Genomic DNA, 72,089 nt, shown 5'->3' on the forward strand with positions numbered 1-72,089 from the left:
TGATGTAGTCGTACGTCTTCACGATCCGACCGATCAAGTACCGAACGCACGGCACCTCCGAGTTCTACACACGTTCAGCTCGATGACGTCCCTCGAACTCCGATCCAGCCGAGTGTTGAGGGAGAGTTTCGTCAGCACGACGGCGTGGTGACGATGATGATGTTCCACCAACGCAGGGCTTCGCCTAAGCTCCGCAACGGTATTATCGAGGTGTAATATGGTGGAGGGGGGCATCGCACACGGCTAAAATATCGTATATCAAGTGTCGTGTTTGTGGGGTGCCCCCCTGCCCTCGTATATAAAGGAGCAAGGGGGAGGCAGCCGGCCAAGGGGAGAGGCGCGCCAAAGGGGGGAGTCCTACTCCCACCGGGAGTAGGACTCCTCCTTTCCTTGTTGGAATAGGAGAAGGGAAGGGAGAAGGAGAAAGAAGGAAGGGGGCGCCCCCCTTCCCTAGTCCAATTCGGACCAGATCATGTGGAGGGGCGCGGCCACCTTTTGAGGCCTTTCTCTCCTTTCCCGTATGGCCCATTACGGCCCAATACGAATTCCCGTAACTCTCCGGTACTCCGAAAAATACCCGAATCACTCGGAACCTTTCCGATGTCCGAATATAGTCGTCCAATATATCGATCTTTACGTCTCGACCATTTCGAGACTCCTCGTCATATCCCCGATCTCATCCGGGACTCCGAACTCCTTCGGTACATCAAAACTCAATAAAATTATCATCGTAACGTTAAGCGTGCGGACCCTACGGGTTCGAGAACTATGTAGACATGACCGAGACACCTCTCCGGTCAATAACCAATAGCGGGACCTGGATGCCCATATTGGCTCCCACATATTCTACGAAGATCTTTATCGGTCAGACCGCATAACAACATACGTTGTTCCCTTTGTCATCGGTATGTTACTTGCCCGAGATTCGATCATCGGTATCTCGATACCTAGTTCAATCTCGTTACCGACAAGTCTCTTTACTCGTTCCGTAATACATCATCCCGCAACTAACTCATTAGTCACAATGCTTGCAAGGCTTATAGTGATGTGCATTACCGAGTGGGCCCAGAGATACCTCTCCGACAATCGGAGTGACAAATCCTAATCTCGAAATACGCCAACCCAACAAGTACCTTTGGAGACACCTGTAGAGCACCTTTATAATCACCCATTTACGTTGTGACGTTTGGTAGCACACAAAGTGTTCCTCCGGTAAACGGGAGTTGCATAATCTCATAGTCATAGGAACATGTATAAGTCATGAAGAAAGCAATAGCAACATACTAAACGATCGAGTGCTAAGCTAACGGAATGGGTCAAGTCAATCACGTCATTCTCCTAATGAGGTGATCCCGTTAATCAAATGACAACTCATGTCTATGGCTAGGAAACATAACCATCTTTGATTAACGAGCTAGTCAAGTAGAGGCTTACTAGTGACACTCTGTTTGTCTATGTATTCACACATGTATTATGTTTCCGGTTAATACAATTCTAGCATGAATAATAAACATTTATCATGATATAAGGAAATATATAATACTTTATTATTGCTTCTAGATTTCCTTCATATCTAGCATGGAAAGTGTTGGGAACTCTAAGTCGTTTTCGTTGGTGGAATGGATACACCTCCCTAAATGTTTTTATCTCTAATTTTTCGCTTTGAGCTCTGGCACCTCTACAAATCCCTACTTCCCTCTGCGAAGGGCCTTTCTTTTACTTTATGCAATTTTTATTTTGAAATTTGAGTCTCCATCTTCTCTCATAAAAAGCACCAACTAGGAAGCAATATGATCGTGTTCAACTATTGGGTGTAGTTAATATTCGAGTGTGTTTCATGAATGGATCAATGTTTGAGCATGATGGGCTAGGGATAACTTATTTTAGTGTTGATATTTTGAAAGACATGGTTGCTTGTTGATATGCTTGAGTATCTAAAATTATTATGTCAAAACTAGACTATTGCTTTGAATCACATAAAAGTCCAAATGTCCATGCTATGAAGAAAAGAATATGTTATGACATGATGAACAACACTCCACATCAAAAATTCTGTTTTTATCACTTACCTACTCGAGGACGAGTAGGAGTTAAGCTTGGGGATGCTGATACGTCTCCAACGTATCTATGATTTTTGATTGTTCCATGTTGTTTTATTATCAATCTTGGATGTTTTATAATCATTTTATATCATTTTTGGTACTAACCTATTGACATAGTGCCAAGTGCCAGTTGCTGTTTTTCCATGTTTTTTACATCGCAGGAAATCAATATCAGATGCAGTCCAAATGCCACGAAACTCCATGATGTTTTTTTATGGGCCAGAAGGAAGGCAATGGGCCCTAGTTGCACATGGGGGGTGCCCAGAGGGGGGCACAACCCACCAGGGCGCGCCAGGAGGCCTAGGCGCACCCTGGTGGGTTGTGCCCGCCTCGGGTGCCCCTCGGACCACCTCTTTGCTCTATAAATACCACAATATTCCAGAAACCCTAGAACGGGCGATGAAATATTCATCTAGTCGCCGCAAAGTCCAGTACCACCAGATCCAATCTAGACACCATCACAGAGGGGTTCGCCACTTCCATTGGTGCCTCTCCGATGATGCGTGAGTAGTTCCTTGTAGACCTTCGGGTCCGTAGTTAGTAGCTAGATGGCTCTCTCTCTCACTGAATTCTCAATACAATGGTCTCTTGGAGATCCATATGATGTAACTCTTTTGCGGTGTGTTTGTTGGGATCTGATGAACTTCGAGTTTCTGTGCAGGTGCTGTTTATGTTGTGTTGCTTGGTTCTCCTACTGGTTCGATACCTTGGTTTCATAACCGAGGGAAATACCTACCGTCGCTATGCTACATCATCCCTCCCTCTCCGGGCAAATACCGACGTAGTTCCAGCTACCATCAACTAGCATCACACATAATTTCAAAAGGCAAGTTCCAGTCAGGTGGTTGAACAATTTGTGCAGAAATTAAGGCTTTCTTGAGTGTTTCGAAAGCTTATAAACAATCATCATAAAAAACAAAAGGAACATCCTTTTGCAAAAGATTTGTAAGGGGCCTAGAAATTTTAGAAAAGCCTTTGATAAATCTCCTATATAAACCAGCATGACCTAAGAAACTACGAATACCTTTGATATCTTTCGGACATGGCATTTTCCCAATTGCATCAACCTTAGGTTTGTCCACTTCAATACCTCTTTCAGAAATTTTATGGCCCAAAACAATACCTTCATTGGCCATAAAGTGGCACTTCTGCCAATTCAAGACAAGATTTGTTTGTTCGCATCTCTGCAAAACTCGATCAAGATTGCTTAAAAAATCATCAAAAGACTTCCCATAAACAGAAAAGTCATCCATGAAAACCTCAACAATCTTTTCACAAAAGTCAGAGAATATAGCAGTCGTACATCTTTGAAAGGTAGCAGGTGCATTGCATAACCAAAAGGCATACGTCTATAAGCATAAGTTCCAAAGGGACAAGTGAAAGTGGTCTTTTCTTGATCAGGTTGAGAAACATGTATTTGTGAAAAACCAGAGTATCCATCAAGGAAGCAAAAATGTGTGTGCTTAGATAATCTTTCTAGCATTTGATCAATGAAAGGCAGAGGGTAATGATCTTTTTTAGTTTCTTTGTTTAATTTTCTAAAATCAATTACCATTCTATAGCCTGTAACAATTCTTTGTGGAATAAGTTCATTCTTATCATTAGGAACAACAGTAATACCTCATTTCTTAGGGACACAATGAACAGGACTTACCCATCTACTATCAGCTATAGGATAGATTATTCCTGAGTCCAGAAGTTTTAATATTTCCGTTCTTACCACTTCTTTCATCTTTGGATTTAACCGACGTTGGTGATCAACAAAGGGTTTAGCATCAGGTTCCATATTAATCTTGTGCTGGCATAGAGTGGGACTAATGCCCTTTAAATCATCAAGAGTATATCCAATAGCAACTCGGTGCTTTCTTAGAACTTTCAATAATCTTTCTTCTTCATGTTCTGAAAGGTTAGCAGTAATAATAACATGATATATCTTCTTCTCATCAAGATAAGCAAATTTCAAAGTGTCTGGTAATTGTTTTAATTCAAACACAGGATCAGCCTTAGGTGGAGGAGGACCTCCTAGAGTTTCAATAGGAAAATTGTGTTTAAGCAGAGGACGTTGTTCAAAGAAAATCTTATCTATTTCATTTCTTTCATGCATATGTAGATCATTTTCATGGTCTAGCAGATATTATTCTAGAGGATCATTAGGAGGCACAGCAATAGAAGCAAGACCTATTATTTCATCATCACTAGGCAATTCTTTTTTATGAGGATTTCTACTAAACTTGGAAAAAATAAAATCATAAGACTCATCACCAAAGCTAACACAGACAGTTTGTTTCTCACAATCTATTTTAGCATTAACGGTGTTCAAGAAAGGTCTACAAAAGATAATGGGACAAAAATTATCTTGTGGGGAACCAAGAACAAGAAAATCAGTAGGGTATTTTATTTTCCCACACAAGACTAACATCTCTAACAATCCCAATTGGTGATATAGTATCTCTATTAGCAAGATTAATAGTAACATCTATGTCTTCTATCTCTGCGGGTGCTATGTCATTCATAATTTCTTGATATAAGGTAAAGGGAATAGCACTCACGCTAGCACCTATGTCGCATAAACCATGATAACAATGATCTCATATTTTAACTGAGACAACGGGCATGCCAACAACATGTCTATGTTTATCCGTTTTATTGGGTTTGGCAATTCTAGCAGCTTCTTCACAGAAGTAAATAACATGCCCATCTATATTTTCTTCCAGGAGATCCTTAACCATAGAAACACTAGGCTCTACTTTGATTTTTTCCTCAGGTTTAGGTGTTCTAATATAACTTTGGTTGACCATAGTTGAAACTTTAGCATGTTCCTTGATCCTAACAGGGAAATGTGGGTTTTCAATATAAGTAGTAGGAGCAACTGGATCAACACTATAAATAATAGTTAGCTAGTACCGTTTCTTTAATTTCTTCTTTAATAGGTGGGTGATATTTAAACCACTTCTCCTTACGGAGATCAACATGAGTAGCAAATGATTCGCAAAAGTAGGCTACTATCTCAGAGTCAAGTCCATATTTAGTGCTAAACTTATGAAAAGCATCGGTATTCATAAAATATTTAGCACAATCATACTTAACCTTAATACCCGACTCTTTACCTTTTCGAGTTCCCAATCTTCAGAGTTGCGTTTAATTCTTTCTAAAAGATCCCACTGAATTCAATAGTATTCTTCATAAATGAACCAATACAAGTGAAGGAAATATGCCCTAGAGGTAATAATAAAGTTATTATTTATTTCCTTATATCATGATAAATGTTTATTATTCATGCTAGAATTGTATTAACCGGAAACATAATACTTGTGTGAATACATAGACAAACAGAGTGTCACTAGTATGCCTCTACTTGACTCGCTCGTTGATCAAAGATGGTTATGTTTCCTAGCCATTGACATGAGTTGTCATTTGAGTAACGGGATCACATCATTAGAAGAATGATGTGATTGACTTGACCCATTCTGTTAGCTTAGCACTCGATCGTTTAGTATATTGCTATTGCTTTCTTCATGACTTATACATGTTCCTATCACTATGAGATTATGCAACTCCTGTTTACCGGAGGAACACTCTGTGTGCTATCAAACGACACAACGTAACTGGGTGATTATAAAGGTGCTCTACAGGTGTCTCCAAAGGTACTTGTTGGGTTGGCGTATTTCGAGATTAGGATTTGTCACTCCGATTGTCGGAGAGGTATCTCTGGGCCCACTCGATAATGCACATCACTTAAGCCTTGCAAGCATTGCAACTAATGAGTTAGTTGCGGGATGATGTATTACGGAACGAGTAAAGAGACTTGCCGGTAACGAGATTGAACTAGGTATTGAGATACCGACGATCGAATCTCGGGCAAGTAACATAACGATGACAAAGGGAACAGCGTATGTTGTTATGCGGTCTGACCGACAAAGATCTTCATAGAATATGTGGGAGCCAATATGAGCATCTAGGTTCCGCTATTGGTTATTGACCGGAGACGTGTCTCGGTCATGTCTACATAGTTCTCGAACCCGTAGGGTCCGCACGCTTAAAGTTTCGATGACGGTTACATTATGAGTTTATGAGTTATGATGTGCCGAAGGTAGTTCGGAGTCCCGGATGTGATCACGGACATGACGAGGAGTCTCGAAATGGTCGAGACATGAAGATTGATATATTGGAAGCCTATATTTGGATATTGGAAGTGTTCCAGGTGAAATCGGGATTTTACCGGAGTACCGGAGGGGTTACCGGAACCCCCCGGGGGTTTAATGGGCCATAGTGGGCCTTAGTGGAGAAGAGGAGGGGCGGCCAGGGCAGGTCGCGCGCCCCCTCCCCCTCTAGTCCGAATTGGACAAGGAGGGGGGCGGCGCCCCCTTTCCTTCTTCTCCTCTTCCTCCTTCCCCCTTCTCCTAATCCAACAAGGAAGGGAGGGAGTCCTACTCCCGGTGGGAGTAGGACTCCTCCTGGCGCGGCTCCTCCTGCCGGCCGCCTCTCCCTCCTTGCTGCTTTATATACGGGGGCAGGGGGGCACCCTAGACACAACAATTGATCATTGATCTTTTAGCCGTGTGCGGTGCCCCCTCCACCTCGATAATATCGTAGCGGTGCTTAGGCGAAGCCCTGCGTCGGTAGAACATCATCATCGTCACCACGCCGTCGTGCTGACGAAACTCTCCCTCAACACTCGGCTGGATCGGAGTTCGAGGGACGTCATCGGGCTGAACGTGTGCTGAACTCGGAGGTGCCGTGCGTTCGGTACTTCATCGGTCGGATCGTGAAGACGTACGACTACATCAACCGCGTTGTGCTAACGCTTCCGCTTTCGGTCTACGAGGGTACGTGGAGAACACTCTCCCCTCTCGTTGCTATGCATCACCATGATCTTGCGTGTGCGTAGGAATTTTTTTGAAATTACTATGTTCCCCAACAGTGGCATCCGAGCCTGGTTTTATGCGTAGATGTCATATGCACGAGTAGAACACAAGTGAGTTGTGGGCGATATAAGTCATACCTCTTACCAGCATGTCATACTTTGGTTCGGCGGTATTGTTGGATGAAGCGGCCCGGACCGACATTACGCATACGCGGCGAGACTGGTTCTATCGACGTGCTTTGCAAACAGGTGGCTGGCGGGTGTCAGTTTCTCCAACTTTAGTTGAACCGAGTGTGGCTACGCCCGGTCCTTGCAAAGGTTAAAACAACACCAACTTGAGAAACTATCATTGTGGTTTTGATGCGTAGGTAAGAACGGTTCTTGCTCAGCCCGTAGCAGCCACGTAAAACTTGCAACAACAAAGTAGAGGACGTCTAACTTGTTTTTGCAGGGCATGTTGTGATGTGATATGGTCAAAGCATGATGCTAAATTTTACTGTATGAGATGATCATGTTTTGTAACCGAGTTATCGGCAACTGGCAGGAGCCATATGGTTGTCGCTTTATTGTATGCAATGCAATCGCCCTGTAATGCTTTACTTTATCACTAAGCGGTAGCGATAGTCGTAGAAGCATAAGATTGGCGAGACGAAAACGATGCTACGATGGAGATCAAGGTGTCGCGCCAGCGACGATGGTGATCATGATGGTGCTTCGAAGATGGAGATCACAAGCACAAGATGATGATGGCCATATCATATCACTTATATTGATTGCATGTGATGTTTATCTTTTATGCATCTTATCTTGCTTTGATTGACGGTAGCATTATAAGATGATCTCTCACTAAATTTCAAGATAAAAGTGTTCTCCCTGAGTATGCACCGTTGCCAAAGTTCGTCGTGCCCAGACACCACGTGATGATCGGCTGTGATAAGCTCTACGCCCATCTACAATGGGTGCAAGCCAGGTTTGCACACACAGAATACTCAGGTTAAACTTGACGAGCCTAGCATATGCAGATATGGCCTCGGAACACTGAGACCGAAAGGTCGAGCATGAATCATATAGTAGATATGATCAACATAGTGATGTTCACCATTGAAAGCTACTCCATTTCACGTGATGATCGGTTATGGTTTAGTTGATATGGATCACGTGATCACTTAGAGGATTAGAGGGATGTCTATCTAAGTGGGAGTTCTTAAGTAATATGATTAATTGAACTTAAATTTATCATGAACTTAGTACCTGATAGTATCTTGCTTGTCTATGTTGATTGTAGATAGATGGCCCGTGCTGTTGTTCCATTGAATTTTAATGCGTTCCTTGAGAAAGCAAAGTTGAAAGATGATGGTAGCAATTACACGGACTGGTTCCGTAACTTGAGGATTATCCTCATTGCTGCACAGAAGAATTACGTCCTAGAAGCACCGCTAGGTGCCAAACCTGCTGCAGGAGCAACACCAGATGTTATGAACGTCTGGCAGAGCAAAGCTGATGACTACTCGATAGTTCAGTGTGCCATGCTTTACGGCTTAGAACTGGGACTTCAACGACATTTTGAACATCATGGAGCATATGAGATGTTCGAGGAGTTGAAGTTAATATTTCAAGCAAATGCCCGGGTTGAGAGATATGAAGTCTCCAATAAGTTCTACAGCTGCAAGATGGAGGAGAATAGTTCTGTCAGTGAGCATATACTCAGAATGTCTGGGTATAACAATCACTTGATTCAACTGGGAGTTAATCTTCGGGATGATAGCATCATTGACAGAATTCTTCAATCACTGCCACCAAGCTACAAGAGCTTCGTGATGAACTATAACATGCAAGGGATGGATAAGACGATTCCCGAGCTCTTCGCTATGCTAAAAGCTGCGGAGGTAGAAATCAAGAAGGAGCATCAAGTGTTGATGGTTAATAAGACCACCAGTTTCAAGAAAAAGGGCAAAGGGAAGAAGAAGGGGAACTTCAAGAAGAACAACAAGCAAGTTGCTGCTCAAGAGAAGAAACCCAAGTCTGGACCTAAGCCTGAGACTGAGTGCTTCTACTGCAAGCAGACTGGTCACTGGAAGCAGAACTGCCCCAAGTATTTGGCGGATAAGAAGGATGGCAAGGTGAACAAAGGTATATGTGATATACATGTTATTGATGTGTACCTTACCAGAGCTCGCAGTAGCACCTGGGTATTTGATACTGGTTCTGTTGCTAATATTTGCAACTCAAAACAGGGACTACGGATTAAGCGAACACTGGCCAAGGACGAGGTGACGATGCGCGTGGGAAATGTTTCCAAAGTCGATGTGATCGCCGTCGGCACGCTACCTCCGGGATTAGTATTAGACCTAAATAATTGTTATTTGGTGTCAGTGTTGAGCATGAACATTATATCTGGATCTTGTTTGATGCGAGACGGTTATTCATTTAAATCAGAGAATAATGGTTGTTCTATTTACATGAGTAATATCTTTTATGGTCATGCACCCTTGAAGAGTGGTCTATTTTTGATGAATCTCGATAGTAGTGATACACATATTCATAATGTTGAAGCCAAAAGATGCAGAGTTGATAATGATGGTGCAACTTATTTGCGGCACTGCCGTTTGGGTCATATTGGTGTAAAGCGCATGAAGAAACTCCATACTGATGGACTTTTGGAATCACTTGATTATGAATCACTTGGTACTTGCGAACCATGCCTCACGGGAAAGATGACTAAAACGCCGTTCTCCGGAACTATGGAGCGAGCAACTGATTTATTGGAGATCATACATACTGATGTATGTGGACCAATGAATATTGAGGCTCGCGGCGGGTATCGTTATTTTCTCACCTTCACAGATGATTTAAGCAGATATGGCTATATCTACTTAATGAAACATAAGTCTGAAATATTTGAGAAGTTCAAAGAATTTCAGAGTGAAGTTGAAAATCATCGTAACAAGAAAATAAAGTTTCTACGATCTGATCGTGGAGGAGAATATTTGAGTTATGAGTTTGGTCTACATTTGAAACAATGCGGAATAGTTTCGCAACTCACGCCACTCAGAACACCACAGCGTAATGGTGTGTCCGAACGTTGTAATCGTACTTTACTAGATATGGTGCGATCTATGATGTCTCTTACTGATTTACCGCTATCGTTTTGGGGTTATGCTTTAGAGACAACCACATTCACGTTAAATAGGACACCATCAAAATCCGTTGAGACAACGCCTTATGAACTGTGGTTTGGCAAGAAACCAAAGTTGTCGTTTCTTAAAGTTTGGGGCTGCGATGCTTATGTGAAAAAGCTTCAACCTGATAAGCTCGAACCCAAATCGGAGAAATGTGTCTTCATAGGATACCCAAAGGAGACTGTTGGGTACACCTTCTATCACAGATCCGAAGGCAAGACATTTGTTGCCAAGAATGGATCCTTTCTAGAGAAGGAGTTTCTCTCGAAAGAAGTGAGTGGGAGGAAAGTAGAACTTGATGAGGTAACCGTACCTGCTCCCTTATTGGAAAGTAGTTCATCACAGAAACCGGTTCCTGTGACGTCTATACCAATTAGTGAGGAAGTTAATGATGATGATCATGGAACTTCAGATCAAGTTGTTACTGAACCTTGTAGGTCAACCAGAGTAAGATCCGCCCTAGAGTGATATGGTAATCCTGTTCTGGAAGTTATGTTACTAGACCATGACAAACCTACGAACTATGAAGAAGTGATGGTGAGCCCAGATTCCGCAAAATGGCTTGAAGCCATGAAATCTGAGATGGGATCCATGTATGAGAACAAAGTATGGACTTTGGTTGACTTGCCCGATGATCGGCAAGCCATTGAGAATAAATGGATCTTCAAGAAGAAGACTGACGCTGACGGTAATGTTACTGTCTATAAAGCTTGACTTGTTGTGAAAGGTTTTCGACAAGTTCAAGGGATTGACTACGATGAGACTTTCTCACCCGTAGCGATGCTTAAGTTTGTCCGAATCATGTTAGCAATTGCCGCATTTTATGATTATGAAATTTGGCAAATGGATGTCAAAACTGCATTCCTGAATGGATTTCTGGAAGAAGAGTTGTATATGATGCAACCGGAAGGTTTTGTCGACCCAAAAGGAGCTAACAAAGTGTGCAAGCTCCAGCGATCCATTTATGGACTGGTGCAAGCCTCTCAGAGTTGGAATAAACGCTTTGATAGTGTGATCAAAGCATTTGGTTTTGTATAGACTTTTGGAGAAGCCTGTATTTACAAGAAAGTGAGTGGGAGCTCTGTAGCATTTCTGATATTATATGTGGATGACATATTGTTGATTGGAAATGATATAGAATTTCTGGATAGCATAAAGGGATACTTGAATAAGAGTTTTTCAATGAAGGACCTCGGTGAAGCTGCTTATATATTGGGCATCAAGATCTATAGAGATAGATCAAGACGCTTAATTGGACTTTCACAAAGCACATACATTGACAAAGTTTTGAAGAAGTTCAAAATGGATCAAGCAAAGAAAGGGTTCTTGCCTGTGTTACAAGGTGTGAAGTTGAGTAAGACTCAATGCCCGACCACTGCAGAAGATAGAGAGAAGATGAAAGATGTTCCCTATGCTTCAGCCATAGGCTCTATCATGTATGCAATGCTGTGTACTAGACCTGATGCGTGCCTTGCTATAAGTTTGGCAGGGAGGTACCAAAGTAATCCAGGAGTGGATCACTGGACAGCGGTCAAAAACATCCTTAAATACCTGAAAAAGTCTAAGGATATGTTTCTCGTTTATGGAGGTGACAAAGAGCTAGTCGTAAATGGTTACGTCGATGCAAGCTTTGACACTGATCCGGACGATTCTAAATCGCAAACCGGATACGTGTTTACATTGAACGGTGGAGCTATCCGTTGGTGTAGTTCTAAACAAAGCGTTGTGGCGGGATCTACGTGTGAAGCGGAGTACATAGCTGCTTCGGAAGCAGCAAATGAAGGAGTCTGGATGAAGGAGTTCATATCTGATCTAGGTGTCATACCTAGTGCATTGGGTCCAATGAAAATCTTTTGTGACAATACTGGTGCAATTGCCTTGGCGAAGGAATCCAGATTTCACAAGAGAACCAAGCACATCAAGAGACGCTTCAATTCCATCCGGGATTTAGTCCAGGTGGGAGACATAGAAATTTGCAAGATACTTACGGATCTGAATGTTGCGGACCCGTTGACTAAGCCTCTTCCACGAGCAAAACATGATCAGCACCAAGGCTCCATGGGTGTTAGAATCATTACTGTGTAATCTAGATTATTGACTCTAGTGCAAGTGGGAGACTAAAGGAAATATGCCCTAGAGGCAATAATAAAGTTATTATTTATTTCCTTATATCATGATAAATGTTTATTATTCATGCTATAATTGTATTAACCGGAAACATAATACTTGTGTGAATACATAGACAAACTGAGTGTCACTAGTATGCCTCTACTTGACTAGCTCGTTGATCAAAGATGGTTATGTTTCCTAGCCATTGACATGAGTTGTCATTTGATTAACGGGATCACATCATTAGAAGAATGATGTGATTGACTTGACCCATTCCGTTAGCTTAGCACTCGATCGTTTAGTATATTGCTATTGCTTTCTTCATGACTTATACATGTTCCTATGACTACGAGATTATGCAACTCCCATTTACCGGAGGAACACTTTGTGTGCTACCAAACGTCACAACGTAACTGGGTGATTATAAAGGTGCTCTACAGGTGTCTCTAAAGGTACTTGTTGGGTTGGCGTATTTCGAGATTAGGATTTGTCACTCCGATTGTTGGAGAGGTATCTCTGGGCCCACTCGGTAATGCACATCACTTAAGCCTTGCAAGCATTGCAACTAATGAGTTAGTTGCGGGATGATGTATTACGGAACAAGTAACGAGACTTGCCGGTAACGAGATTGAACTAGGTATTGAGATACCGACGATCGAATCACGGGCAAGTAACATACCGATGACAAAGGGAACAACGTATGTTGTTATGCGGTCTGACCGATAAAGATCTTCGTAGAATATGTGGGAGCCAATATGAGCATCCAGGTTCCGCTATTGGTTATTGACCGGAGACGTGCCTCGGTCATGTCTACATAGTTCTCGAACCCGTAGGGTCCGCACGCTTAAAGTTTCGATGACGGTTATATTATGAGTTTATGAGTTATGATGTACCGAAGGTAGTTCGGAGTCCCGGATGTGATCACGGACATGACGAGGAGTCTCGATATGGTCGAGACATGAAGATTGATATATTGGAAGCCTATATTTGGATATCGGAAGTGTTCCAGGTGAAATCGGGATTTTACCGGAGTACCGGAGGGGTTACCGGAACCCCTCGGGGGTTTAATGGGCCATAGTGGGCCTTAGTGGAGAAGAGGAGGGGCGGCCAGGGCAGGCCGCGCGCCCCCTCCCCCTCTAGTCCGAATTGGACAAGGAGGGGGGGCGGCGCCCCCCTTTCCTTCTTCTCCTCTTCCTCCTTCCCCCCTTCTCCTAATCCAACAAGGAAGGGAGGGAGTCCTACTCCCGGTGGGAGTAGGACTCCTCCTGGCGCGCCTCCTCCTAGCCGGCCGCCTCTCCCCCCTTGCTCCTTTATATACGAGGGCAGGTGGCACCCTAGAGACACAACAATTGATCATTGATCTTTTAGCCGTGTGCGGTGCCCCCTCCACCATAGTCCACCTCGATAATATTGTAGCGGTGCTTAGGCGAAGCCCTGCGTCGGTAGAACATCATCATCGTCACCACACCGTCGTGCTGACGAAACTCTCCCTCAACACTCGGCTGGATCGGAGTTCGAGGGACGTCATCGGGCTGAACATGTGCTGAACTCGGAGGTGCCGTGCGTTCGGTACTTGATCGGTCGGATCGTGAAGACGTACGACTACATCAACCGCGTTGTGCTAACGCTTCCGCTTTCGGTCAATGAGGGTACGTGGACAACAATCTCCCCTCTCGTTGCTATGCATCACCATGATCTTGCGTGTGTGTAGGATTTTTTTTGAAATTACTACGTTCCCCAACAACAAGATGTATCGAGCATGGATTGATCATCACGAGAATGCCGAGCATAGAAGTTCTGAATATAACATTGACTTAAGCCTCCCCCAAGCTAGAGTGATACTTTCTCCTTCACGAGGCCAAAAATTATATATCTAATTCCGATCACGATGAACTAGATGCATAGGATAAAGTTTTTGGTGAAACTCCAATTCCAAGATCCAATATCATCGCATAGCCTATACCATGCCAATGCTTTTCCCTTCAAAGATAAAGGGAAAACCTTCTTCTTAATTTCATCTCCGGGTAAACATGCAAGCTTAAATAATCCACAAATTTCTTCCACATATATCAAGTGCATATCAGGATGTTCGGTTCCATCTCCTGCATAAGGATTAACTAGCAGTTGTTCTATCATACCCGAAGGAATTTCATATTCAATATTTTCAGTAGGTGCAGTAGGTTGAGGGGTAACTAATTGTGGTTCCGGTCGAGGTGAATATACCCCGAACAAACCCCTCAAAGGATTGTTTTCCATAGTAACAAGTGACAATAAATTTTAGCACGTGGTAATAATTTTTCCTTACCGATTTCCACTTACCAAGAGCGCTTCACTCCCCGGCAACGGCGCCAGAAAATGGCCTTGATGACCCAAAAGTATATGGGATCAATTGTAGCCTTTTCGATAAGTAAGAGTGTCGAACCCAACGAGGAGCAGAAGGAAATGACAAGTGGTTTTCAACAAGGTAATGTCTGCAAGTGCTAAAATTGTGAGTAACCGAGTAGTTTGATAGCAAGATAATTTGTAACGAACAAGTAACAATAATAGTAACAAAAGTGCAGCAAGGTAGCCCAATCCTTTTGAGGCAAAGGACGGGCCAAAATGGTCTCTTATAATAAGCAAAGCGTTCTTGAGGGTACACGGGAATTTCATCTAGTCACTTTCATCATGTTGATTCGATTCGTGTTCGCTACTTTGATAATTTGATATGTGGGTGGACCGGTGCTATGGTACTGTTCTTACATGAACAAACCTCCTACTAGGGTTAACCCCCTCGCAAGCATCCGCAACTATGAGAAAAGTATTAAGAATAAATTCTAACCATAGCATTAAACTTTTGTATGCAGTCGGTCCCTTACGGAATAGCGCATAAACTAGGGTTTAAGCTTCTGTCACTCTCGCAACCCATCATCTAATAACTACTCCACAATGCATTCCCTTAGGCCCAAATATGGTGAAGTGTCATGTAGTCGACGTTCGCATGACACCACTAAGGGAATCACAAGATACATACTATCAAAATGTTGAACACATATCAAGTTCACATGATTACTTGCAACATGATTTCTCCCGTGACCTCAAGAACAAAAGTAACTGCTCACAAGTTATAAACAAGCTCAAGATCAGAGGGATATTAAATAGCATAATGGATCTGAACATATAATCTTCCACCAAATAAACCATATAGTAATCAACTACAAGATGTAATCAACACTACTAGTCACCCACAAGCACCAATCTATAGTTCCGGTACAAAGATTGAACACAAGAGATAAACTAGGGTTTGAGAGGAGATGGTGCTGTTGAAGATGTTGATGGAGATTGCCCTCCCCAAGATGGGAGAGTTGTTGGTGATGATGATGACGATGATTTACCCCTCCGGGAGGGAAGTTCCCCCCGGCAGAATCGCTCCGCCGGAGGGCAAAAGTGCTCCTGCCTAGGTTCCGCCTCGAGATAGCGGCGCTCCGTCCCGAAAGTCCTCTCCTTATTTTCTCTAGGTCAAAATGACTTATATACCAGAAGATGGGCACCGGAGGTGGGCTGGGCTGAGCACAACCCACCAGGGCGCGCCTGGGGGGGGGGGCCAGGCGCGCCCTGGTGTCTTGTGCTCACCAGGTGCCCCCCTCCAGTGGTTATTTGCTCCAGTATTTCTTATTTATTCCATAAAAAATCCTCATGAAGTTTCAGCCCATTTGAAGTTGTGCAGAATAGGTGGCCTGACGTAGCTTTTCCAGGTCCAGATTTCCAGCTGCCGGAATTCTCCCTCTTTGTGTTAACCTTGCAAATTATGAGAGAAAAAAGCATTAGAATTACTCCAAAAAGCATTATTATGCATGAAAACATTATAAATAACAGTAGGTAAACATGATGCAAAATGGACGTATCAGTTTCCTCAAATTGCCCTAGGTCTTCATGAGCAAGCAAGTTGGATGCACACCCACTTAGTTTTGTTTTGAGCTTTCATAAACTTATAGCTCTAGTGCATCTGTTGCATGAAAAATCCCTACTCACTCACATTGATATCTATTGATGGGCATCTCCATAGCCCATTAATACGCCTAGTTGATGTGAGACTATCTCCCTCTTTTTTGTCTTCTCCACAACCACCATATTCTATTCCACCTATAGTGTTATGTCCATGGCTCACGCTCATGTATTGCGTAAAAGTTGAAAAAGTTTGAGAACATCAAAAGTATGAAACAATTGCTTGGCTTGTCATTGGGGTTATGCATGATTTGAATATTTTGTGTGATGAAGGTGGAGCATAGCCAGACTATATGATTTTGTAGGGACAAACTTTCTTTGGCCATGTTATTTTGAGAAAACATAATTGCCTTGTTAGTATGCTTGGAGTATTGTTGTTTTTATGTCAATATTAAACTTTTCTTTTGAATCTTATGGATCTGAACATTCATGCCACAATAAAGAAAAATTACATGGATAAATATGTTAACTAGCATTCCAGATCAAAAATTTTGTTTCTAGCATTTACCTACTCGAGGACGAGTAGGAATTAAGCTTGGGGATGCTTGATACGTCTCCAACATATCTATAATGTTTTATTGTTCCATGCTATTATATTATTTGTTTTGGATGTTTTATATGCATTAATATGCTATTTAATATTATTTTTGGGACTAACTTATTAACCTAGAGCCCAGTGCTAATTTCTGTTTTTTCCTTGTTTTTGAGCTTCGCAGAAAAGTAATACCAAACGGAATAAAACCTTCGCGATGATTTTTCCTGGAACAGAAGACACCCAGGAGACTTGGAGTGCAAGTCAGAAGAGCCACGAGGCTGCCACAAGGGTGGAGGGCGCGCCCAGGGGGTAGGGTGTGCCGCCCTACCTTGTGGGCCCCTCGGTGAACCCCTGACCTAGATCTTCCTCCTATATATTCACATATATTCCCAAACCACCAAAGGCATCCATGAAAACACTTTTCCACCGCTGCAACCTTCTGTTCCCGTGAGATCCCATCTTGGGGCCTTTTCCGGCATCTTGCCGGAGGGGGATTCAATCACGGAGGGCTTCTACATCAACTCTATTGCCCTTCCGATGAAGCGTGAGTAGTTTACCTCAAACCTATGGGTCCATAGCTAGTAGCTAGATGGCTTCTTCTCTCTCTTTGATTCTCAATACCATGTTCTCCTCGATGTTCTTGGAGATCTATCGGAAGTAATCTTCTGTTGCAGTATGTTTGTCGAGATCCGATGAATTGTGGATTTAGGATCAGCTTATCTATGAATATTATTTGAATCTTCTCTGAATTCTTATATGCATGATTTGATATCTTTATAATTCTCTTCGAACTATCGGTTTAGTTTGGCCAACTAGATTGGTTTTTCTTGCAACGGGAGAAGTGCTTAGCTTTGGGTTCAATATTGTGGTGTCCTTTCCCAGTGACAGTAGGGGCAGCAAGGCACGTATTGTATTGTTGCCATAGAGGATAAAAAGATGGGGTTTATACATATTGCTTGAGTTTATTCCTCTACATCATGTCATCTTACTTAATGTGTTACTGTGTTCTTCATGAACTTAATACTCTAGATGCAGGCAGGAGTCGGTCGATGTGTGGAGTAATAGTAGTAGATGCTGGCAGGAGTCGGTCTACTTGACACGGACGTGATGCCTATATTTCATAATCATTGCCTTAGATATCGTCATAACTTTGCGCTTTTCTGTCTTGCTCGACAGTAATTTGTTCACCCACCGTATTATTTGCTATCTTGATAGAAGCCTCTAGTGAAACCTATGGCCCCCGGGTCTATTTTCCATCATATAAGTTTTCGATCTACTATTTTGCAATCTTTTACTTTCCGATCTATAAACAAAAAGAACCCAAAAAATATTTACTTTATATTTTTTTAGTTTTATCTATCTCTACCAGATCTCACTTTTGCAAGTAACCGTGAAGGGATTGAAAACCCCTTAATCGCGTTGGGTGCAAGTTGTTTGATTGTTTGTGCAGGTATTGGTGATTTGTGCGTTGTCTCCTACTGGATTGATACCTTGGTTCTCTAACTGAGGGAAATACTTATCTCTCCTTTGCTGCATCACCCTTTCCTCTTCAAGGGAAAAACCAACGCAAGCTCAAGAAGTAGCAACTCCTCCCTGAGCCCCGGCGCCCTGCTACTGCTTGCGGCCAGCGCGGCGACCCCCATTAGCCGCGGGCGGGGGTGGCGGGAAGGGGGCAGCCGGCGCCTGGGGGTAGGCCGGCGCGGCTGGTGGGACCGGTGCAGGATGCGGTGGAGGTGGCGCCGAGCCCCCGCGGGTGCCGGTGACGAGGGCGATGTGAGTCACCCGAGTCCGGGCCATCTTCATCCGTCGTTGCTCCAACTTAAGATACGCCACCACCTTGGCAAAGGTGGGCTTTGGGATGAGGGTGAGGTTGGAGGCAGTGTTCCCAAAGTCCTCGTTGAGATCGGCGGTGAGGGTGCTGATGAGGAGCTCGTCGTCGACCATCTCGCCGCGATCACGGAGCTCATCGGCAAGCTTTTTGAGGCCCATGAAAAAATCGTCGATGGAAGAGTCAAGCTGCTGGCACCCGTAAAACTCGCCGTGGAGGAGGACCTTGCGTTGTAGTTTGTTGTTCGTGAAGAGGCTATTGAGCTTGGTCCAGACGGCGTAGGCGTCGTCGTCATCATCCACCACCATGTGGAAGATGTCCTTGGAGATGGTGAGGTAGAACCAACAGATAATTGTGGCGTCGAGGATCATCCACTCCTCGTCCTAAATCATGAGGCTCGAGTCCACGGTGCCATCGACGTGTCCGTGGAGCGGGTACTCGTGAAACACCAAGGAGAAGTACCGCTTCCAAGCGGAGTAGGACGCGGTGGATTGATCAAGCACCACCGGAACACGCTCGTGGATGTTGAGACCATGGACGAGGGTGACATCGGGACCGGCGAAGGGGTTGGAGATGGTGGAGGAGGAGGAACTCATGGCACAGCGAGGAGGGAGTGGGAAGGCGCGACGCGGGTGGGGCGGCTAGGGTTAGGGTTCGACGCGGTTTGGGAAGGGTGGTGCGGCGCGGGTTGGAAGGGAGGTGCGACGCGGGTAGGAAAGGGAGGTGCGGCGCGGCTGGGAGAGGGGTGCGGAAGCTGAGGGGCGTGGCGGCGTCTAGGAGGAAGCCGCGGCGGCAGAGGGTGGGAGGGTGGCGACGACCGGAGGGACCGGCGGCGGCGGAGGCGCGGCAGCAGCGGCAGCGGCGACGGCTAGGTCTAGAAATGACCTGCGATAGATACCATGTAGAAGACTAGAATAGGTTGTGCAACACAATTGCATTGATTGGTGCACCAGGCACGTATATATGATGTACAGGATGAGGTCACAACTTCAACTGTATAGGAGAACTAGGAGGTGGACCCAAGACACAGTATACACGTACACAATATATTCAACAGTAGGTTAGCTGAATGGTCACTTCGTGTTAGCTGCCCAATTGCCTCGCAGTCCGCAAAATCGTTGGATCCCGCACGAGGAGACAAGTTTTAAGTTTTAGTTTCTGAAACTTACGATTTTGACGATCGTAAGTTATAAAACTTGTGGTTTTGTCAGGCGCTGGTACAAAGTTTCAGAAGTTGAAATGGTTTTCTCGGATGCAGGTTCTGAAACTTACAATTTTGTTGGTCGCTCGTACAAAGTTTTAAAAGGTGAAACTTAACGAAGTTTTGAAACCTCATCAAAACATATTCAAAATGGATCTTATTTGAAAGCCCTCGTCACCAGAAATATGAATATGCAAACGAAACTTACTTTTGGTTCAAAAAATATGGAAGATTGGAACTCGAAAGCCAAAAGAAAAAAAAGGGGTTGTGGGCGCGCACCTGTGTGCTACAAATCTCCTCCCTCGCCAATGGGTTTACAATTCAACACATACGTGAGTTCATCAACTAATGGGAGGACACTTTGCAAATTCAACTTCGGGAGGGTCATGAGGACTCTATCATTTGGAAAATGACCGCATCCAGCCAATACATGGAGACATTTTCATATAGAGCCCAATTCGTGGGAGTCATCCCACCAACCTCAAGAACACAATTTCGGGAAATTGGACGCCTCCAAAATGTAAGGTTTTGCATGGCTTATCGTGAACAACTGGGTTGGACAGTGTATTGCCTTGAGAAGCGTGGATGGCCTAGTTGTTTTCCCCCTTTCTCAAAGAGGACTCATGAAACAGCGGCACATTAGCTCCGCCAATGCCGCTTCTCTCTTAGAATTTGGAATTTGGTTAAGGATTAGTTTGGGACCCCCGATCTCGACCCATTTTCTTGCCAACCTGTCAACGGCGTCAAGTCTTGTTGGAACCACTTGGTGCACAATGACCAAGGCACTAACAAGATAATGGCCTCTCTTTTTATGCTTATTATGGCTTGAGAGATTTGGAACGAGCCAATGTGAGAGTCTTCAACAAACAAATTGAAACCATATACAATCATCTTCACTCATATCCGGAAGGAAGCTATGAAAGGGTTTACCACGTGCGCAAAACATTTGTGTAATATCATGCTGCGAGAGTAGTCCCATACTTTCTTGTGTTTTTGGCCTTTGGGCAGACTGATTTGTTTTCTACTCTTCCTTAATTAATGAATGAGGCAAGTCTTTTGCCCTTCTTTAAAAAACCTCCACTTGATAGGAATGGTTGAAGTACTAAGGGCAACTTTAACGGGTCGACGCATTTTGCCCGTTTGGTTCCACGCGGACAAAAAACAAAGCCCAACGTGCCGAAGCAAATGGGCGGATTTCCGTTTCGACCCATTTCTGGCCAAATTTGATCTGGGTTTGAGTCTGCATGGACACACCTCGGACGCCCACAGTGTCCTCCCCTGGCCTGCCTGTCGATGCCACACAGGCCAATCCCCCCCCCCATACGAGTTTGACCTCCTCGCCCTCGCCACCGCCACCCAGCTTTTGGCCTATTCGCCACCCCGGCAATCCCACCCATCTGCCGCTGCCGCATCCATCGCCGGCGTTGGTTCCGCTTCTTGCCGCTGACGGTGTAGCTCGCGGCCCGCACCCTACCCAGGGTTGTCACCGCCCGTCAGCACACTACCTCCATGGTCACCGTCGAAGGACGTGGGTTCTCTAGCTCTGTTGCCTAAACGGGCGAAGGAGAGTCCCCTTCACTGGCCGAGACTCGTCCACACCAGCCCACAAAGTGTTCGACCCTTTGCCCGGCAAAGACTCGTCCACGCCCGTAGCTGTCTAGTAAGGTACGAATTCACATCACTCGAAAGGATCATGGCCGATAACTCGGACGAGTTTCTTTTACAATAACATCGTATGATCATCATCATCCAAAGAATCGTCTGACGATGATAGTTATGTTGTGGTTGCTACACTTCTTGTGAAAGAACACATCACAAGACAACGACCATTTTTAGGGGATTGATACCTGGCCATGTGCCTAGGTTGAATCGTAACTGATAAAACGGCCGTCCTACTCTTTAACGATTATTTCCACCGGACAAACTCAATATTCCTTGCCAACCTTTTCCGTCGATGCTTCCGGATGACGAGACCATTGTTCAACCGTATTCAGCAGGGGGTGGTGGGTTATGTTGATTTCCTTAAATGCAACTATGATCCCCTTTGTTGGCTTCACCTCTTATCATAAATGCACTGCAGCTGTTATGATGCTTGCATATGGAGTTCGCCTTGATCTAGCTGATCAGTACGTAATGAGTGAGTGCCATTGTACATGTTCTGCAAAGCTATTGTTAGAGTATTTGGCCCGGAGTACTTGTGAGAACCAAATGATGAGGATACAACCCGCTTTGTTATCGATCAATGAATCATGCGCCTTTTCGGGGATGCTTGGAAGCATAGATTGTGTGCATTGGGAGTGAAAGAACTGTTCAATCGCTTGGCATGGGCAATATAAGGGACATGTTGATGGTTGCACGGTCATATTTGAAGTTGTGCATGGCATCACAAGATCTCTGGATTTGGCACTCTTTTTTCGACATGGCAGGTTCTCACAATGACATCAACGTGCTTGACCCCTCTCCGTGTTCTCAAGGATTTCGGAAGGCAATTCCCCAGAGGTCAACTATGGGATCAATAGCCACCAATACAACTAGGGATACTACCTAGTTGATAGTATCTATCCTCCGTGATATACATTCGTGAAGATAATCTCCGAGCCCTAGCGAGAGAAGAGGTCTAGGTTTTCCAAAGAACAAGAGAGTGCTACGAAGGAAGTGGGGCATACTTTTGGTGTGTTGTAACCTCGCTGGGCTATTGTTCGGCACCGTGCTAAAACATGGAGCACTAAAACTATATGGGTGGTGATGACTCCTTGTGTGATCATACACAACATGATTGTTATGATATCATCTATGACCAAGGGGGGGGGGGGGGGGTTACTAGGGTAAGTTGGTTGAGCCCGAGGACGGAGTGGCAACGTTTGCAGAGTTCATCCAATTTCATCATGAAATGTGTGATCGAGCAACTGACATTAAACTTCAAGATGATTTGGTTGTGTATATATGGACTCACATAGGAAACCAATAGTTGTATCTACTCCTTTTCTCTTAATTTATTTGCTACAATTTCAAATTTATTTGGTTGTAAACTATGTGGCTTGTTTTTTCCAATAATGTGAAATGTTCCATTCATTTGTTTATTTGGTTATAAATGTATAGAATATATAAAATGCCAATTTGATTAAGAAAAGATGGACAAACGGACCAAACGGGTCGTCTTGTTGGGCGCTATGGCCAGAAAAGGGCGGACAAGGGGTGGACGTCCGCCCTCCTGGTGATCCAAACGGACAAAAAGCTAACAATTTTACGGTCCGTTTGGGTTGTCCGGTTGGAGTTGCCCTAAGCAAGAAAAGAAACCTTCATTGTCCTTGTTGCATCGTTGCCTTTGTAGGTGGCAGATTTATATTTATCCTTCTCTCCAACTTGAATCATGATCAAAGTGTCATGGATTCTAAAAGACAGTGGTACCCCTCAAATCAAAACTCCAATTTGGATGGGTTTGGGGATCCAATCCTAGCAGCTGATCAACTTGTTCACAGAAAAGCTCGAGTCGGAAATTCTAATGCAATTGCAACAACATGTATTAATAACTACTAAGTCCTACCAGCAGTAGACGCTGGAGAGAGGAGGATCCCCGCCACCGCCGTCGGCCCCCGGGCGCATCCGGGCGGCGTGCTCCGGCGGCGATGGGGTGAGGGAAGGAGGAGTCGGCACCGACGGCGGCTAGGGTTGGAGAACTGTCCGAGTCGCTGAGCAGGGGCGACGCGGGGGTCAGGTGCCTTTGAGAGTGCTTTTGATTGTGCTAAAAAAGGATAGAATATGGTTTTGGACGAAGATCGAAGAAAATGCCTTCCAAACACTCAAAGTGCCACTCAGTCTCCCCGCAGAAAAAAGGTGCCACTCAGTCATCAAACACTATGGCATCATCAGCCATTCACTGTCTGATCTGCTAATAAAATGATAGAATATGGTGTTGCACGGAGATCGAAGAAAATGCCTCCCAAACACTCAAAATGCCTACATAAAAGCTCGAACCGGGAACTCTAATGCAATTGCAACAGCATGTACTGATTACTGAAAAAATAGCGCGCTATAGCATATTGAGAATTTCCTCGCTAAATATATCAGCGTACAATGTCTCGCTAATAGCACGCTATAACACGATATAGCATACTAATAGCATATTTTGAGGTCTGCACTATTTTGCTGTAGCACGCTATTTTTTTCATTCTACTGATAACAAGTCCTTCTACCAGCAGTAGAGCAACGACCAGCATAACAAAATCCTAGCCAATGGTACAGTGGCATTTGAGTTGACTTGATTTCCCGGTTGCCACCGTCTGCAACTTGCAGAACGTTCCTCCATTTCTTCGGGTACATACGCGGAGTTGCTGTCGTCGGTCTTTCTCTCTCATGATTGAAAACGCAAGCGTGTTGGAACTTCAAAAGGCCCGCGGTTTTGACATTTCCACGGATGAAAAAACATAAGAAAGAAGACGTAGACCGACCAATTCGGTTAGGAAACTCTGGTATAACTACGATTGCAAGGAATTCTTTCGACCAGCAGCAGCAGAATGATTAGATTAAACACATCTAGTAGGAATATGCTCCAACGAATACGACCAATTCCCAACCAATATGGAGGTTGCGGAGTTGACTTCAGATCATATATAAACTGACTTGGAACGAGGCATTTCTCACATAACTTCAGACAGCGCCTTGCTCTGCACACTCAGGAGTCCGCGTCGACCCCAGATCCAAGAGTACCAGAAGATAGCTCACGCCATGTCTAAGGTAATTGGCCACCATATTCTTCGTTCTGCTTCTCCGTCCTTCGAGGGTGTAGACATGCCGTTGCGATCATGAGAACATTTGTACTGAATATATGCTTGTGTTTTCACTTTCGAATGGCCTGCAGAAAATTGTGATCAGAGCCGATCTCGTCGGCAAGAAGTGCACGAGCGGGATCCTGTCAATCGTTTCCAAGCTCGAGGGTATACCTCTCTCTGACTCTCTTCATTCCTGTGTATCCTGCAACTACTTCTCTTTACCGAATGTATGTGACCCTCCAGGGATCAAGTCCATGGTGGTCGACGAGGACAAGTGCACGCTGACGGTGGTCGGCACGGTGGACCCGGTGTGCGTGGTGCACCAGCTGAGGAAGTCGTGCTTCGCGGCGTCCATCGTCAGCGTCGAGGACGACAAGCCCAAGGAGAAGAAGACCCCCTGCCAGGAGGCCTGCGAGAAGGCCTGGAAGGACAAGTACGAGAAGGCGTGCAAGGAGAGGTGCGAGAAGGCGTGCAAGGAGCCGTGCTGCGACGACTGCGGCGAGAAGGGGACGCCGTACGGCGGCCACGGGTACCGCTGCACGCCGGGCTGCTACTCCAGCCCCTGTGGCCTGCCCAGCTGCCACTACTACAGCTCCGGCTACGGCTACGGCATGCGTGCGCCGCCCCTGGGATACACCTGGTACGAGTAGAGGTCGCCCGGAACCGAAGGATGATGCGCCATGCGCCGCCCTGGAGCACTGTCATGGCGCGTATGTACCTGGACTCGTTGCGATTTTACCGTATGTGGGTGTGCCAGTGTGTTTAGTACCGTAGTTCATATGCTTCGTGTCGCCATTGTTGCAGTTTGTTTTGTGTACATCGATGATTCCCTGGTTACTTCAGTACTACTCGGCGGTCGGCACTCTGTTGTTTCTCATAAACAAAGTGAAAACCCAGAAAAAGATTATATGGAAACGAACCGAAGAAATTGGTCACGAATCGTTGCCCCGTCACGCCCCCTACGCTACTAGGTCGTCAGCCCCCACTGCCTTGTTTAGTTGGTGGAGACTTTAATATTATCAGGAACTGCAGTGAAAAAAACAACTCGATGAGCCGAATCATTACAGCTTTGTGTCATTAAGCATGCAGGACTTAGAGAAATACCATTAAATGGTAAAAACTATACCTAGGCCAATAATTTAGCTGACACAACTTATGAACAACTCAAAAATGTGTTGTCCTGAATGGGAGGAGGGGTATCATCTGTCAGTACTGCAAGCTTTTGCTAGAGAAGTTCTGACCACACTCCTCTATCCATTGACACTGGAGAACCTCCTAGTGAAGTTCAAGATTTGAGAACTCTTCAGTGCTCACAGAGGGGTTTACAGAATTTCTGTGTAAAGTTTGGAGTGAAACCTACCATGGTGACAATTTAGAAAAATGTCAAGAAAGATTAAGAAACTTGAGGAAAAAAGTTAGAGGGTGGGATAAAAATGCAAATGCTTGGTACAGAAAAATTAAGATTGAAATCATTGGCAAGCTGGATGTCATAGATAAGAATACTGACGTCATGGGGCTTACTGATGGAGATAGATAGGAGCAAAAAGACTTAAGAGAACAATTGGCCAGAATTTCAAAACAGGAAGAAATGAAATGCTTCAGAGATATATGGATAAAGAAATTAAAGATGGAGACACCAATACTAGATATTATCATGCTAGGGTAAATGGTAGAAGATGTAAAAATAGAATCATTTCCTTGGAGCGAGATGAAGGAACTATCGAGGGAGAATATTAATTAATGAAATACATTACTGACTTTTATAAAAATCTTTTTGGGCAACCTGATTGCTCACAAATATCTCTACATCTGCAGGACATTTCTCAAATAGGTGCATATGTTGCAGAGGAATTAATTAAAGTATTAAACCCTTCTCTATGCAAGAAATTCATGATATGGTGTTTCAAATGAAGAAAAACAAAAGCCCGGGGGCAGATGGGTTCCCTGTTGATTTTTATCAGGAATTTTGGGAGTTATTTAAGTGGGATGTCAAAGGGCTTTTGGATGATTTTGCTGAAAGAAAACTTGATATTGCTAGACTCGATTATGGAACCATCACCCTTGTGCCAAAAACTAATGATGCCAAACAAATTCAGAAATTCAGACCCATTTGTCTTTTAAATGTTAGTTCAAAATTATTATGAAGATGTTAATGAACAGACTTAGTAGACTTGTTTTCATGTGATCTCTAAGACACAAACTGCTCTTTGTCAAAGGGAGATATATTATGCAGAGGGTACAGTGCTGCATGAAGCATTGAACTCTATTCATCATTAAAAACAAAATGCACTCTTTTTAAAAGTCGACTTTAAAAAAGCATATGACAAAATTAAATGGCCATTTGTGATACAAATGTTAAAGATGAAAATATTCCCTGATAAGTGGTGTGATAGGGTTATGATGACCATGAGAGGGGGTAATGTGAGAGTTAAAGTTAATGATAAGATTGGTCCCTGTTTTAAAACCTAGAAGGGGCTTAGGCAGGGAGATGCTTTGTCCCCCTTACTTTTTGACCTAGTGGTAGATGACCTAGCTGTTATTATGGAAAAGGCCAATATAGATGATTTTGTGAAAGGGGTGCATGTTGAAAACATTGCTCATGGTGTGGACATGTTGCAATGCTGATGATGTTATTTTTCTACTCCAATATAATATTGACTATGCTAGAAATCTGAAATTTATTTTAGGGGCTTTTGAGTAGATGTCTCACAATCAACTTTCATAAGAGTGAACTTTTTTATTTGGTGAAGCAAAACATAAAATGAACACCTATCAGGAAATATTTACTTGCGAGACGGGGGAGTTGCCTATGAAATACTTAGGGATGTTTGTTTCTATGTCAGGATTAGAAACAAACATTGGACTGGTGTAGTAGAAAAAAATGAGAAAAGATGTGCATGTTGGCAAGTTAAACTCCTGAGTTCAATTGCTCGGAGAATTACTCTTGTCCAGGTTTGTTTAACTAATATGCCTCTCTTCATGACGTCATGTTATCCCATTCCTGTGGGGATTCTAAAGAAAGCTAATTTCGTTAGAGCCAGAATGGTTTGGCAAGCAGAGAGGACAAGAAAAGTACCATTTAGTTAATTGGAAAATATGTTGTAAACCTAGGGATTTGTGGGGTCTGGGCATTCTTAATTTGGAGATTTAGAAACTTGAAACTGAGAATGGCCTTGGCAAACTGTCTTACTGGATAAATATGTCACTGATGGGATGTATCTCAAGGGCAAAACCCAAGGTTGGTAATTCTCAATTTTGGACCAACATTTTGAAAGTCAAGGATCTATTTTAGCATTTATGCAGGTGGAAGCTGGGAGATGGACATAGTGTTAGGTTTTGGGAGGAGGTTTGGATTGATGATAAAACCTTAAAAGATGTTTATCCTAGACTTTATCTCCTTAGCTTTTATCATGATATTATTGTGGCTGAAGCATTGCAAAAAGGATGGGGTGGATTTACTTTTAGGACTTTGTATGGGGAATCCCTAGAAATGTGGAGAAACCTTAAACTAAGGTGTGAGGAGATTGAGATGAGATCAGGGAAAGACCAGATTGAGTGGTCTCTAACTGGAGATAAATTAAATTATGCCAAATCACTTTATAGGAAAATGATTGAGGCGGACTATCACTTTCCATAGAAATACTTGTGGAAAGTGAAATTTCCTACTAAAATCAAGGTGCTCCTTTGGTTGGTGGCTAGAAAAAGTATTCCTACTAAGGACACTCTCTTGACAAGGGGTTGGAAGGGGAGCACATTATGTGTTCTGTGGTAAAGAGGAGACAAATTATCATTTATTTTTCATATGTTCTGCTACTACTTTGGTTTGGTGTCTTTTAAAAAGTGCCTTTGGTTTGAATTCAGTTCCTTCTTCCGTTGATAACTCCTTTGGGAGGTGGATTAAAACTTTTTCAAATAATGAGAAAAGGTTGGTTCTAGTTGGTGTTCCTGCATTCTTTTGGACACTGTGAAAATGCAGAAACAACACCATTTTTGAAAAAAAAAGTTATATAATGATCCAATTATTCTCATAAAGCTAAATTTCCTTTGTGTCTTTGGTTGGTATATTCTGCAGATAAAGGTGGTAAATAAAGAGGTGTTGATGCTGGGAGAAAATGATGGATTATGGATGGGCTTAGGCCCATATAAGACAATAATCCCTAGTTAATCTCTAAGGCCCATGCATGTGTACGGCAAGTGGTGGGAAGTGTGGAATGTAGTCTCATACTGCTACAGTAAGAAGAGTGAGACCTCTCTATAAGGGCTGCTCTATCACTTGCTATTGGGAACTTGGGAATAGGAGTTGTACACGCGCGCTCCTCCTCCTCCTCCGTTTGCCTCGCCTCGCTACGCCTCGCCTCGTCACGACGTGCGCGCGCGCCGCGGGTTGCGGGAATGAGCCGAGCCGAAGCTTATTTTTGCCGCTCAGGAATGGTTAATTAATTGTTAATTAATTAACGAGTCGCTTACAGAAGCGCCACTGTCCGAGACGTTGGACCGTGGGCTGTTCGCGGACTCGGTCGTGGGCCTGGCCCAGGCCCATTTACCTGACGGCCTATATAAGAAGGCGCTGGCCAGTGGAGTGAACCCTAACTCGGTTCAGTCACTCCCTCTCGTACAACCCTATCTGTCATCTACTGTTTCTCTCTCTGAGCTGCTTCCAGCGATCCCACCCCGACGACCGCGTGCACGGTTGGTCGGGAGAGGAGGTGCCTCCGGAACCCTGTCATTCGAGATCCTGCCCGGGAGAACGGCAATAAGGTTTTTGGGGAGCGTCTCGACGCGACTGCTCCCGATCCGTCCGCCTCTGCTTCCACTACTTCCCTTGTATCGACACCATGGCCAACGGCGCCGCTGCTAAGAAGAAGGCCACGGACGACGCCGAGGCTGCTGTTGCCACCGCCGCGTTGGCCTGGCCAACCGGAGGGTATGATCTGTTCATCCCTCGTTTACTCGTACTTGTACTAGCCGCATATGTGCTGCTCATAGATGGTTCGCTTCTATGTTCTGTACGTGCTAGTATGCTTAGGTATCGCTATGAGATGCATACCATTTATGCCATGCTTACTGTTTACTCGTGGATTAGATTAGTAGGAAAAGTGCTAATATTTTCAACAATCCAAAAACCTTATTTTAGGCACTTTTCGACTCATGGCTTCACCGCTACTCTGAAACCGGAAAAGTTTACTGGAACGCATTTTAAGTGTTGGCAGACGAGGACCACCTTGTGGCTCACAGCAATGAACGTGTTCTGGGTTGGTGTTGTGTCTCCCACGGTAACGATTGCTCCTGAACAGGAGAATGCGTTTAGGGAGGCAACCACCATCTTTCTAGGAGCCGTTCTTACTATGATTACAAAATGGTTGATAACCGTTCTGTATTGGACCAGGCCCATGAGATACAATGCATCGCTAAGGAGCTGGAGCTCCTGAAGTGTGAGTTACCGGACAAGTTTGTCGCGGGTTGCATTATTGCGAAACTCCCTCCTAGATGGAGGAACTTTGCTACTTCTCTCAAGCACTTGAGACGTGAATTCTCTGTTGAGGATGTCATTGGTCATCTAAGTGTTGAGCATAACTTAAGAGCAAAGGACTCACACGTGAAAGGGGCAGAGGGTTCTTCTAGCGCCAATATGGTGCAGAAGAACTCCCGCAAGTTCAAGGGAAAGAACTCTGTCCAGCAGAATACTACCTTTAAGAAGAAGGGTAAGAAGACCTTCAAGAAGAACAAGAAGGATGAGGGCTGCTTTACTTGTGGTTCAGTTGAACATTGGGCCAACAAGTGCCCAAACAAGTATAAGAAGTCAGGACAGGACGCCAAGTCTGTCAATGTCACTTTGAGCAACAATTATGGGGCATCTGGGTATGGTAATCTGTTTACCGTACTTTCAGTTTATCAGTCCACCGATTGGTGGGTTGACACTGGGCCAATATTCATGTGTGTGCTGGTGTGTCTTTGTTTTCTTCTTACCAGGTCACACGAGATTGTTCCGTCCTGATGGGGAATGGCTCGCATGCTTCTGTTCATGGTGTTGGCACGGTAGATCTGAAGTTTACTTCGGGGAAGATCGTGCAACTGAAGAACGTGCAGCATGTCCCCGCCATCAAGAAGAATCTTGTTAGTGGCTCCCTTCTATGTAAAGAAGGGTTGAAGTTAGTATTTGAGTCTAACGAAGTAGTTGTATCTCATTATGGACTATTTGTTGGAAAAGGATATGATTGTGGTGGTTTGTTCCGCCTTTCCCTGGAGGATTTCTGTAATAAAGTCGTGAACCAAATTCATTCCAATGTGAACGAATGTGAGGTTTGGCATTCACGTCTTTGTCACATAAATTTCGGTTGTATGACGCGGCTAGCTAAGAGGAATCTAATCCCGAGTTTCACTTTAGCCAAAGGCTCTAAGTGCCATGCGTGTGTGCAAGCAAAGCAACCTCGTAAGCCTCACAAGCCTGTGAAGGAGAGACACCTGGCACCACTAGAGCTCATACATTCAGATCTCTGTGAGATGAATGGTGTGTTGACTAAAGGTGGAAAGAAATACTTCATGACTTTTATTGATGATTCCACTAGATTCTGTTATGTGTATTTGTTAAATACAAAGGATGAGGCTCTACACTACTTTAAAATCTATAAGGCTGAAGTTGAGAACCAACTTGAGAAGAAAATAAAACGAGTCCGTCCTGATCGTGGTGGAGAGTACTTTTCCAGTGAGTTTGATTTATTCTGTGCGGAACATGGTATTATTCATGAGAGGGCGCCTCCCTATTCACCCCAGTCAAACGGGGTTGCCGAACGGAAAAACCGTACTCTAACTGATTTGGCTAACGCCATGTTAGATACATCGGGTTTATCCAAGGCATGGTGGGGGGAGGCTATATTGACATCATGTCATGTCCTGAATAAAGTTCCCGCAAAGGATAATGAGACTACTCCCTATGAGCAATGGGAAAAGAAAAGAACTACACCCTCTTACTTGCGCACTTGGGGCTGTTTGGAGAAAGTCAATGTGCCGATCCCCAAAAAGCGTAAGCTTGGTCCGAAGACCGTGGACTGCGTTAATTTGGGCTACTCTAAGAATAGCGTTGGCTATAGATTTCTAGTAGTGAAATCTGAGGTACCTGACCAAAGGGTCGGTAAAATTATAGAGTCTAAGGATGCTACATTCTTTGAGGATATTTTCCTCATGAGAGATATGCAAAGCACTTCTAGACTGGAATCTGATGAGACTCCTGAACCTGCCATTCCGATGGAATATTATGAACACAAAAGTGATGAAAGTTCATCAGAGGATGACGAGGAAGCTCCTGTTAGGAGCAAGAGACAAAGGACTGCAAAGTCTTTTGGTGATGATTTCCTTGTGTACCTCGTGGATGATGACACTCCCAGTTCCATTTCAGAAGCTTATACATCTCCGGATACTGACTACTGGAAGGATGCGGTCCGTAGCGAGATGGATTCCATCATGGCTAATGGGACATGGGAGATCACTGATCGTCCTTATGGTTGCCAACCGTTGGGATGTAAGTGGGTGTTCAAGAGGAAGCTTAGGCCCGATGGTACTGTTGAGAAGTACAAGGCTAGGCTTGTGGCCAAGGGTTATACCCAGAAAGAAGAAGAGGATTTCTTTGATACTTACTCACCTGTGGCTAGACTGACAACCATTCGAGTGCTACTCGCTTTGGCTGCCTCGCATGGTCTTCCCGTTCATCAGATGGACGTTAAGATGGCTTTCCTTAACGGAGAGCTAGACGAGGAAATTTACATGCAACAGCCGGATGGCTTTGTAGTAAATGGTCAGGAAAGAAAGGTGTGTAAGCTAGTGAAATCTTTGTATGGCCTGAAACAAGCGCCTAAGCAATGGCATGGGAAGTTTAATACAACTTTGACATCTGCTGGCTTTGTTGTTAACGAAGCTGACATATGTGTATGCTATCGCTATGGTGGGGGCGAAGGAGTTATACCATTGTTCGGGAATTCAGTAACTGGTAACTGCTCGGTCGACTACCGATTAGCGATTAATCGGTTAATCGGCCATTTAACTAAATTAATCGGTCAATCATTATTCGGCTGCACATGAGAATATATTGGCAACATGTAACTAGTTTTTCCCATATTGTACCACATAATCCAATGCTCACAACTACGTATTATACATTTATACTAAAATATAATGTCGTAGGCATGTAAAAAGCATGGACAAGAGGTAGAATTGTTGCCTGGACGGTTTGGTCATGATGCATCCAAACCGGAAGGCAACAAACCTACATAATTGATGATAGATATGCATTTGTATATGCTCTAAACGCTTCAGTTACCTGACCATCACCGATTAATCGGTTTGACAACCAGTTAATCGTGTGACAACTGATTAAATGCCAGTTAATCGGCTTGACCATTTAATGAACTGAGTATGTGCTATTCGCCTCAGTTAGGCACTGAGTAGCGATTAAATGGGCATTTAAATGGTAAATCGGTCGAGTTCTTGAACAATGAGTTATACTGTGTCTGTATGTCGATGATATACTGATATTTGTGACCCACCTCAAGGTCATATAGGAGGTCAAGGCTTTTCTATCTCATAACTTTGAGATGAAAGACCTGGGTATGGCTGATGTTATCTTGAACATCAAGCTACTGAGAAATACTGAGGGTGGAATTACACTTTTGCAATCCCACTATGTTGAGAAGATTTTGAGCCGTTTTGGATATTCGGACTGCAAACCTTCTGCTACACCATATGATCCTAGCGTGCGGATTCGAAAGTTCGAAGGCACGGCTGTAGATCAATTGAGATATTCTCAAGTGGTTGGTTCACTCATGTACCTAGCTTGTGCTACTCGCCCTGACATCTCATTTGCTGTGTGCAAACTGAGCCGATTTATTTCCAATCCGGTAGATGTGCATTGCCATGCTGTTGAGCGAGTGATGCACTATTTGCAAGGTACTGTGAACTACGGGATTCACTATTCTGGGTACCCGATGGTACTTGAGGGGTATAGTGATTCTAACTGGATATCTGATGCTGATGAGATGAAAGCCACAAGTGGATATCTCTTCACACTTGGTGGTGGTGCTGTTTTCTAGAAGTCTTGCAAGCAGACGATCTTAACCAGATCGACTATGGAAGCAGAACTCACATCATTAGACACATCATGCGTCGAAGTAGAATGGCTTCGAGAGCTTTTGATGGATTTGCCGGTGGTTGATAAACCAGTCCCGGCTGTTCTTATGAGCTGTGACAATCAAACAGTGATTGCCAAGGCTAAAAGTTCAAAGGACAACTTGAAATCCACAAAGCACTTAAGAAGAAGATTAAAATCGGTCAGAAAATCAAGAAACTCCGGAGTAATAGCATTGGTGTAAGGGCATATTTATCCCTTAGTTGTTTTGGTGATTGATGACAATGCTGTTGTGGACTAATCGTGTGCATTGAGCATTTCAGACATATCAGGACTAGGCACAAGACGTTTTGGTGCCCCTCGAAGACTATTGAAGACGGCATTTCTCTACGTTTCTTTTCGGTGGATTTGAGTCGTAGGAAAGCCGTACTATTAAGAGGGGGTCTGTGTTGGAAAGGTTTGGGTGGAATCAACACGTACACGTCTGCTCCTTTTGCACCCCTTTCCTTTGGCTCTTTGGAGCATCCTCCGTCTCTCCGTGTCTTTGCAAAATGAAGGACTCCTAGTGTTGCTGATATGAGGCATGCGGTAGTACTGCTCTTCGGAGCGGTAGTACCGCAGGGCCTTGCGGTAGTACCAGCCGTAGGTGCAGTAGTACCGTAGGTACTCACGGTAGTACCGCTCCTTGGGAGCGGTAGTACCGTGGCCTCTGGCCAGGCTCAGCCGCTCGAGTGGTTGTAGGGGCGGATGTAATTTTTTACATCCGCGCCCTACGCGTAGTACCGCCCCATGCGTGCGGTAGTACCGTGAGCCCTGGTCTGGCACGGCAACATGAGTGGATGTAATTTTTTACATCCGCGCCCTACGCGGTAGTACAGCTCCAGGCTTGCGGTAGTACCGTGTCTAATTTTTGCATGGATCGGAACTCAGCGGAAGTTGCTACGGATGTATTTTTATATGTCCGTGCCTTCCCAGTCTAGACCGACCCTGCCTCGCGGTAGTACCGCAAGGGGGTGCGGTAGTACCGCTCCAGCGGTTCTACGGCCCTTGCCACAGGCTGGTCTAGCTCCTGCTGCGCCAGCGGTAGTACCGCAGTACCCTGCGGTACTACCGTGGTCCCTTGCGGTAGTACCGCTTGCCAGGTGCGGTAGTACCGCTCGTCGCGTGCTGAGTTAGTGGATAACGGTTGGATTTGTTCTTCCACTATATAAGGGGAGTCTTCTTCTCCGAGTTGACCACCTCTTCCATCCCCAAGCTCCATTGTTGCTCTAAGCTCCATTTTCGCCCGATCTCTCTCCCTAGCCAATCAAACTTGTTGATTTTCTAGGGATTGATTGAGAAGGCCACGATCTACACTTCCACCAAGAGAAATTTTATTCCCCCACTAATCCCTTGCGGATCTTGTTACTCTTGGGTGTTTGAGCACCCTAGACGGTTGAGGTCACCGCGGATCCATATTCCATTGTGGTGAAGCTTCGTGGTGTCGTTGGGAGCCTCCAATTAAGTTGTGGAGATTGCCCCAACCTTGTTTGTAAAGGTCCGGTTGCCGCCTCCAAGGGCACCAATAGTGGAATCACGGCATCTCGCATTGTGTGAGGGCGTGAGGAGAATACGGTGGCACTAGTGGCTTCTTGGGGAGCATTGTGCCTCCACACCGCTCCAGCGGAGACGTACTTCCCCTCAAAAGGAAGGAACTTCGGTAACACATCCTTGTCTTCACCGGCTCCTCTCTTGGTTATCTCGTGCCTTTACTTTTGCAAGCTTATTTGTGTTATATCCCTTGCTTGCTTGTGTGCTTGTTGTTGTTGCATCATATAGGTTTCTCACCTAGTTGCATATCTAGACAACCTACTTTGATGCAAAGTTTAAATTGGTAAAGAAAAGCTAAAAATTGTTAGTTGCCTATTCACCCCCCCCCCTCTAGTCAACTATATCGATCCTTTCAATTGGTATCAGAGCCTCGTCTCTTTATTAAGGAATTTGCCGTCCGAAGAGTATGGTTGACACCGTAGACGGTGGGGAGGAGCACTATGATACATCTCCAACGTATCTATAATTTTTGATTGTTCCATGCTATATTATATTCTGTTTTGGACATTATTGGGATTTATTATACACTTTTATATTATTTTTGGGACTAACCTATTAACCGGAGGCCCGGCCCAGAATTGTTGTTTTTTGCCTATTTCAAAGTTTCGTAGAAAAAGAATATCAAACGGAGTCCAAACGGAATGAAACCTTCCGGAACGTGATTTTCAGAACGAACGTGATCCAGAGGACTTGGACCCTACGTCAAGACATCAACCAGGAGGGCACGAGGTAGGGGGCGCGCCTACCCCCTGGGCGCGCCCTCCACCCTCGTGGGCCCCACGTTGCTCCACCGACGTACTTTCCTATATATACCTACGTACCCCCAAACTACTAGATACGGAGCCAAAAACCTAATTCCACCGCCGCAACCTTCTGTACCCGTGAGATCCTGATACGTCCATTTTGCATCATGCTTTTATATCGATATTTATTGCATTATGGGCTGTTATTACACATTATGTCACAATACTTATGCCTATTCTCTCTTATTTTACAAGGTTTACATAAGGAGGGAGAATGCCGACAGCTGGAATTCTGGGCTGGAAAAGGAGCAAATATTAGAGACCTATTCCGCACAACTCCAAAAGTCCTGAAACTCCACGAAAGTTATTTTTGGAAATAATAAAAAATACTGAGCGGAAGAAATACCAGAGGGCGCCCACACCCTGGCCACGAGGGTGGGGGCACGCCCTACCCCCCTGGGCGCGCCCCCCTGCCTCATGGGCCCCCTGTTGGCCCTCCGGTGGCCATCTTCTCCTATATGAAGTCTTTCGTCCGAAGAAAAATCAGAAGCAAGCTTTCGGGACGAGACTCCACCGCCACGAGGCGGAACCTTGGCAGAACCAATCTAGGGCTCCGGCAGAGCTGTTGTGCCGGGGACACTTCCCTCCGGGAGGGGGAAATCATCGCCATCGTCATCACCAACGCTCCTCTCATCGGGAGAGGCCAATCTCCATCAACATCTTCACCAGCACCATCTCCTCTCAAACCCTAGTTCATCTCTTGTATCCAATTCTTGCCTCCAAGTCTGGGGTTGGTACCTGTAGGTTGCTAGTAGTGTTGATTACTCCTTGTAGTTGATGCTAGTTGGTTTATTTGGTGGAAGATCATATGTTCAGATCCTCTATGCATATTAATACTCCTCTGATTATGAACATGAATATGCTTTGTGAGTAGTTACGTTTGTTCCTGAGGACATGGGAGAAGTCTTGCTATTAGTAGTCATGTGAATTTGGTATTCGTTCGATATTTTGATGAGATGTATGTTGTCTCTCCTCTAGTGGTGTTATGTGAACGTCGACTACATGAGACTTCACCATTGTTTGGGCCTAGAGGAACGCATTGGGAAGTAATAAGTAGATGATGGGTTGCTAGAGTGACAGAAGCTTAAACCCTAGTTTATGCGTTGCTTCGTAAGGGGCTGATTTGGATCCACTTGTTTCATGCTATGGTTAGGTTTACCTTAATACTTCTTTTGTAGTTGCGGATGCTTGCAATAGGGGTTAATCATAAGTGGGATGATTTTCCAAGTAAGGGCAGCACCCAAGCAACGGTCCACCCACATATCAAATTATCAAAGTACCGAACGTGAATCATATGAACGTGATGAAAACTAGCTTGACGATAATTCCCATGTGTCCTCGGGAGCGCTTTTCTTTATATAAGAAATTGTGTAGGCTTGTCCTTTGCTACAAAAAGGATTGGGGCACCTTTCTGCACTTTATTTACTTTTGTTACTTGTTGCTCGTTACAAATTATCTTATCACAAAACTATCTGTTACCTATAATTTCAGTGCTTGCAGAGAATACCTTGCTGAAAACCGCTTATCATTTCCTTCTGCTCCTCGTTGGGTTTGACACTCTTACTTATCAAAAGGACTACGATAGATCCCCATACTTGTGGGTCATCAAGACTCTTTTCTGGCGCCGTTGCCGGGGACTGAAGTGCCTTTGGAGACGGAAAAATGCATCCTGATGAGCACCTAATATATGTGGATGAAGTTTGTGGATTATTTAAGCTTGCAGGTGTGCCCGATGATGTTATTAAGAACAAGGTCTTCCCTTTATCTTTGAAGGGAGATGCATTGATTTGGTATAGGCTATGTGATGATATGGGATCATGGAACTACAAACGATTGAAATTGGAATTTCATCAGAAGTTTTATCCTATGCATCTCGTTCATCGTGATCGCAATTATATATATAATTTTTGGCCTCGCGAAGGAGAAAGCATCGCTCAAGCTTGGGAGAGGCTTAAATCAATGTTATATTCATGCCCCAATCATGAGCTCCCAAGAGAATTAATTATTCAAAAAATTTATGCTCGGCTTTCTGATAACAATCGCACCATGCTTGATACTTCTTGTGTTGGCTCTTTTATGATGAAGACTATTGAATTCAAATAGGATTTATTGGAAAGAATTAAACGCAACTCTGAAGATTGGGATCTCGACGAAGGTAAAGAGTCAGGTATGACCCCTAAGTTTGATTGTGATAAATCTTTTATGGATACCGATGTTTTCCATAAGTTTAGCACTAAATATGGACTTGACTCTGAGATAGTAGCTTCTTTTTGTGAATCCTTTGCTACTCATGTTGATCTCCCTAAGGAAAAGTGGTTTAAATATCATCCTCCCATAGAATTAAAAGTAGCTGCACCTATTAAAGTTGAAGAAAAGACTATCACTTATAATGATCCTATTGTTCCTACTGCTTATGTTGAGAAACCACCTTTTCCTGTTAGGATAAAAAATCATGCTAAAGCTTCAATTGTGGTTCGTAAGAGAAATATTAGAACCTATACACCTCCTGAGCAAGTTAAAGCTGAACCTAATATTGCTATTGTTAAAGATCTCTTGTCTGATAATATTGATGGGCATGGTATTCATTTCTGTAATGAAACTGCTAGAATTGCCAAACATTGTACTAAAGATAAACATAGACCTGTGGTAGCCATGCCTGTTATTTCTGTTAAAATAGGAGATCATTGTTATCATGGCTTATGTGATATGGGTGCTAGTGCTAGTGCAATACCTCATGACTTATACAAAGAAATTATGCATGATATTGCACCTGCTGAGTTAGAAGATATTGATGTCACAATTAAACTTGCTAATAGAGATACTATATCACCAATTGGAATTGCTAGAGATGTTGAAGTCTTGTGTGGGAAAACTAAGTATCCTGTTGATTTTCTTGTTCTCGGTTCCCCACAAGATAGCTTTTGCCCCATTATATTTGGTAGACCCTTCTTGAACACTGTTAATGCTAAGATAGACTGCGAAAAGGATGTTGTTACTATTGGTTTGGGTGATATGTCTCATGAGTTTAATTTCTCTAAATTTCGTAGACAACACCGTGAAGAGGAATTGCCTAGTAAGGATGAAATTATTGGTCTTGCTTCTATTGCCGTACCTCCTAGTGATCCTTTAGAACAATATTTGCTAGATCATGAAAATGATATGTTTATGAATGAAAGAAGGGAAATAGATGAAGTATTCTTTAAACAGGAACCCATCCTAAAACACAATTTGCCTGTTGATATCCTAGGGGATCCTCCTCCACCCAAGGGTGATCCCGTGTTTGAGCTTAAACCATTGCCTGATACCCTTAAATATGCTTATCTTGATGAAAAGAAGATATATCCTGTTATTATTAGTGCTAACCTTTCAGAGCATGAAGAAGAGAGATTATTGAAAACTCTAAAGAAGCATCGTGCTGCTATTGGATATACTCTTGATGATCTTAAGGGCATTAGTCCCACTCTATGCCAACACAAAATAAATTTGGAGAAAGATGCCAAACCAGTTCGTGATCACCAACGACGGCTGAATCCTAAAATGAAAGAAGTGGTAAGAAAGGAAATACTAAAGCTCCTTGAGGCAGGTATAATTTATCCCGTTGCTGATAGTCACTGGGTAAGTCCTGTCCATTGTGTCCCTAAGAAGGGAGGTATTACTGCCGTTCCTAATGATAAAGAATAATTGATTCCGCAAAGAATTATTACAGGTTATAGGATGGTAGTTGATTACCGCAAGTTAAATAAAGGTACTAAAAAGATCATTACCCCTTACCTTTTATTGATAAAATGCTAGAAAGATTATCCAAACATACACATTTTTTCTTTCTAGATGGTTACTCTGGTTTCTCTCAAATACCTGTGTCAGCCGATGATCAATCAAAGACCACTTTTACTTGCCCTTTCAGTACTTTTGCTTATAGACGTATGCCTTTTGGTTTATGTAATGCACCTGCTACCTTCCAAAGATGCATGATGGCTATATTCTCTGACTTTTGTGAAAATATATGTGAGGTTTTCATGGATGATTTCTCCGTTTATGGATCCTCTTTTGATGATTGCCTGAGCAACCTTGATCGAGTTTTGGAGAGATGTGAAGAAACTAATCTTGTCTTGAACTGGGAGAAGTGCCACTTTATGGTTAATGAAGGTATTGTCTTGGGGCATAAAATTTCTGAAAGAGGTATTGAAGTTGATAAAGCCAAGGTTGATGCTATTGAAAAGATGCCATGTCCCAAGGACATCAAAGGTATAATAAGTTTCCTTGGTCATGCCGGTTTTTATAGGAGGTTCATTAAGGACTTCTCAAAAATTTCTCGGCCTCTGACTAATTTATTACAAAAAGATATACCATTTGTCTTCGATGATGATTTTGTAGAAGCATTTGAAATACTTAAGAAAGCATTGATCTCTGCACCTATCGTTCAGCCACCTGATTGGAATTTACCTTTTGAAATTATGTGTGATGCTAGTTATTATGTTGTAGGTGCTGTTCTAGGGCAACGAGTTGATAAGAAATTAAATGTTATTCAATATGCTAGTAAAACTCTAGACAATGCTCAGAGAAATTATGCTACTACTGAAAAAGAATTCTTAGCAGTCGTATTTGCTTGTGATAAGTTCAGACCTTATATTGTTGATTCTAAAGTAACTATTCACACGGATAATGCTGCTATTAAATATCTTATAGAAAAGAAAGATGCTAAACCTAGACTTATTAGATGGGTTCTCTTGTTACAAGAATTTGATTTGCATATTATTGATAGAAAAGGAGTTGAGAACCCCGTTGGAGACAACTTGTCTAGGTTAGAAAATGTGCTTGATGACCCACTACCTATTGATGATAGCTTTCCTGATGAACAATTAAATGTCATAAATGCTGCTCATACTGCTCCATGGTATGCTGATTACACTAATACATTGTTGCTAAATTTATACCACCTAGTTTCACATACCTGCAAAAGAAAAAGTTTTTCTATGATTTGAGACATTACTTTTGGGATGACCCACATCTTTATAAAGAAGGAGTAGATGGTGTTATTAGACGTTGTGTATCTGAGCATGAACAGGAACAGATCCTACACAAGTGTCACTCCGAGGCTTATGGAGGACACCACGCTGGAGATAGAACTGCGCATAAGGTATTGCAATCCGGTTTTTATTGGCCTACTCTCTTCAAGGATGCCCGTAAGTTTGTCTTATCTTGTGATGAATGTCAAAGAATTGGTAATATCAGTAGACGTCAAGAAATGCCTATGAACTATTCACTTGTTATTGAACCATTTGATGTTTGGGGCTTTGATTATATGGGACCTTTTCCTGCCTCTAATGGATACACACATATTTTAGTTGCTGTTGATTACGTTACTAAGTGGGTAGAAGCAATTCCAACTAGTAGTGCTAATCATAACACCTCTATTAAGATGCTTAAAGAAGTTATTTTTCCGAGGTTTGGAGTCCCTAGATATTTAATGACTGATGGCGGTTCACATTTTATTCATGGTGCTTTCCGTAAAATGCTTGCTAAGTATGATGTTAATCATAGAATTGCATCTCCTTATCACGCACAGTCTAGTGGTCAAGTAGAATTGAGTAATAGAGAACTCAAATTAATTTTGCAAAAGACTGTTAATAGATCTAGAAAGAATTGGTCCAAGAAACTTGATGATGCATTATGGGCCTATAGAACTGCATATAAAAATCCTATGGGTATGTCTCCGTATAAAATGGTTTATGGAAAAGCATGTCACTTACCTCTAGAACTAGAACATAAGGCTTATTGGGCTATTAAAGAGCTCAACTATGATTTCAAACTTGCCGGTGAGAAGAGGTTATTTGACATTAGCTCACTTGATGAATGGAGAACCCAAGCCTATGAAAATGCCAAATTGTTTAAAGAAAAAGTTAAAAGATGGCATGACAAAAGGATACAAAAGCGTGAGTTTAATGTAGGTGATTATGTATTGCTATACAACTCTCATTTGAGATTTTTTGCAGGAAAACTTCTGTCTAAATGGGAAGGTCCTTACGTTATCGAGGAGGTCTGCCATAAAAATCAACAACTTCGAAGGCACAAATCTGAAGGTGGTGAATGGTCAAAGAATCAAACATTATATCTCAGGTAATCCCATAAATGTTGAAACCAATGTTATTGAAACCGTAACCCCGGAGGAATACATAAGGGACACTTTCCGGAACGTTTCAGACTCTGAAAAGGAATAGGTATGTGGTACGGTAAGTAAACCGACTCCAAAACAGTTCTAATGGCAATTTTTCTCCGTTTTGGAATATTTAGAAAAATAGAAAAATAAGAAGCAGTCTAGGAAGGACACGAGGCCTCCACGAGGGTGGAGGGCGCACCCTACCCCCCTGGGCGCGCCCCCCTTCCTCGTGGGTACCTCGTGAGCTCTCCGGACTATGTTTTCTTGCACAATACGTATTTTGGTCGGTAAAAATTCATTATATAATCTCCCGAAGGTTTTGACTCCCGTATCACGCAATTATCCTCTGTTCTTGTTTCGAGCTGTTTTCTGTCAGGGTTGTCAAGGCCAGGCATCATGTCGTCCCCCTCCTCATACAATGGTGACAACGATGCTTGGCTAATGAAGATAGAGCTGAAGAGGGAAGAACCCATGGAGATCAACAAGGATGAAGGGATCAAGAAGGCCACGGAGGACCAAGTTCCGGCAACAGAAGACATTCTTCAACTTGATCACAATCTTCTTACCCCAACTGAGATCAAAGCTTTCAAGATGATTGAGTTAGCTCGTATACAAAACAAGTATCTCACATGTGAAAATATTTTGTTGAAGGAGCATATCGTTTCACTTAAGGGCATTATCCGCAAGTTGGAGGATCTCTTACGCTCGAAGTGCGACTACCCAGCATCACCACCATCTTCTTCACCAGCAAAAGAGATATAACCACATGGGTATGGGCACTCCCCTTGGCAACTGCCAAGCTTGGGGGAGGTGCCCCGGTATCGTATCACCATCACACTCCTATCTTTACCGTTTTTCTTAGTTCGATCCTTTTAGTAATATCTCGATCTAGTAGAATAAAGTTTTGGTATGATTTAGTTTTGAGTTTTGCTTATGACCCCTTTATGTAATCGAGTCCGCGAGCTATATAATAAAGATTAGTGTTGAGTCAAGGGCTTGGTTATTTTGCTATGATCTTGAGTGAATAAAAGAAAAGAGAAAAGAATAAAAAGAGATCATATTGATCTTATGAAGAGTAATGACTCCACATAGAAAGAGTATGATGATTAAAAATTGTTGAGAGTTGACAAACATAGCTTTGGTCATCGTTGCAATTAATAGGAAGTAATAAAGAGAGAGAGAGGTTTCACATATAAATATACAATCTTGGACATCTTTTATGATTGGGAGCACTCATTAAAATATGACATGCTAAAGAGTTGATGTTGGACAAGGAAGACAACGTAATGGGTTATGTTTTCTTATATCTGAGATAAAGTATATTGTCATGGATCATCCAACATGTTGAGCTTGCCTTTCCCCCTCATGCTAGCCAAATTCTTTGCACCAAGTAGAGATACTACTTGTGCTTCCAAATACCCTTAGACCAGTTTTGCCATGAGAGTCCACCATATCTACCTATGGATTGAGTAAGATCCTTCAAGTAAGTTGTCATCGGTGCAAGCAATAAAAATTGCTCTCTAAATATGTATGATTGATTGGTGTGGAAGAAATAAGCTTTATACGATCTTGTGATGTGGAAGAAATAAAAGCGACGGACCGCATAATAAAGGTTCATATCACAAGTGGCAATATAAAGTGACGTTCTTTCGCATTAAGATTTTGTGCATCCAACCCTGAAAGTGCATGGCAACCTCTGCTTCCCTCTGCAAAGGGCCTCTCTTTTATTATTACCTTCTACCTTATGCAAGAGTCATGGTGATCTTCTTTTTACATTTTATCCTTTGGCAAGCACAGGATGTTGGAAAGATCCGGATATATATATCTAACTGGATGTGGGTCAGCATGAATTATTATTGTTGACATTACCCTTGAGTTAAAAGGTTGGGAGGCGAAACTATAACCCCCTATATTTCTCTGTGTCCGATTAAAACTCCGTAACCACAAGTATTGCGTGAGTGTTAGCAATTGTGCAAGACTAAATGATAGTTGAGTATGTGGACTTGCTGAAAAGCTCTGACATAGACTCTTTCTGATGTTATGATAAATTGCAATTGCTTCAATGACTGAGATTATAGTTTGTTAGTTCTCAATAAAGTTTTTGATTCATACTTTGCATTGTGAATAGATTATTACTTGAGCATAAGAAATCATATGACAATATCCATATATGTTGCTGTTATAAGATTAACCATGATGCCCTCATGTCCGTATTTTATTTTATCGACACCTCTACCTCTAAACATGTGGACATATTTATTGTTATGGGCTTCTGCTTGAGGACAAGCGAGGTCTAAGCTTGGGGGAGTTGATACGTCCATTTTGCATCATGCTTTTATATCGATATTTATTGCATTATGGGCTGTTATTACACATTATGTCACAATAATTATGCCTATTCTCTCTTATTTTACAAGGTTTACATAAGGAGGGAGAATGCCGGCAGCTGGAATTCTGGGCTGGAAAAGGAGCAAATATTAGAGACCTATTCTGCACAACTCCAAAAGTCCTGAAACTCCACGAAAGTTATTTTTGGAAATAATAAAAAACACTGAGCAGAAGAAATACCAGGGGCCCCACACCCTGGCCACGAGGGTGGGGGCGCGCCCCCTGCCTCGTGGGCCCCCTGTTGGCCCTCCGGTGGCCATCTTCTGCTATATGAAGTCTTTCGTCCGAAGAAAAATCAGAAGCAAGCTTTCGGGACGAGACTCCGCCGCCACGAGGCGGAACCTTGGCGGAACCAATCTAGGGCTCCGGCAGAGCTGTTCTGCCGGGGACACTTCCCTCCGGGAGGGGGAAATCATCGCCATCGTCATCACCAACGCTCCTCTCATCGGGAGAGGCCAATCTCCATCAACATCTTCACCAGCACCATCTCCTCACAAACCCTAGTTCATCTCTTGTATCCAATTCTTGTCTCCAAGTCTGGGATTGGTACCTGTAGGTTGCTAGTAGTGTTGATTACTCCTTGTAGTTGATGCTAGTTGGTTTATTTGGTGGAAGATCATATGTTTAGATCCTTTATGCATATTAATACTCCTCTGATTATGAACATGAATATGCTTTGTGAGTAGTTACGTTTGTTCCTGAGGACATGGGAGAAGTCTTGCTATTAGTAGTTATGTGAATTTGGTATTCGTTCGATATTTTGATAAGATGTATGTTGTCTCTCCTCTAGTGGTGTTATGTGAACGTCGACTACATGACACTTCACCATTGTTTGGGCCTAGAGGAAGGCATTGGGAAGTAATAAGTAGATGATGGGTTGCTAGAGTGACAGAAGCTTAAACCCTAGTTTATGTGTTGCTTCGTAAGGGGCTGATTTGGATCCACTTGTTTCACGTTATGGTTAGGTTTACCTTAATACTTCTTTTGTAGTTGCGGATGCTTGCAATAGGGGTTAATCATAAGTGGGATGCTTGTCCAAGTAAGGGCAGCACCCAAGCACCGGTCCACCCACATATCAAATTATCAAAGTACCGAACGTGAATCATATGAACGTGATGAAAACTAGCTTGACGATAATTCCCATGTGTCCTCGGGAGCGCTTTTCTTTATATTAGAAATTGTCCAGGCTTGTACTTTGCTACAACAAGGATTGGGCCACCTTTCTACACTTTATTTACTTTTGTTACTTGTTGCTCGTTACAAATTATCTTATCACAAAACTATCTGTTACCTATAATTTCAGTGCTTGCAGAGAATACCTTGCTGAAAACCGCTTATCATTTCCTTCTGCTCCTCGTTGGGTTCGACACTCTTACTTATCGAAAGGACTATGATAGATCCCCATACTTGTGGGTCATCAGATCCCATCTTGGGGCCTTTTCCGGAGCTCCGCCGGAGGGGGCATCGATCACGGAGGGCTTCTACATCAACACCATAGCCTCTCCGATGATGTGTGAGTAGTTTACCTCAGACCTTCGGGTCCATAGTTATTAGCCAGATGGCTTCTTCTCTCTTTTTCGATCTCAATACAATGTTCTCCCCCTCTCTTGTGGAGATCTATTCGATGTAATCTTCTTTTGCGGTGTGTTTGTTGAGACCGATGAATTGTGGGTTTATGATCAAGTTTATCTATGAACAATATTTGAATCTTCTCTGAATTCTTTTATGTATGATTGGTTATCTTTGCAAGTCTCTTCGAATTATTAGTTTGGTTTGGCCTACTAGATTGATCTTTCTTGCAATGGGAGAAGTGCTTAGCTTTGGCTTCAATCTTGCGGTGTCCTTTCCCAGTGACAGTAGGGGCAGCAAGGCACGTATTGTATTGTTGCCATCGAGGATAACAAGATGGGGTTTATATCATATTGCATGAGTTTATCCCTCTACATCATGTCATCTTGCTTAAAGCGTTACTCTGTTTTTATGAACTTAATACTCTAGATGCATGCTGGATAGCGGTCGATGTGTGGAGTAATAGTAGTAGATGCAGGCAGGAGTCGGTCTACTTGTCTCGGACGTGATGCCTATATACATGATCATACCTAGATATTCTCATAACTATGCTCAATTCTGTCAATTGCTCAACAATAAGTTGTTCACCCACCGTAATACTTATGCTCTCGAGAGAAGCCTCTAGTGAAACCTATGGCCCCCGGGTCTATTTTCTATCATATTAATCTTCCAACACTTAGCTATTTTTATTACCTTTTATTTTACTTTGCATCTTTATCATAAAAATACCAAAAATATTATCCTATCATATCTATCAGATCTCACTCTCGTAAGTGACCTTGAAGGGATTGACAACCCCTTTATTGCGTTGGTTGCGAGGATTTATTTGTTTGTGTAGGTGCGAGGGACTCGTGCGTGGCCTCCTACTGGATTGATACCTTGGTTCTCAAAAACTGAGGGAAATACTTACGCTACTTTGCTGCATCACCCTTTCCTCTTCAAGGGAAAACCAACGCAGTGCTCAAGAGGTAGCAAGAAGGATTTCTGGCGCCGTTGCCGGGGAGTCTACGCAAAAGTCAACATACCAAGTACCCATCACAAACCCTTATCTCCCGCATTACATTATTTGCCATTTGCCTCTCGTTTTCCTCTCCCCCACTTCACCCTTGCCGTTTTATTCGCCCTCTCTTTTTCACTTGCTTGTCATTATGGCTAGTCCCCTACCTTCTCCGTTGTCTCCCGAGAATGAAGTTCTTAATTTTAAGCAAAGGGAGGGAGAAAATCTAAAAGACGCTTGGTATAGAATTTGCAATGCTCAAAATAGATCTACCAGGAAGCAATCTACTTCCGTTCTTCTCCGCAATTTTTATGTAGGCGCTACTCCTTGGTACAGATATATCCTTGATACCATTACCGGAGGGAATTTCTTGGGTAGTCATACTTTTGATTCTTATAATGCTATGATAGATTTGTTTGGCTCGCCACCTCTTTTGGTTAATGGAACTATGTTAACTTTGGAGCATGTAATGCAAAGACTTGAAATTATTGAAAATAAATTTGCTACCGTAGAGTTAATTGAAAATTTGGATAAAAAGATTCACAACCAAATTACCCAATATGGATCTAAAGTAGGAGTCACTTTGAAAAATATTAAGGAGAAGGAACCCATAGTTAATGAAAGAATAAATCAGGATTCCACTAGAATTGATAAACTTGAGGGTATCATTACCAACTTGGGAACCGCTTTTTCTTCCGTAAAGAATACTCCAAGTCCTCCAAGTAAAATTGCCAAGCTTATGTATGTTCCTAAAAATAAGGGTGAATCCTCTAGTAAGGAAACTGCGGATCTCAAATCTATAAGTATTAATCCCAATCTTTTTGCTATCATTAAGGAACCATTTGCTACAAATGAATTTTTCGGTTATGTGCCTAGAAGTTTGATAACTAATAAAAAGAAAGAAACTCCTAAGGATGATAGATCTCTCATTGAAGAATTGCCCACCAAAGATGGCAATACCTAGATCTATCCTTGCTATTATGCCTAGCTAGGGGCGTTAAACGATAGCGCTTGTTGGGAGGCAACCCAATTTTATTTTTAGTTTTTTGCTTTTTGCTTCTGTTTAGGAATAAATCTTTGATCTAGCCTCTGGTTAGATGTGTTTTTATGTTTTAATTAGTGTTTGTGCCAAGTTAAACCTATAGGATCTTCTTGGATGATAGTTATTTGATCTTGGTGAAAAATTGCAGAAACTTTTTGTTCACGAAAATAATTGTTAAAAATCACCAGAACGTGATAAAATATTGATTCCCATTGCTTCTGATCAATAAACAAATTGTCTAGGTTTTCCTATTTTGTCTGAATTTGTGGAGTTCCAGAAGTTTGCGTTAGTTACAGATTACTACAGACTGTTCTGTTTTTGACAGATTCTGTTTTTCGTGTGTTGTTTGCTTATTTTGATGAATCTATGGCTAGTAAAATAGTTCATAAACCATAGAGAAGTTGGAATAAAGTAGGTTTAATACCAATATAAATAAAGAATGAGTTCATTACAGTACCTTGAAGTGGTGTTTTGTTTTCTTTCGCTAACGGAGCTCACGAGATTTTCTGTTAAGTTTTGTGTTGTGAAGTTTTCAAGTTTTGGGTAAAAGATTTGATGGATTATGGAACAAGGAGTGGCAAGAGCCTAAGCTTGGGAATGACCATGGCACCCCAAGATAATCTAAGGACACCAAAAAGCCAAAGCTTGCGGATGCCCCGGAAGGCATCCCCTCTTTCGTCTACATCCATCGGTAACTTTACTTGGAGCTATATTTTTATTCACCACATGATGTGTGTTTTGCTTGGAGCGTCTTGTATGATTTGAGTCTTTGCTTTTTATTTTACCACAATCATATTTGCTGGACACACCTTTTGAGAGAGACACACATGATTCGGAATTTATTAGAATACTCTATGCGCTTCACTTAAATCTTTTGAGCTATATAGTTTTTTCTCTAGTACTTCACTTATATATTTTAGAGCACGGTGGTGGTTTTGTTTTATAGAAACTATTATTCTCTCATACTTCACTTATATTATTTTGAGAGTCTTAAACAGCATGGTAATTTGCTTAAATAATCCTAATATGCTAGGTATTCAAGACTAGTAAAAAACTTTCTTATGAGTTGGCTGAATACTAAGAGAAGTTTGATGCTTGATGATTGCTTTAAGATATGGAGGTAGTGATATTAAAGTTGTGCTAGTTGAGTAGTTGTGAATTTGAGAAATACTCGTGTTGAAGTTTGCAAGTCCCGTAGCATGCACGTATGGTAAACGTTATGTAACAAATTTGAAACATGAGGTGTTCTTTGATTGTCCTCCTTATGAGTGGCGGTCGGGGACGAGCGATGGTCTTTTCCTACCAATCTATCCCCCTAGAAGCATGCGCGTAGTGCTTGGTTTTTGATGACTTGTAGAGTTTTGCAATAAGTACGTGAGTTCTTTATGACTAATGTTGAGTCCATGGATTATACGCACTCTTACCCTTCCATCATTGCTAGCCTCTTCGGTACCGTGCATTGCCTTTCTCACATTGAGAATTGGTGCAAACTTCACCGGTGCATCCAAACCCCGTGATATGATATGCTCTTTCACACATAAACCTCCTTATATCTTCCTCAAAACAGCCACCATACCTACCTATTATGGCATTTCCATAGCCATTCCAAGATATATTGCCATGCAACTTTCCACCGTTCCGTTTATTATGACACACTCATCATTGTCATATTGCTTTCCATGATCATGTAGTTGACATCGTATTTGTGGCAAAGCCACCGTTCATAATTTTTCATACATGTCACTCTTGATTCATTGTTATCCCGGTATACCGCCGCAGGCATTCCTATAGAGTCATACTTTGTTCTAGTATCGAGTTGTAAATAAATAGAAGTGTGATGATCATCATTCATAGAGCATTGTCCCAAAAAACAAAAAAACAAAAAAGAGAAAGGCCAAAAAAAGAAGGCCCAAAAAAAGAAAATAAAAAGGGACAATGCTACTATCCTTTTTTTTCCACACTTGTGCTTCAAAGTAGCACCATGATCTTCATGATAGAAAGTCTCTTGTTTTGTCACTTTCGTATACTAGTGGGAATTTTTCATTATAGAACTTGTCTTGTATATTCCAACAATGGGCTTCCTCAAATGCCCTAGGTCTTCGTGAGCAAGCAAGTTGGATGCACACCCACTTAGTTTCTTTTGTTGAGCTTTCATGTATTTATAGCTCTAGTGCATCCATTGCATGGCAATCCCTACTCCTTGCATTAACATCAATCGATGGGCATCTCCATAGCTCATTGATTAGCCTCGTTGATGTGAGACTTTCTCCTTTTTGTCTTCTCCACATAACCCCCATCGTTATATTCTATTCCACACATAGTGCTATATCCATGGCTCACGCTCATGTATTGCGTGAAGGTTGAAAAAGTTTGAGATTGCTAAAGTATGAAACAATTGCTTGGTTTGTCATCGGGGTTGTGCATGATGAGAGCATTCTTGTGTGACGGAAATGGAGCATGACTAAACTATATGATTTTGTAGGGATGACCTTTCTTTGGCCATGTTATTTTGAGAGGACATAATTGCTTAGTTAGTATGCTTGAAGTATTATTACTTTTATGTCAATATTAAACCTTTATCTTGAATCTTTCGGATCTGAATATTCATATCACAATTAAGAGAATTACATTGAAATTATGCCAACTAGCATTCCACATCAAAAATTCTGTTTTTATCATTTACCTACTCGAGGACGAGCAGGAATTAAGCTTGGGGATGCTTGATACGTCTCCAACGTATCTATAATTTTTGATTGTTCCATGCTATATTATATTCTGTTTTGGACATTATTGGGCTTTATTATACACTTCTATATTATTTTTGGGACTAACCTATTAACCGGAGGCCCAACCCAGAATTGTTGTTTTTTGCCTATTTCAGAGTTTCGCAGAAAAAGAATATCAAACGGAGTCCAAACGGAATGAAACCTTCGGGAACGTGATTTTCGGAACGAACGTGATCCAGAGGACTTGGACCCTATGTCAAGACATCAACCAGGAGGGCACGAGGTAGGGGGCGCGCCTACCCCCTGGGCGCGCCCTCCACCCTCATGGGCCCCACGTTGCTCCACCGACGTACTTCTTCCTCCTATATATACCTACGTACCCCCAAACTACCAGATACGGAGCCAAAAATCTAATTCCACCGCCGCAACCTTCTGTACCCATGAGATCCCATCTTGGGGCCTTTTCCTGGAATCCACCGGAGGGAGCATCGATCACGGAGGGCTTCTACATCAACACCATAGCCTCTCCGATGATGTGTGAGTAGTTTACCTCAGACCTTCGGGTCCATAGTTATTAGCTAGATGGCTTCTTCTCTCTTTTTGGATCTCAATACAGTGTTCTCCCCCTCTCTTGTGGAGATCTATTCGATGTAATCTTCTTTTGCGGTGTGTTTGTTGAGACCGATGAATTGTGGGTTTATGATCAAGTTTATCTATGAACAATATTTGAATCTTCTCTGAATTCTTTTATGTATGATTGGTTATCTTTGCAAGTCTCTTCGAATTATCAGTTTGGTTTGGCCTACTAGATTGATCTTTCCTGCAATGGGAGAAGTGCTTAGCTTTGGGTTCAATCTTGCGGTGTCCTTTCCCAGTGATAGTAGGGGCAGCAAGGCATGTATTGTATTGTTGCCATCGAGGATAACAAGATGGGGTTTATATCATATTGCATGAGTTTATCCCTCCACATAATGTCATCTTGCTTAAAGCATTACTCTGTTTTTATGAACTTAATACTCCAGATGCATGCTGGATAGCGGTCGATGTGTGAAGTAATAGTAGTAGATGCAGGCAGGAGTCAGTCTACTTGTCTCGGACATGATGCCTATATACATGATCATACCTAGATATTCTCATAACTATGCTCAATTCTGTCAATTGCTCAACAGTAATTTGTTCACCCAGCGTAATACTTATGCTCTCGAGAGAAGCCTCTTGTGAAACCTATGGCCCCCGGGTCTATTTTCTATCATATTAATCTTCCAACACTTAGCTATTTTTATTACCTTTTATTTTACTTTGCATCTTTATCATAAAAATACCAAAAATATTATCCTATCATATCTATCAGATCTCACTCTCGTAAGTGATCGTGAAGGGATTGACAACCCCTTTATTGCATTGGTTGCGAGGATTTATTTGTTTGTGTAGGTGCAAGGGACTCGTGCGTGGCCTCCTACTGGATTGATACCTTGGTTCTCAAAAACTGAGGGAAATACTTACGCTACTTTGCTGCATCACCCTTTCCTCTTCAAGGGAAAACCAACGCAGTGCTCAAGAGGTAGCACACTCCGGTGTGAATCCGGTCTCGTCTACGGCCGATGGGGGGACCGCGGTCTCTCGTGAAGAATTCCATGTGGCTTTGGACACATTGAAAACCTCCATGACGACCGAGGTTGAAAGCATGTTTAACAAATTCTTAGAAGGGCTTAAATTATCCACCGCACCGATGGAAGTGGGTGATCCCACTAACAAGATGACAGATGCTAACTCCGACAAGGGGGAAGCTACTAGTGAAAAGGCTCCTTCATCTAGTGGTAAAAATGGCAATGACATATTTGCCCATGTGGAACCTCCGCTTACTTATGGTGGACCGATTCCTTCCACTCATTTGAATCATGCTGGTCCTCCCCCTAAGATTGTGAAAAATGAGGATTTTGATGCTTGGGTATATCGCTTTAAACGTCATTTAAATCATGTTAATACTAACCTTTGGAGAATCATTGAGCAATGTTTTTATCCTCATGACCCAAGCAACTTCACTCCTAGAGAAGCCGCGGATCATCAATTCAACGAGAATGCTCTCTTCATCATCCAAGATACAATTCCTTCCGAAGATCTTGCACATCTCCAAACTTTCACCATGGCCAAGGAAGCATGGCACCATGTTGTCTCTCTTTACAAGGGAAGCGCAAGCATCCAACTCTCCAACTATGATGTAGTGCAAGATGAAGCCGATGAGTTTGCAATGAATGAAGATGAAGAACCTCGTGTGCTTTATCGGACATTAACTACCCTCGCGGTCTCACTCCGAGATCACGGGAGCAAGGATACGGATGAAAATTGGATCAAGCACAAGTTTCTCAAGGCCATGATGCCTTACCACAAGGCCATGTCCTCCGTCATCTGTCAAAGGCCGGACTTCCACACCTTGTCCTCAAGTGAAGTATTGGATGAGTTTGTTGCAATGAGGATCTTGGACAAGATCGCCGACAATGCGGTGTTGCGATCTCAAAGAGCTAAGAAGCCCAACCTTGCTTTGAAGGCCAAGGTTAGTGTGGAAGAAGATGATGAAGAGGAAGAAGAGGAGAGCAACCCCGAAGATACAAAATATGCTTATCATGAGCACATGGCTCTCACTTCAAGGCAATTTTGGAGCAAGAAGAACACGAGGCCCAACTTCAACAAGAACAACTCAAGTGGTGCGAAGGGCAAGCAACGAGTGAGGACTTGCTATAATTGTGGCAATGTGAGCCACTTTGTTGCCGAGTGCCCATATGAGAAGAGGGAAGACAATGGTGGCAAGCTCATCCGAAAAGACGAGGCCAAGTCTTTCCCCAACAAGAGCCACTTCACCAAGAAGACTCCTTCGAAGGGGTTGGTGGCACAAGAAGAGTATAATGAGGATCATGATTATGATGATGAAGATGGTGAGTCGGTTGCCATGGCCTCCGTTGCCATTGCGACAACTGGACGGGTGTCTCTCTTCGACTCACCCAATGAGAACATCACCGCCAAGTGCCTCATGGCTAAAGCCACCAACAAGGTAACCCCCAACATAAAAACTACCATCATTACTAATCCTTCTTTGACGGATTGCATTGATGAACATGAGGGGTCTAATGTGGAGGAAAATTAATTTGAGTCTTTTATGAGTAAACTCAAAGGTAAATCCAAGAAGCACTTCATTGCTCTCTTGGAACAACTTGGTGAAGCCAATGACATGATCGAGGCTCACGAAGATACCATCTCTAAGATAGAGGGGCATAGCCGTGACTACGCCGATGAGATTTAGGATCTTTCCAATGCTCTTGAGGAAGAGCGAGGTCATCGTTTGGCTCTTGAGGAGTCGTACAACGATGACCACGCTAAATTAAAGAAAGATCTTGATCACGCTCTTGTTGTATCTCGTGTGCTAAACTCCGAGAAGGCCAAACTTGGGGTTGATCTTGCTAGACTCAAGGAGGAGTTTGAGATACTTGACAAAGCTCACAAGGCCTTGAAGGGTGCTCATGCTAGTCTTAAAGAGTCTCATGATCAACTCCAAGTGAAGCTAACCAAGTAAAAAGCCACCTTTCCTCATATGGTTTTAATTGATAATGCAAATGCTACTAACCCTTGTTGTGAGCATGTGCATCTTGTTGAGGAGAATGCAAAGTCGAAGGGGCAACTTGAGAGAGGCCTTGTGTCATGCATACAAGGTGAGAAGAATCTCAACGACCTTTTGAGCAATCAAAAGGCAGTTGTGGACAAGGAAGGGATTGGGTTCGCGCCCAAGTCCAAGAACAAGAAGAAGAATGACAAGGCCAAACGACCTCCTCCTCTCAAGCAAAACTTTGTGAAGGAGGGAGAGGGTTCTTCTAAGGAGAAGAAGAAGAACAATGTGAAGGGTGGTGATGCCAAGAAGGGCAATGCTACCCCTCCCAACAAAGCCGTCGACTTTAACCCTTCTTATGTGTTATGCCGTGCTAGTGATGGGCATATTTATGCCAAATTTGTTGGTTCTCCTTATGAGTACATTGAATGGTCTATTTGGGTTCCTAAGACCCTTGTTACTAACATCAAAGGACCCATTACAAAATGGGTACCTAAAACTAAGCATTGATCTCTTGTAGGTGTTTTCTTCCGGTGGGGGATCATGGTTGCTCGATAGTGGAGCCACAAATCATATGACCGGAAGCAAGGACTTGGTGGTGGACGTACACAAGATTCCATCTATGCCCACCAATGTCGAGTGGGGTGATGCCTCGTCTTCTAAGGAATTGGGTCTTGGCAAGGTTGTCATTTCTCATGATCTCATGATCGAGAAAGTCATGCTTGTTGAGTCCCTTGCATACAACTTACTTTCCGTTCGTCAACTTGCACTTATGGGCTTTGCTACTTTCTTTGATATTGATACCGTGGCCCTCTTGTGGAGCAAGACTCTTAAAGTATTCTTTGTTGGGCATGTCGAGAACGGTCTCTATGTGATTAACTTCTCGGAGCGACCCACTAAGACCGCGACATGCCTAATGGCTAAAGTTGACATGGGATGGCTTTGGCATCGCCGTTTAGCCCATGTCAATATGAGATCTTTGCAAAGCCTTCTCAAGGGGAACATGTCCATGGACTAACAAATGTTAGCTTTGCTAAAGATTGTGCTTGCAGTGCTTGTATCGAAGGAAAGCTACATGAAAAGGCTCACCCTCCCACGACTATAATTTACTCAAAGCGGCCTTTGGAGCTCCTTCACTTGGATCTCTTCGGGCCTCCATCATTTGATAGTCTTGGGGGTAGAAAGTATTGCTTGGTGATTGTGGATGATTATTCAAGATACACTTGGGTATACTTATTCAAGAGGAAGAGTGATACTCAACAAACTGTCATTGACTTTGCAAATGAAGCCCAATGCCAACACAATGTAAAGATCTTGACAATGAGAAGTGACAACGGCACTGAGTTCAAGAACTACACCTTGGATGAGTTTCTTAGTGATGAGGGGATCAAGCATCAATATTCCGCACCATACACCCCTCAACAAAATGGTGTAGCCGAGAGGAAGAACCGGACATTGATGGATGCGGCAAGGACCATGATGGCGGAGTTCAAGTCTCCATACAACTTTTGGGCCGAAGCCATCAACACCGCGTGTCATGCTTCCAATCGGCTCTATCTCCGCAAAGGCTTGAACAAGACTCCATATGAGATACTCACGGGTAACAAGCCCAACCTCAAGTACTTTCGGGTGTTCGGGTGTAAGTGTTTCATTCTCAAGAAAGGTATTCGTTTGTCTAAATTTGAAGCTAGAGCTCAAGAGGGCATATTTGTTGGTTATGCTACAAACTCTCATGCTTACTGTGTCCTCAATAAGTCCACGGGACTTATTGAGGAGACGTGTAACGTGGAGTTTGATGAGAATAACGGCTCCCAAGTGGAGCAAAGTGGCACTTGTGATGTAGGTGATGAAATTCCTCCCCAAGCCATAAGAAGAATGGGTGTTGGTTTTATCCTACCCATTGAGGATCCCCTTGTGGCCGAAGGAGAAGGACAATGTTCCACTCAAGTGGAACCATCATCAACCCAAGGCCCACACGCTTCCGAAGAACAAAGTGAAGGCCCTCAACCTCATGAACAAGACCAAGGGCAAGATCAACCTCAAGACGGTGTTGATCCACCAAGTGATGCCCAAGGTCAAGTTCTCTCCTCTGAGCAAGTTCAAGATCAAGAACTAGCTCAAGAAGACGCTCAAGATGATCAAGTAACCACTCCTCAACTCACTCCTGAGGAGGAATTGGAGCGTCGTGCCGCCAAGATTGCATCCAAGCTCTCTACCAAGGGTCATCTCATGAAAAATGTGCTTGGAAGCATTCGAAAGGGGGTAAGCACTCGTAGACAATTGGCAAACTATTGTGAACATCATGCGTTTGTCCCTTGTGTTGAACCCCAAAAGGTCTATGAGGCGCTCGAAGATCCGGATTGGCTTAATGCCATGCATGAAGAACTCAACAATTTCGAGCACAACAAGGTGTGGAGATTGGTGCCAAGGCCAACTGGGAACCATAATGTCATTGGAACCAAGTGGATATTCAAGAACAAGCAAGATGCTCATGGAATTATCGTTTGCAACAAGGCTCGTTTGGTAGCACAAGGCTACTCCCAAGTCGAGGTATCGACTACGGTGAAACCTTTGCTCCTGTTGCTCGCCTTGAATCCATTCGTTTGTTGATTTCTTATGCTTCTCATCATAACTTTAAGTTGCAACAAATGGATGTGAAGAGTGCTTTTCTTAATGGTACTATTAATGAGTTGGTGTATGTCAAGCAACCCCCCGGGTTCGAGGATCCCTATTTTCCCGATCATGTGTACCAACTTGATAAGGCACTCTATGGCCTTAAGCAAGCCCCATGTGCGTGGTATGACCACCTTACCGAGTTGTTGCAAGATCACGGTTTTGAAATTGGGAAAATCGACCCCACTCTTTTTACTAATAAGGTCAAAGGGGAGTTGTTTGTGTGCCAACTATATGTTGATGATATTATATTTGGTTCCCCTAACAAAGCTTTCAATGAGGAATTTGCCGCACTCATGACCTCCAAGTTCAAGATGTCCATGATGGGAGAGTTGAAGTTCTTTCTCGGGTTCGAAGTCAAGCAACGAAGAGACGGAACCTTCATCAACCAAGCCAAATACACTCAAGACATGCTCAAGAGATTCAAACTAAGTGATGTCAAGCCGGCTTCCACTCCAATGCCCGTAAAATGCCAACTTGACATAGATCCCAATGGTAAAGCGGTGGATCAAAAGGTATATCGCTCCATGATTGGCTCCTTGCTTTACCTTTGTGCATCTAGACCGGATATCATGTTGAGTGTGGGAATTTGTGCACGGTTTCAAGCCGCACCTAAGGAAAGCCACTTTGTGGCGGTCAAGCGAATCTTTCAATATTTGGCTCATACCCCAAACTTTGGCTTATGGTATCCAAGAGGATCTAACTTCAACCTTATGGGCTATTCGGACTCCGATTGGGTGGGAGACAAAGTGGATAGGAAGTCCACTTCCGGAGGGTGCCAATTCCTTGGTTGCTCTTTGGTGAGTTGGTCTTCCAAGAAGCAAAGTTGTGTGTCTCTCTCGTCCACTGAAGCGGAGTATGTGGCCACCGGTAGTTGTTGTGCACAACTTCTTTGGATGAGGCAAACTTTAAAGGATTACGGTGTCATTTGTGACAAAGTGCCTCTTTGGTGCGACAATGAAAGTGCCATCAAGATTTCTCTCAACCCGGTTCAACACTTCAAGACAAAGCACATTGAGATTCGTTATCACTTCATCCGGGATCACATTAGGTGAGGGGAGATCGAGCTCAACTATCTCAACACTCATGATAACCTTGCAGATATTTTCACAAAGCCGTTGGATGAAGCAAGATTTTGCAAGTTAAGGCATGAGCTAAATATCATTGATTCAAGCAATGCTGCTTGAACCCTTGCACACCCCACCATACTCAACATGTTATCTTGTTTAGGTGTATGCATGGACATAGGGGGGTGTTGTTTTCTCAATGAACTCTCCCTCCCCCCATTATGCATAAATTGATCAACTCTTTCACATTAGCCATTGTTAATGGTACTTGTGCTTCAAAGACGAGTTTTGGTCATGGGCCCAAGGATAATTCTTCGCAGTGCCATACCAATTGACTCAAACATAGGTGGCTCCGGCCACCGCCCTCTCTTTGGAGAGGTTGTGTTGTGTGTTTAGTCCTTGTTGTCTCTTGCCTTTCTTTCTTCGTGCCGCGCTTGCATGTGTGGTCTCATGGTTTAGCTCTGGTGTGTCCGTTCGCTTGAAGGTTGCATTGCAAAGGCTGCTTTTCTTCTTTTCACGAAACATGCATTTTTCTTGGGTCTATGGTACTACTGTGGCTGGCCACTGTACTACCGCAGGAGCTGCGCATGGTACTACCACAACCAGCACGGCAGTAATTTTTTACTGCCGCTGGAGGAGCGGTACTATTGCCCACGGTGCGGTACTTCCGCCCGGGCGGTACTACCGCAATGACGCGCGGTACTACCACGTAGTCACGAGCGCGTGGGGGTTAAGAGCGGGCAGGGGGAGTTCCAACTCCCCCATACCCATTCAACTATTTTCCCCATGTCGCCTCTCTCTCTCCTGCCCAAGAACGGCGCCGGAGAACCTCGCCGGATCTCCATCTCCGGCCGCTCTCCTCACATTCCGTCCGGTGGGATCGTTCCCCACCATGCCCTCTTGCCATGGAACAAGGTTTCTCTCCAAATCCCTCTCTCTTTGGTTCATTCTTTCGTCTCTAGGTTTTTGGGGAGATGCATGTTGTTCTTGAGATTTTAGGTCAAATCTTTGCAAGAGTAGGATGTAGGACAGTATTAATGCGTAGAGATGGTATTTGGTATGTTGCCCCTTGGTAGATTTGATCAACTATAGTACCGCTCCGTTGTCGTGGCTGTGCTCAGATTCGTTTGTGTTTCGGATCCGACCCCGTGCGGTACTACCGCACCTCCTGTGTGGTACTACCGCTCGTATGGTACCGCGCGGAAGTAAAATTTTACTTCCGCTCCCGTCGCGGTACTACCGTCCCATCCTGGCGCGGTACTACCGTGGCTGGAGCAGCACTAAAATTTTAGTTCCGCGCATCCGTGCGGTACTACCGTTGGTGTCAAATCTTCCATGTGGCAAGTATCCAATGCTATTTCTAATTGTTTCACTTGTTTTGTTGTGGCCTTTGCATTGATCCTTCTCGCTTCTCTTGCGTGTTCTTGTGTTTTGTGTCATAGGTGGTGGCTCCGGTTCCAATGTCCGCCGTTCCAATCCCAACCGTGACACGGGCTCCAAGCGTCTGTGCAACCAAGATGAAGCTCCAGAGGGCTCCAATGCCCCCCAACGCAGAACCAAGACCACCGCCACCAAGAACAAGGAGCCCTCCATGGGCATGGATGAGATACCACTTGTTGAGTTCGTCACTCGATGGAGGATCAACCCCTATGTGAATGCCCGTGCAAACTTCAGAGGGAATGATTTGTTCTGGACCAAGCAGCAGAATCTTATCTATCTGAATGTGATCAAGGCCAAGCAGAACATCTATGTGGACGTGCACTGGATTGACATGAATCACATGAGGGAGGATAAGCACCGTGACTACTTTGGTGAGGCTTTGGACCTCGTGGAGCAGTTTGGCATTGAGCACGTGATCTCTTTCCATCTGGATTATGACCCTGAGATTGTGGCCCAGTTCTTTGCCTCGGTCCACTTCCATACTGATGAGGAACGGTCCATGACCTGGATGACCAATGGACAACAGATGACTGCTAAGTGGAAGGACTTCATGGCTTTGCTACAGGTGCCTGATGAGGGGCTCAACACACCCGTTGGTGTTCGCCCTCATGCCAACCCCGAGTCCGCTAACAAGAACAAGCTCCAGCAGTACCTTGTTGAGAAGAAGCTTCCCAATGACAAGAAGACGTGGGTGCTGAACCCATTCCTTGACATCATGCACCGGATCTTCCGCAACTCCCTCTTTCCACGCATTGGTGACAAGGACAAGGTGCATGCCTATCTTGTGGATATGATGCTCATTTGTGAGGAGGTGCGTCATACTCAGACGCAACCACTTGATGTATCACATATCATGTGGTGCGAGATTAGGTGCGGTGTTCAACCATAAGGTACCCATCTATGGACCTTACCTGTTTCTTTTGATCACGAAGACTTGGGAGTAGCTCTATCCTGATGATGAGTTTCTTGCCCCTGATTGGACTCGCCATGAGCCTGTCAAGACCCAGTGGGCCAACACCACTACCCGTGCTGAGGCAGCGGCTGCTCAGATGGATGTGGATGAGGATGAGATCGAGGAGGAGGGCGCTGATGAGGATAGCTCTGCTGGCTACTTGCCTTCATCTTCTGAGCCTTCTTGGGCTAAGAAGCTGAAGAACAAGATGAAGGCTCTGTTCTGCATGCAGGCCAAGGGGCAGTACAGGTCCCATGTTGCTTAGAAGGAGAGTCGCCGGCGCGACAAGAGGATCTTGAGGACATTTGGCGAGGAGGTATCCAGCAGGTCCGAGAAGCACATCACCCCAGAGGCAGCTTGGATGGCAAAGCAGGGCTACAAGTGGACCGATTCTGAGGAGGAGAAGGAGACCATTCCCACTGTCGAGACCGAGGAGGAGCGCGACGAGTGATCGTCTCAGCCTGAGCTACGACCTATGTCGTAGGTGTCCTCTCTGCCTTTTTGGTGTCTCGATGCCAAAGGGGGAGAGAGTGTAGGATTTGCGAGTCGTGTTTCGTGTTTCGTCTTGTCGCTTTGCTTTCGTTCCGTTGAACCTCGTTTGCTTTGGTTTGGTTTGTGCTTGTGAGTCCAGAGTTTCTATCATATGGTGTAAGACATATGCACTCTAGCGTACCCTATTGAGCCTATGCTATCTTGTGCTCTTTACTTTATGCTCTTAGTTATTATCTTATCTTCTTGCTTAGTGTTAGCTTTATTGTTGCAAGATATGCCTTGTCTATAAAATATAGGGGGAGTGTTGATCCTAGTACGTGTGTCGTGCAGTCCAAAGCGCTTCTCTAGATAGCACACATCTAGGGGGAGCCCGTCTATTTTTTATAGATGTGGGGTTTGCCCTTGTTCTATTTTATTTCCCTTTGTGCAAATCCCGTATTGTCATCAATCCACCAAAAAGGGGAGATTATAAGGGCATATTGATCCCTTAGTTGTTTTGGTGATTGATGACAATGCTTTTGCGGACTAATCGTGTGCATTGAGCATTTCAGACATATCAGGACTAGGCACAAGATGTTTTGGTGCCCCTCGAAGACTATTGAAGACGGTGTTTCTCACGTTTCTTTTCGGTGGATTTGAGTCGTAGGAAAGCCGTACTATTAAGAGGCACTACAAAAAAAATACACTTCCGTGATGATACGTGTTTGTCACAGTAGGTCGCGTTTTCTGTCATGCATGTACATCCATGACGATTTTATGACAGAATCAAGATAGTCATACATGTGCTGTCGTAGAAGTGTTCCATGACATTACCAAAATTATCATCACGGAAGTGTCCACTTCCATGACGATAAATTGCGCGTCACAGAAGTGCTTTCGTCAAGGGTGACCGACACGTGGCATCCACCGTAACGGAATGCCGTTAAGCTATCGGGTCCGGTTTTGGATCCGATAACCCGTTAACAGCCCGGACCAATGGGGATTTTCCACGTGTAAAATCATCATTGGCTAGAGGAAACACGTGTCAGCTCCGCGTTGGCACAGGTGTCACTCATCCAATGGGCGAGATGCGCCTATGCTATGTTGACACGTGGACCGGCCCAAAAGTGGCCCATAAAGTTTAAATGGGCCTGCCCAACTAAAGGCCCACAAGATTTTGCGGACCATAATGGGCCGGCCCAGCTAAAGGCCCACGAGATTTTGCGGACCATAATGGGCTGGCCCAGCTAAAGGCCCACGAGATTTTGCGGACCATAATGGGCCGGCCCAGCTAAAGGCCCACAAGATTTTTGCAGGCCATAATGGGCCGGCCCAGGTGAAGGCCCACAAGATTTTTGTGGACCATAATGGACCGGCCCAGCTAAAGGCCCACAAGATTTCGCCGATATTAATGGGCCGGCCCAGCTGTAGGCCCACAAGATTTTGAGGACCCTAGTAGGCCGGCCCATTAACTGGCTGCCATGTTTTGGGCCAAATGCCGGCCCATATTTGATCCGGTCCATTAATGGTCTGCCACGTTCCGGGCCTAATAATGGCCCATATGAGATCCGGCCCATTAAAAGCCTACCACGTTCTGGGCCAAATTACGGCCCAGATCAGGTCCGGCCCTTTAAGAGGCTTTGGGCTAAATTATGGCCCATATCAGATTCGACCCGTCAACTGGACGCTATGCTTTTGGTCCCACTTGTTAAAGGCCCATTTAGTAATTCGGCCTGATATTAGTTTCGGCCTATTAAGGGCCCGTTTAACATTTCGGCCCTATATTAATTTCGACCTGTTAAAAGCCCTTCATATAGTTGGGCCTAAGTACGGCCCGGTTTGCATCCGGCCTGCTCGAAGCCGATAATCTGATTGGGCCAAACAAGGACCGAGACAATTTTGGCCTGTTAAAAGCTCGTGATTTGATTGGCACAATCATGGGCCGGGGTCCATTTCGGGCTGTTGCCGGCCCGTGAGCTGTTGGGCACGTTTCAGGCCCAACCTACTTCTCAGCCTCCTAAAAGCCCATTGAGTTTTCTTGCGAAAAGAGGGCCGGCGGTTTACTCGGCCTATTAAAGGCCCGAATCTACTAGTGGGCGAGTTTACATTTAGGCCTTTTAACAGACCAAGATGACGGGGCCCATGATGCGGATCATACATCATGATTTCATGACGGCCCGATTATGTACCGTAATTTTACGGTTTGGCCGGTTTACTGCGAAGACATGATATATATACAGTAAAATAGCTGCAGCATCGTGAATAAGAAAAAACCTAGACTATACAATAAAGAAATTACGGCATATTACATCCACTGGGCATCAAAGTACGCCACTATGATAATAAAGCACAAGCAGACGGCAGATTACATACACTGGGCATCAAAGATCGCCACCAGTGCAAATAAACACGTCGACAAAATAATATACAAAACCGACAGCACTTCAATAGAGTTCAAGAAAGGTTAGCCCCGCTGGGGAGCTGCAGTGCAAGCAGCTGAGCAAGCTGATGAGACTGCGCTTGTTTAACACTTATATCCTCCTCACTCTGAAAGATAAACAAGCAGACAGATGATAGGTTTTGCACATAAAAGTATCAGTGCTGACAATTCATCACATTTCTTACTGACGAATAAGTGACACAATTTAAAATTGCATTAACACAATATGGTATTGTTCAGGTCAAGACATGGCAGGAAATGACATTGTGAAGAAGTTGGCAGCTTCACGACACCATTGGATTACAGATCAAGAACTCATAAGTATCAATGGTTAGGGTGCTGTCAATTTATCCCATTTCAGATTGGCAAATGAAGAGACGGTTTAAATAATAGTAGAATGATATGACATTGTTCATAGTTAAGACATTGCAGAATATGACATTGTGTTGTAGTGGGTAGGTTCACCACACCACTGGATTACGGATCAAGAACAGAAGCATACATGCAGTGCAAAAGAAGATCACTTGCTCTGTATAGTTTAATTTACATGGTATGAAGAAGGAACTTGGTTTTACAACTGAAAACTTAGATTGAGAAGGACAAACTTTTGTTTATGAACTACATAATAAACTTTAAACATGCAATTTGATGCAAACACCAAAAATAAACAGCTATTGCAGTCATGCCTAACCAAATATACACAACAAAGTTTGAAGGCTTGAGAAGGACAAACTTACATTATTGGCGAAGACAGGCTCTATAAAGCCCTTGTCCATGCTGATGGGGGGGCAATTCAAGAAGTTTACCACAGAATCTTCTTCATAAGCATTGCCTTTATTCTGCATTTTGTTAAGAGTAAATATAGATATGATAATATAAGAAAAATTGGAGAATATTTAAGATAAGATGAAGAGTGATGCTACATAACCAAGTAGCTATAAATGTAAGTACATCGATACAGGCAAAAGGTACAGCCAAGAGCAATGCACAGCTAAACTTCTTCAGTACCATCGGTGTTATCCAACCTTATGGTAAGAGTAAATATAGATCTAATGTGTAGAAAATGGAGGGCAAAGGAAAATAAGCTGCAGAGTGATGGTACATGAACAACTACCTGTCAATATAAGTACACTGATAAAGGATAGCAAGTACTTACAAGAACATTGCAGAGCTAAAAAAATTCATTGGCATTGGATATATTCTACACTAATGTAACCATTTATACAGATCAGATAATTTGGAGCGAACAATTGATAAGCAAGCTATCATGCATACTGCTGTCACATAATGAAACAGGTATGTATGCAAGTACAGTGATACAGGACAACACGTACTAACAAGAGCAAAGCTGCAGGCAGCATATTTGCGATATCCTGTCATTCTTTTCAAACCGGAATTCTTCTTCGAGCAGATTTCCTGCAAAAAAGATCCGTAAGGCACATGCGGAAAAGTAGAAGTTCAAATTGTCATGTGATTTCATAGACAGTACCTCATCCTGGGAACGAGACTAGTACATAACAAGGTTTTTCCATTCAATGTCTTCTAAATTTAGCACAGGAGACTTCACCGGAAATTCGTTTATAGACTTGCCATCAAAGTGTGATTTCCTCAGGTAACACCGATACTGTTGTAATGCTTCCTTGAAAAGCACAAGCAAGCTTTGCTCGTCATGACTATCCAGATTGAACCTCGCCCACTTACAACAATGTAATGTAAATCATTGATGTGTTCAATAAGCAGAAAACAGGAAAATAATAACCATGAATAATAGCACTTACACGTAAGTTGGACAGGAAGATGTGAAAATGGTGTTTGTCTTCACTATAATCTTCCCATGATGGGAATATATGCACGTAGTCCCTAACAACATTGAAAGCATTGTCTTTTAAACTGGGAATAACTGGAATGGGGTTCCAATCTGCAGGAATTGGCCGTCTCTGCAGTTGGGATAGGTCTTCGGCCGGTGGACTTGCTGTACTTTTTGCTGGAGTGGGATTTTTCTGTGGTACGGCTGGTGCTATGGCAACTGAAATTGGTATACCTTTTTTTGGAGTGCAGGTCCTGTGTGGTGGGGCTAGTGGTGTGGCCAGTGAAGTATGGGTACAGTCTGCTGGAGTCGGTCCTACGTTTTGTGTCATTGGTTGTACAGCCAATATAAGTGGGGTGTTGTCTGATTTCTCCGGCACCGCCATGTTTTTCAAGGACTTTGCTGGTGCTCCTTCAGGTTCGGCAATCACCCTCTTCCTTTTTGATGTCTGATGCACAAGAACAACATTTGAGTGGAAAAACATGGTATGATGACAGATGGAATATGTATTGATAATGGATGGGCATGGCATCTCGACATATATGATGAGTAAACTAAGCAGATGGCGGTGTAACAAAGTATAAGAAATGCAAGACAACATATGCAAGATACGCGCAATCAATAAAACCTTGCCAAATTAGAACAGGCACCTTGATGGGCGAACAGGATAGGCCATCTGCCTTTGACTCCTCGAGGTTAGAATAGTCATTAGGATCATATTCTGAACAAGAATCAACAGGTGGGGAGCGTATGAGTTTCATTGCATCCAGAATGGCACTCAATGCCTTGGTGCCAATTTTGTAAGTCATTGCAGTGTTTAGCTTCAAGAGTGGACTGCTGCTAGTGCGACACAAAGCAGCTACACAGATCATAGTGTAGATATAACGGGAAAACCGTAAGCATCGGAGTTAAATCAGCAAAGTGGAACTTGCTGGAATATATGTGCTAGTATTGCCGATACAGCTAGAAAGGCTTCGGATACCAGCTCCCTTCAACTGAAGGTGCGGTACTGTTAATATCAGTGTAACTCTCAAAGGCGACACAGCTCCCCGCATTTCCTTGCTATTCTTATAGGATTCAAGTGGGCAGGCCACTACAAATCCTATTCCCATGTTTACAAAATCCTACGAATCAAAGAGGCCCAAAGAGTTCAAAGTGTCCATCACAACCGACCGTATAGACCTCTACACTGCAAATGTCCCTGCTCATCTTCACTACAAGGAACATACTGTACTACTAACATACTCCCTCCGTTCCAAAATATAAGTCTTGGTAGAGATTTCCACTATGGATCACATACAGATGTATCCAGATACATTTTAGAGTGTAGATTCACTCATTTTGCTCCATATGTAGTCCATGGTGGAATCTATACAAAGACTTGTACTACCTCCATCCTGGTTTATTGGTCCCCATTGTATATTGTGCCAAATTTTGACTATAGATTGAACTAACAAAACGTTCGTGCATGTTACCAAAAATTATATCATTGAAAACTATGTTGAAATACAAATCCAATGATATAATTTTTGTTGACATGCATTAACATTTTGTTAGCTAAATATTTGGTCAAAATTTGGCACGAACTACAAAGGTGACCTGTAAACCAGGACGGAGGTAGTATTTAGGAACGGAGAGAGTACTTATTAAAGAAGAACGGAAGAGGAACATGCTAAAGAAGAGCAAGCAGATTTTGGATAATAAAATGTTCGTTGCGCAGTGCCCACACATGATGAACCAGAGCGCATTAAGAAAGCAACTCCCTGCTGTCTCTCTATATGTGGTGCACGTGCTTTTCGAAAGTAAAGTAGGAACATTAGCTGACCAATTAAATGTTATCTGTTTTAGTAATATCAGCATCATATCAAATTCGTACTTAAGCAACAAGTTTGGAATTATGAGTGGCATGTTGTTAAGCTTGATGGATTCAGGAGCAGTGCTAAGCAGGTACGATGATGGTACTGAATATAAAGGCATGTCTGCATGCAAGTCGCGTGACTTTTGTCATTTGGGTCAGTCGACCATTTCAGGCGGTTGGATGAAGATCCTACGTCTCCTAACCCTTCTTCTTCCTCGTCTCTGATTCTTCCCATACAGAACACCGCACGGGCCGCCGGCCGGACCACTGGCCCCCATCGCCTGTGTTCCTCCGCCACCCCCACCCCCCACCCCCGCCCCCACCCGCGTCAAGTTTTCTTCATTCGGCGAGGCCCCACCATCGCCCCCCCCCCACAACCACCGTCCCCACCCGAGCCCTTTCGTTCGCACCGGCGAACTCCGTCAAGCTCTGAAAAATCGACAGACCCAATTTTGAAATTTAGTCTACTGTGATTTACCTAGTGTGGAATATAAAAGGGGAAAACCATAAGCATTGGGAGTATAGTGTTGAGCGTGCCATGGCGGATCTGAAGGTGCAAACCGGACAAAGGCAACTTCGCAAAACCTAGCAATTAAGTGATGGACAAGAAATCAGAGTAAAGCGGTAGTGATCTATTTTCTTGCTCCGATAAATAAGTTGAGCAGATACGAAAGAGTACCGCCTCTGGTGCGGCGCCATGTATGCATCTGCTGAGAATTTGACGGTGCTACGGTAGCGATGGCTGTCGGTGGCGTGGAAGCAGATCTAGGAGGGTAGACGGTGGCGCCGGGGCGCGGTGGACGAGACAGTCGTAGGAGTGGCGCCGACAAGGTGGACGACGGCGGGGATGAAGCGAGAGGACGGGATGCAAGGATCCCGGTCCGAAGCCGTGGATGAGAGAGGTCGATCTCTTGTAATGGACGGCGGCGTCGGGGTATCAGCTCCGACATGGTGGAGGAGGACAGCGGTGGATGGGGTGGCAGACGGAGGAGGCTGGGGTGGAGAGGGTGTTTTGGCGCCCACGGAGTACGAATGGGCAAATGGAGGTAGAGAGGAAGGGGGGAACCATTTCTTCAGGGCGCGCTTGTCTCAAATGCGAGGAAATTTACAAACTTAGCCCCCGTTTCAAATTTCCTACATCACAGCAATATTAGTCGGTTGGGGATAGGACGGTAATCTCGCATACACCGAATATTTGCCCACGAGAGTTTGTTTTTGGCGACCGTGTATGAATCGGGGAGGGAGTCGATTTCGGTCGAGGACACACTGTGTTTTGGCGCCCACCGTGTATGAATCCGGGTGAGAGGCGGTTATGTCACGTTTGAGTGAAATTACAAACCTACCCCTATCGAAACCTATAGAAATCGAGCAGATAGGCTTTGCGTGGCAGTAGTAATTTCCATCTCGCAGATTTTGGTTTCGGGTGGTTACTGTGACTTTCCCCGCTTCTTTCAAATTTTTGCAGGGTGCACGTTTACCGTGCCAACTCAATTCGAATCCCGTTTGTATTCTATTTTTTTGGGCGGGATCCATTTTCGATTGGAATAAAATTCTATATACATCATTTTTTATATATACTTTCAAAAGCACAACAAAGAATTCTGCTCCTTTATATGTATAATATGATTTACAAATACAATGATCTCAAAATCATAAGGTTGAATTCGAAAAAATTAAACCAAATTATGTTCTACTAAAATGTATGGATCAGTAATATCTACATGTTAAATAACATAGATGCGCGTGAATTCATATGAGTATGCATGTTTGATAGATCAATTTTGGTTCGAGTATGGATTACATGTATCATCATCTCGAATTCAAATATTTGAATCCCTTTTGTGTTCACTCCTTTCACGCCCATCTCTCTCGCATGCATGCTCCTTCATGTAGCTATCACTCTCTTTTCTCCAGCTCACCCGCACGCTCACTTCAGGTTTCTCCTATCCTCGCAAACATGGTCTCTCGACATCTCCCTTGAGAAGTGTCACACTCTCCCTATCATCATACATTACACGGTTTTCATTATCTCTCACGTCTCTACCGTTCTCTGGTATCACTAGGTACCTAAGCTTTCTTTTTCACCGCCACACACACAGTCTCCACTCGTCTTTCACTTTGTCTTTCTCTCTATGGGATTCTCTCACACACCCTATATGTCTCTAGATATGACTCATACCACTAAAATTACTCTCTCTCTCTCTCCTGTAGACACAACATTTGTTGCGGTCTCCTTTTCGTCTCCATCCCAGACTGACATTATTCATTTGTTTACCTATCAGACAAACTCCCACCCCCCTCTCTCTCTCACACACACACACACTACTCCTGCTTCCACTCCCCTTCCCGGCTACCGTCTCTCTCTCACACACACAAAACTCTCGCTTTCGCACCCCCGACTCGTATTTCTCTCACAAACATTTATCGACTAGCCTCTAGATAGGTTTATACACCCGCACACCGTGCTTCCACTATCGCATACATGTCTCTCTCCCGCTCCTTGTATCTATGTAGATTTTTCTTCCCTTCTTGAGACACACCCTCTCGATCGTGCACACACACATTATCGCCTCATTTTAAGCTGATACCTCTCGCACACACACTCTTTGTGTCTTTGTCACACATGCACTCCATCCTCCTCCTCTCTCTCCCTCTCTCTCACACACATGGGCTTTTTGCAACAACTAGCAAGATGCCCATGCATTGCACGGAACATCAAGATGCATTTGTATGAGTAGTTTATCTTGTGGGAGAAAAGGATGAACGAGGGAAGGCCTTATTTGCAAGTGTGGAGAGGGGTGTGGGTATCTTTTTGCAAAATTGCCATAGTTTCCTTCCTATCCATCAGATATAGATCGGACGGCCTATATTGCAGGATGGCAGGCACACGATCATCACCGACTATGCTTTTTATAAGAGTAGGGATAAAAAATAGAGTTGTTGATGATGGTGGGCCTGCCATCCTACAATGTAGGCCGTCCGATTTATTTCTGACGGATGGGAAGGAAACTATGGCAATTTACCCGCACTCCTCTCCACATTTGCAGATAAGGCCTTCCCTCGTTCAACCTTTTCTCCCACAAGATCTTGATGTTCCGTGCAACGCACGGGCATCTTGCTAGTAAGAGTAGAACTTAGACATATACCACTTCTCGAATCTTGAAACCAACAACATTCCTCCCTTATCTCATCAAAACCGCCAAAGGAATATATTTTGAGTGAAACATAACATATTTTTAGTGATATACGTATTTCAAAACTAGACTTTTTTTCTATCAAATCGGTGAATATGTATTAATCTACTCTGATCGTGTGGCAACGCATTGGCACATTGCTAGTAGTTATTATAAATTTTTGGACACCAGACAAACGGTGGAGTACATATACGAAGAGAAGAGGCGCACGCACGCAGTCGGTCGCTCGCTATCTCGCACACGTGAGTGTTACGTAAAGGCAACGTTAACAAATAAACCCTAAAACCCTAGGTGCACGATTGCTGCATTCGCGGGTACCGGGTACGTGGTGGAGCGCACCTTTGTAGGAATAGTCAGCTCGCGTGATAATTTGATCCATAGGAGTTGATGGTCGGGACCATAGGTGAACGACTTGGAGGCGGTGGCTGGCCAGTTGCCACAGATCGAGTAGCCACGTTTAAAATATCATTTTTTAGCGGGGTTAAGAGTTCCGATTTTCAATTGCGCGTTATAAGTACTAAGTAGTTTTTAGAACGATTGGTATGGAGCGAAAATGGAATTCATAGTACTACGTACCTCCTTGACGTATGGTTGTATGGGTTTATGTTGTGAGATGTTGAACCTGGTAGTTCTAGGGCAAATACTATGGTTTAGATTTAGATGTTGGTTTTCAGAAGGGGGAAACCCTTCTTTGATTAAAAAAACTACTACCTCCGTTCTGGTTTACTAGTCCCCATCGTATTTTGGGTCAAAGTTTGTCCACGAATTTTACTTGTAAAATGTGAATGGAAAACGAGATTTTGTTATACCCAAACAAAAAAGGACTGGAGGGAGTGATTGCTCTCACACGGACGCGACCTCTCATAGCGCGGGCATTGAACCGGCGCGCCGGCCAAGAGGGCCCCACTTGCTGCAGGCCCGGCTGAACACGCCTCATCGCCGCATGCAACCGGCTTCAGACTGCCCCGCCTGCCTTCATTGAATCCGCGCATGTGCCAGCAACACGTCCTTCCGCGAGCCGGCTGGCATTTTAGAACACAAAAAATGACCAAAATATAATTAATTACGCATGGTCTTGACTTGTTGTGCTCGCACTGGTAGCAGGAACTAGAGGTTTTTCTTTATTTATAACTCTCCTCAATTTTTTTGGGCTTTGAAGTGAATCATGGTTGTGGACATTATGTATGAATGTGCAGATATCTGTGAACATGAGTTTGATGTGGAAGTTGAACTTGGAATGTCGGGCTTGCGCGTGAACTATACCATGTCCAATGCTTCGTCTGTTATTGTTTGGAAAGTAATTGATGTTATTACATGACCCAAAAAATATATTTTGTGCCACATCAGTAGATGCACGGACATCACAAAAAGCATGCTGACTGGATAAACATTTGAACCTAGCTATTATGAAGGAAATTTTGTATTGACAACAGTTTTAGATAGCAGGAGACGCCTAGCCTGCTCTGCCTCTGCTAGCTTATTTCTGGCTTCTTCCATCTCTTCTTTGGCATGGGTGAAGAGAGCATCTGATTGCTCTTTTCGCTTCTTCAGGAACTCAGCTACATTCTCAAGGGCTGCTGCACGCTTTCTTTCAGCCTTTACTGGAGCCACGAGGACACGAACAGCTGACGACT

General features: G+C 43.6%; 2 protein-coding genes across 2 annotated transcripts; one reads left to right on the forward strand and one right to left on the reverse strand.

Moving 5' to 3' along the window:
• Positions 1-18,384: 18,384 nt before the first annotated feature.
• Positions 18,385-18,972, reverse strand: LOC141042799 (uncharacterized). The gene has a single exon (XM_073511694.1). The coding sequence runs from the start codon at positions 18,970-18,972 to the stop codon at positions 18,385-18,387; it is 588 nt and encodes a 195-aa protein (XP_073367795.1).
• Positions 18,973-24,424: 5,452 nt separating this feature from the next.
• LOC109769914 (uncharacterized) lies at positions 24,425-25,487 on the forward strand. Its single transcript, XM_020328614.4, has 3 exons — positions 24,425-24,536; positions 24,661-24,736; positions 24,815-25,487. Exons 1-3 carry the CDS (start codon positions 24,528-24,530, stop codon positions 25,219-25,221), a joined length of 492 nt encoding a protein of 163 aa, XP_020184203.1. The 5' UTR covers positions 24,425-24,527; the 3' UTR covers positions 25,222-25,487.
• The last annotated feature ends 46,602 nt before the right edge of the window (positions 25,488-72,089 follow it).

Source organism: Aegilops tauschii, chromosome 3 (assembly GCF_002575655.3).
Source record: "Aegilops tauschii subsp. strangulata cultivar AL8/78 chromosome 3, Aet v6.0, whole genome shotgun sequence".
NCBI classification, from domain to species: Eukaryota; Viridiplantae; Streptophyta; class Magnoliopsida; order Poales; family Poaceae; genus Aegilops; species Aegilops tauschii.

What these genes read in the sequence shown, in the direction of transcription:
- LOC141042799 (XM_073511694.1), bottom strand. Translation starts at nt 18,972, where the DNA reads ATGATCCTCGACGCCACAATTATCTGTTGGTTCTACCTCACCATCTCC.
- LOC109769914 (XM_020328614.4), top strand. An exon ending in AATCGTTTCCAAGCTCGAGG is followed by an intron (nt 24,737 to 24,814) that starts GTATACCTCTCT and finishes GTGACCCTCCAG; the next exon opens with GGATCAAGTCCATGGTGGTC.